At 42.0% G+C, this 72,089-nt stretch overlaps 2 protein-coding genes across 4 annotated transcripts; both read left to right on the top strand.

Moving 5' to 3' along the window:
* The first annotated feature begins 23,537 nt into the window (after positions 1-23,537).
* On the top strand, positions 23,538-38,210 carry LOC130488878 (hypoxanthine-guanine phosphoribosyltransferase-like). 3 transcript variants are annotated; one of them, XM_056862555.1, is made up of 9 exons: positions 23,538-23,555; positions 28,718-28,824; positions 30,010-30,193; positions 30,799-30,861; positions 31,390-31,407; positions 32,462-32,544; positions 34,055-34,101; positions 37,128-37,204; positions 38,163-38,210. In XM_056862555.1, the coding sequence occupies exons 1-9, from the start codon at positions 23,538-23,540 to the stop codon at positions 38,208-38,210; spliced, it is 645 nt and encodes a 214-aa protein (XP_056718533.1). The 3 variants fall into 3 exon arrangements, with proteins under 3 accessions (XP_056718533.1, XP_056718532.1, XP_056718531.1); XM_056862554.1 differs by lacking the exon at positions 23,538-23,555 and adding an exon at positions 24,091-24,111; XM_056862553.1 differs by lacking the exon at positions 23,538-23,555 and adding an exon at positions 24,091-24,114.
* An 11,954-nt stretch (positions 38,211-50,164) lies between these two features.
* NUDT7 (nudix hydrolase 7) lies at positions 50,165-54,494 on the top strand. The gene is made up of 3 exons (XM_056862809.1): positions 50,165-50,317; positions 52,254-52,412; positions 54,100-54,494. Exons 1-3 carry the CDS (start codon positions 50,165-50,167, stop codon positions 54,469-54,471), a joined length of 684 nt encoding a protein of 227 aa, XP_056718787.1. The 3' UTR covers positions 54,472-54,494.
* The last annotated feature ends 17,595 nt before the right edge of the window (positions 54,495-72,089 follow it).

The raw sequence follows: 72,089 nt of genomic DNA, 5'->3' as shown, positions 1-72,089 counted from the left end.
ATAGAGTCCAGGTGTTTCTCAACCCAGAGCTGGCAACCCCCCTCCCCGGCTGCTGTAAACGGTTTGAACTAAAATGTGAGGGTCCTAATTGGTATTCCCCCCCCCCGGGCCCTACAGTGGTCCCTATGCCTCAAAAATGAGCGCCATCTGTTTATTATTCCAATATGATAATTTTATTGGGGGGGGGGTTAAATTGTTTCATCTTTATATCGTGATTTCAGTGCATTTTAATGCATTTTATGGATTAAGTATTATGTTGCTAGCCGCCCTGAGCCCTGCCTTGGCTGGGGACTGAGAGCGGGATAAAAATCAAAATAAATAAATAGTAAAATAAATAAATTATGACAGTGTAGCACTTACAGCCTTACAACATTCCCAGGGCCATAGGAAAAAGGACTACGTCTGCCAGCGTTCCCACATGGTGCACACCTGTGCCATTCCGTCCTGGTTCACATTTTAAGATCTCTTATTATCCTCGTTTAACACTGCTTGAGCGAATCTGTGCCCAGTTCTTGCAGAAAGTTTTACCTTTTTTGCTTTGCAGAAAACTGCCCTACAGTGAAGACAAAAAAGGAGAGCGGGGGGGGGGGGATAACAGTACCTTCACGCTGCTTCCTTTGGAAACCCCCGTAAGAAAACAAGCTCCTCAAAAGGTTCACAATCCTTGCGGTATTTCTGCTGTTTGTTCTGAAAACAACCACAAGGTTTTCTCTTTCATAATGCTACATCTAGGAGCCAAACTTCAACGAGGAGACTGTCAGTCACTGAGTTTGCAATGTGGAAAGCGATTTCAAGTCCTTACGCTCATCCTCCCAGCAGCTGTCTGAGACATTGGGTGTTGTTTCCATTTGAAGGAACTGAGGCACAGATGATGTAATCTGCTTTGGGGGTGGGGAAAGCATGGTAGTATCTCAACCTTGAGCCATCTGAAGATGGAGTCCGGAGACAGGCAAACCTGCTAAATAAGAGGCAGCATGAGAACCCCCGACGGATCACATCATATTGCCTAAGGTTAGCAGGTAATCAAGGTTGCACTCATTCAATCTTTCACCTTTGACTTTCAGGACCGTGGCTTCCAAAATCAGGTTTGCTAGCTTGTGAATCAGCATTCATGATTATTAATGAAACCATCATTATTCACAACAACAAGCTAATTTATATGCTATGGTTATTGTGTTAATATTCCATATATTTAAATATCCCCTGTTGTCTAATGAAAGTATTTGGAAGAGGCTGCAGAAGGAAGACCCTAAGATTTTTTTGCCCTGCCCTCTGGGTGGTAGTTTCTCTTTCCAGTCCTGTCTGAAGAAATGGGGCATAAATGTTTCTCTCTGGTCTAAGTATCAAAAAGAAGGCCACCCAGAAGCCGGGTCGCTAGGGTTACCAGCCCCCAGATAGGGATGGGAGAAAATAAAACAAATAGCCATAAGCTGACAGTGTGACATCACTTCCTCGCTAAGTATTGGCCAAAACTCTATGGTAAAATAATAGAATTTTTGGTTATTCCTACAGAGGACTGTAGGCGATATGTCCGAGCCCCAAATAGGGATAGGCTTGAGCAACTGCCTCTGCTTAGCTAGCTGCCCCCTCTATCAGTAAGGTGAGGCCATGAGCGGTTTGCCCCTCCCAACGAAGAGTTGCCCTATTACCCATTGGTTAAAACAGCCCCGACATGCAAGGATTCCACCATTTAATTTAAAACAACGTTTGGTGTCTCATGTAACCAAAATATCAAGTGCCATTAAAGAGAAAAACAAAGTAAAGAATCCCTACAACGAAGCAAAAGATTTCCACCAGTCTTCTCCAAAGCTCATGAAAACAAGACTTTCTTAAATATTCAGCATGACCAAATATCAAGAGTATAACTCTTTGACCACTATGTGAAAAATGCTCCCGCTTCCCCATCCACTTGCCTCTTATCTGTACTCCGAGAAACTGATGTTTGTGTGTTTTATGTGACTCCGTTTAACTTGTGCCATCTTGTGGATTTTAGGCATAAGTGCAAGAAAAGCTTAACTCAACATACTTTGTTTAGGTAACACCAAATCTCAGGGACCCAGAAGACCTGTTAAGAATTCAGCACTTGAAGAAAGTGGGTTGGGGAACAGCAAAACCACTGGGTTGACGGTGAATACTTTTTCCTCTTGGGTTTGCAGGGATTCCCTGCTCATAGCAAACGTGATGTACACATCCAGGGCTTGGACCAAGAACCTGGAAGTAAAACCGGAAGTGACGTCATCACGTCCATGTGGCCGCCCCAGCCCCTAAAACCTTCCGCCAATCAAGAGGGGGGCCTGGCAACCCTAGATATGAAGCCTGTGGATTGGCCCTGCCTAGTATAAATATCGGTCTCTGACTATCTGGCTTTGCCTGATCAACAGTAACTTCAGCCAGCTGCACTTCAGCTTCTGGCCTATGTCTCGGCTCTCACCCAGTTTTCACAATTTGATTTCAGGAGACCAGAGAATGGAGAACACATCTTCCAAGTCTGGGTTTGGGTACAGATGCCCATGATTTCACTTAAGGAGTTGATCTTTTAACATTGTTTTTAGAGTGATTCTAGCTTGCGAAGTGTTTTGTGAGACCCGCATTCAGGCTCAGCAGCTCGATGTTTTATGCCATTTTTGCATTCTCTCTTAATTTTTAATTGTTAACAACTTTTATAGTGTTTTTTGTGGTTTTTAAAAATGTTTTGCTATGTAAACCTTAAACAGGTCCTGTAGAGAGGCAGCACAGAAACATTCTCAATAAATCATGTTGGGTACCTGGTTTGGGAAAGGATACTTTTATCTTCTCATTTTGACTTTTTGTTATATCATGGCTACTTTTCCATGGCCTTCAGTGGATACTTTGGTCTAGCGAAACACCAAGATAAGGGGGCAAAGTTTTTAAAAAAGTTTTACTAAATGTATATCCCACCTTTCTGCCCTCACAAGGACCATCCAGGTGGCTAACATGCATAAACAAACATAATAAGACCCGCCCTCACCCACAAAAACACAAATAATTAAAACAATTAAATACAGAGCTAAAATGTATACAAAGACATGCGTACAACAAATTTTTTAAATTACTTTTTATTTATTTTTTCCATAATAACACAATCCATCTTATTCGGTATTTCATAAAGCTTATCATTAGTAAGTAGCAATATATAGCTTAATGTATACCTTCAATGTTAAATACATCTAATAGTTTGGACTCCCCCCCCTCCAGCTTCCTCTAACCTATTCATAATCTAGTTCCTCCTTTATATGGAATATTATCTATTCTTACTAGACTAGTATATAATTATTTATAATTTTCTATTTATTCCTAATGTCCATTATATACCCATTGTCTTATATAACCTAATTACCAATATTATCAATTAAAATTAAAAAAAATGCTAATAGGTTACATAATAATTCCCAAGAAAAGGATAGATCTATAAATTCTTTAAATTAATAAGCAGATTAAAAACTCATTGTTATTTCCCCACACCTCCCCTCTCTCCCATCATTTCAATACCCTCCAACCCTTTAACCCTTCTTCTTGAACAACTTTTTCTGTCTAGGATTTCTGTTGGTTTTTTCTTGCTTTCTTGATATAGTTTCTTGGTGACCATGGTTTCCAGTTACTTATACGTACAACAATTAAAACACTGCTCAGAAAGGAGAGATCACTGAGGATGCCAAACCAAAAGTCTTCATCTGCTGGCAGAAGGTGGCAACAGAAGGGGACAGGCAAATCTCTGGGGTGGGTGGGAAGCGTTCTACAATTTTGGTGCCGTGATCGTTTAACTTAGGCCAGGCCAACTGTTAGGGGCTCGTGTTCTTGAGTGAGGGGAAGTAACCCAAGTCTCCGAGCACGGTAAGAGACGAGATGCTTCTTTTTGTCTGCCGGCATCCTGAAGTCCGGACGCTAACGAGAAAAATTAGATATGCGTTCCAGTTACAATTTCTAGTCAGCAATTTTTCCCCCTGGAGGGTCACTTCGAGGAAACAACGGAAGTCATTAAGCCAAGATATCCCATCCCTAAAGTGGACTGCCAGAAAATCCTATAACCACAAGGGCTACTCCCTCCAGACACAACTCTGGTGGAGCAGGGAGTACTCAGAGGGGGGAAAGATAGCACCCTCAAGGGCACATCCGGGCTTGCAGCTGCTATGGTCACTGTTCTCTGCATATGGTTCCTGTCACCAATAAGTCACCGTAAGACCAGAATCATGAATTTTCTCTGATGAAGTTGCTCTGTAAGTTGGGAACTTGGAGGAAGGAATTCTACATAGTGTAATTGTGGGATTTTAATCTTTTTTTTTTTCCTGGCAGATCATATGAAGCCTGTATTGCCTTAACATGTGTTGGGCTCCTCGCAGCAGAAAAGAGGTATAGATTGCCTACAGCTGCACTCACCACATGAAAAGATTCCACACTTACCAATAATTCCATTTCACAGGGCATTCGTTCTCCGATCGTGATGCTAGACAACAACAGCCATTATAATAAAAAAAATACTTTGTCTTTTCTCCCCTTCCCTGAAATGCCCTGAAGCCTTTCTTTTCTTTCTCATGAACAACATTATCCTTGATATACAACAGAAAACACACATACACTGCTTTTGATCCGCTGTAATTTTGGAGAATAAGAGAGTATTGAAGAAGTCTGGCTTCAGTTATCACTTCACAATTTTATTTTATTTTGGCATTTTCCTCCCCTTTGGAAACAGGTGCAGAGGCCAAGCTGAGATTTCTATTTGAAGCAAAGAATGTTTGTTCGGCACATGCACACTGGTTCTTGTTTTGAACTCCCTATTCACAACCGAAACATTATATTGTGCTGTGTTTTATATCTTTCTTGGGCCCCCTTTGAAAATTGGTGTAGGAATGAAGCTGGAGTCCATCCCTGAATCGTGGAAAGGGGTCCAGAACACACGTGCCCACCTGGACTATCTTTCCAACTCATGAAGGATGCGGTTGACCTGGAATCAGAAGCTGTGGGTGCTTAGAGAGGAGATAGGCGTTAAAAGATTTATAATTAAAACTGGTCAATCAGCTGTGTCACCCAGTGCACAGAAATGAATGGAAGACTTCCTTGACTTTGCTACAAAAATGACACATGCTCATAGAGAGATGGGAAATGATTTTCAGATTGGGGGGAGCACCATTTTCTGCAACTATATGAACACCAGAACGAATGAACAATTTGCTTTTTGTTCCCACTAGAGTTTACAGAAAACTACCGTGGTTGACATTCTCCTCCTCCCCCTTTTCTTTTGCTGTCCTTCGAGTTTCATGGATATGCTTTCTTGCCCTAAGGGGATTGTTGGGTTAGGGTGGGAAGGAGGGAGGACTTTTGCACAGGGTTATTCTTGTACTTTTCATTATTGGCCTGTTAAGGGGGAAAAGGAGAGGGGGAAACCCTACAATTTCAAAAAAAATGTACACCACCTTTCATCACTACATTTCAATTCTTGAGGAAGCTAAAATATTGTGCCATCTTCTCTTTTCTTAAGAAAACTTAACATAAGAAAGGCCATGCTAGATCAGACCAAGGTCCATCAAGTCCAGCAGTCCGTTCACACAGTGGCCAACCAGGTGCCTCTAGGAAGCCCACAAACAAGATGACTGCAGCAGCACCATCCTGCCTGTGTTCCAAAACACCTAATATAATAGGCATGCTCATCTGATCCTTCCAATTCTCTAGGAAGCTCCACACACAAATGGAGATTGGGCTTCAGCTTTAACAGATAATAAATTCCCACGTTTTCTCCCCCAGATGTTGATCTCCTTCACATTTTACACTCCTTCCCTCCCCCAGTGCTTCCAGAGAACAGTCTGAAGGCACAATATGAAGTTGTGTAGCTGGAGCTAAACAAGTATGGCCCCATAAAACCCCCCAAATAGGACACCATCTGGGAACCATATGCTAACCAGTGTGAACTCTTTAACTGGAAGAGAGCAGAGCAGTATAAATATAAGTTGGGGGGGGGGACAAGGATTTGCTGAAAGATTCTCAGTATGGCTTAGGCATGACAAAATTATGTACATTTATCACTTGGTGGCTCTAGTACCAAGTGATGATTTGCAAGTACAAATGAGCCAAACACGTTAAAAAAAATACATATGATTAAAAATAAAAGTGTGAATGCAGCATTCATTTAGACCATGAAGAAACCCTAATCAGTGAGTCAGGACTGGCTGTCACTCCTAAGCACATTTCAGAAATCTGGTGTATCCAATTTATGCACACACATGACCATAGGCTTTGGAGTTCTGTCTTCCTGACCTTGTAGCCGGCACGATCTTAAAAGAAGAATTCCCTCTTCTAGGATACCATGAGTGAAGAATGAATCTTCCAAGAAGGCATCTATCACTCATGGTTTGGGTAATAACTGTACCAAAAATATTTTGAGAAATGTTAAAGACCACTTCTCTGATTATACTGAGGGGGGGACAGTGCCAAGTCTCAAAACACAGCTCTGTATGTGTTGACTCAGATCTGAACCACTGCTGAGATTAATGGCATTCCCTCTCAAATATGGGTGCAGAAGGTTATAGCTGCACATGATAATCAATTATGCAAAATGTTTTTCTTTATCTTTTTCACACATCCTTGCAATAAAACTAATAGGGGGAAGGCACCATATAGAACAGAAGGTAACATACCTGGAAAGGTAGCATGTATTTTCTCTTGCAAACAGTAGATTAGGGGAGTCAATTTCTTGGGGGAAACAAAGAGAGATAAATGGTTAAGCACTCCCCCACATACATAACTCTACCTCTGTCGTCTCCTGCTCCAGTTTCTCCTTGTTGAAACAAATAAGTTTGAGAAAACATTCACACAACAATGTCAATTATCAAAATGATTTATTCCAAGTCAGGCTGTTGGTCAGTCTTCCTAAGTATTGTCTATGACTCTCCAGAGACTCAGGTAGAGATCCTTCACATCAACCTTTACCTAGAGATTCCAGGAATTGAGCTTGAGACCTTCTGCATACAAAGAAGATGCTCTGCCACTAAGCTATAGTCGCATTCCCTAAGCTCAGAATGCATGTTAGGCAGACAAACAGACCATTGGTCTTAAAAGTTGTCAACCTTCAGATGGGTCCTGCAGTTTTCTCATAATTACAACTGATCTCCAGATTACAGAGATCACTTTCCTTGGACAAAATGGCAGCTTTGGAGGGCACTCTACAACTTCACATCCCTGCTGAACTCCCTCACCAAACTCTGCCCTCCTCAGGCACCGCTCCCAAATCTCCAGGAATTTCCCAAGCCACAGCTGGCAATCCTTGGTCTTGCTGAATTAAAACTCAACGGGGTTGTCCTGAAGAGTTCAATTAAATGAATGAAATGGCCATGGGTCTGTTTGGTGGCTTGTGTTCTTCCAATGACCCACAACGCATCACTATAAGTTTTGAGGCAGGCTGCCTTTGAGAACCTGGCAACCACAGGGAGAAGCATGCTGTATTGATCAAGGGTGAAAAGAAGCCCACTCTTGGAGAACTGTCAAAACCCTCACTAATGGAAGACATCAATGTGCCATTTTAAAATGTTTATTTCTTTTTCATCCTAAGTGTGACATGAGGCCAAAATAAATGAAGAAGAAGAGTTGGTTTTTATATGCTGATTTTCTCTACTTTTTAAGGAGAATCAAACCGGCTTACAATCTCCTTTCCTTTTTCTCCCCACAACAGACACCTTGTGAGGTAGGTGGGGCTGAGAGAATTCAGAGAGAACTGTGACTAGCCCAAGGTCACCCAGAAGGTTTCATGTGGAGGAATGGGGAAACCAACCCAGTTCACCAGATTAGAGTCCACCACTCTTAACCATTATACCACACTGGCTCTTGTATCCTGGAAAGCTTATATCCTGAAAAAATGTGTTGGTCCTTAAGGTGCTACTGGACTAGAATTTTATTCAAATAAGAAAATCTAGGTCTACAACCAAGCTGAAGGTGCATGTCTGAAATACCTCTGCTTAGGATAACCTCAATGTTTTGCTAGTCGATCAAATGCAAGGAAACCACTTGAATGTTCCCATTTTTTGTTTCTGTTCCATTCAAAATCTCAGTATTCAAGGGTCAAGGGGCACCATGGAACCCACTGGTGGGCATCATGACGCACACACCCCAGAGGCACTTTGCAGGTCTCTGCCCTAATATGTTGTTTCTACTTGGGAATGAACAAGGCAATTCAGAACTCCAGAGTCTGTGGATAAATTCAGGAGAGGAGAATTTTGGAAGCAACCTGAGTGTTGGGACAGGGATGACAGAACAAGGTGCACTTCTACTTCTTTTTGGCAACAGGACACTCAAGAACTACCAGTGCCTTGATCCTTACTCCATACTCCTAACCTGTACATTACACTTATAATAGTGGCTAAATAACACAATCAGATTTTAGAACTTGTTTGTAGCTCTTAGGCAATTCGGTTCGAGTGAGAACATGACTGGGTTCTCCTGAGGCTCTCTCTGATTTTCATTGCTGAGTACCATATTGCTCTTTAGTTATCTATAGTCAGAACAGGGATGAAGAAAATCAGCTTTAGGCGAGGTGTGATTCAAAGCGAGCACAAGGAGGTCATTCCTTTGTTAACATTCCCCTCATGGCTCGGTATGAAGGGCCGAATATGTAATTGCCTCTTTTATCTGCCTGAGTTGTCAGAAAGGCAGGTGGTAAAATAAGAACCACCCTGAGAAGAACAGACAACCCCAATGAAAATGATATTTACAATCATTGAAATAACAACGTTTTGAAGGATGGGGCACTATAAACATCTGAGTTACTGCCAAACGATATAAATATCAGAATGCCAAACGATATAAATATCAGAATATCTGAGTTACTGCCAAACGATATAAATATCAGAATTTTTGAAGTAGAATTTCTCAAGAGGAGACACAACCTCGAGTTTCCAACAGGATGATTTGGTTGAATAAAAATAAGCACGTCTCGTGTATTAGAAGAGGATTTTGGTTTTTAAGCTCCTGGGAGAAGGAACAGTCATCTGTTCTAATAAAACAAAATTGAGAAGACAGTCGCTTACTGAGATATATAATGTTGAAAACAAACGTGGAAAATGATGAAAAAGAGCGAATTATTGTAAAATTGAGAACTCATGGCAGAACTGTATAACAGCCTCTCCTTGCTAAAAAATATTCACATTGTCCCTTATTCCCCCCTAAAAAAATTAATAGAAAATATATTTCATAATAAGTAATATCTTTCCCTCCATTTAGGTGATGATCTGGGGGTGTAAGGGGCTGCAAAGCTGAACCAAAAGTCCTCCCATTCAGCATGAAGAGAAGCATTGTCCAGACTTTGGATTTGAATTTGTTACCAATAACCAAGTCCAAATGGCTGTGTGGTATGCCACTGTGCCCGCCGAATGGCTGTGTGACCCCTGACTGGCTGGATCATATAGCCAGCATGCCTTCTTTAAAAAAAAAAAAAGGCAGCAAAGCAGCTGCAAAATGGTGAATAAGTCTGTAATTTGAAGAATGCTATTAACCTAGGGTTGCCAACCTCCAAGTACTAGCTGGAGATCTCCTGTTATTTCAAGATCTCCAGCTGATAGAGATCAGTTCACCTGGAGAAAATGGCCGCTTTGGCAATTGGACTCTATGGCGTTGAAGTCCCTCCCCTCCCCAAACCCTGCCCCAAAAACCTTCAGGTATCTCCCAACCCGGAGCTGGCAACCCTTTGTTGACCTGATCTCTGCCTGTTCTCCTCTCACCACAAGGGCCCCTGGCCTTGGGCTACCTGGAGGAACTTAGGGGGTAGGGTGGCCAGATTCAGGTTGGGAAACTCGTGGAGATTTGAGGATGGAGCCTTGGGAGGGCAGGGACATCAGTGGGGTATGATGCCATCGAATCCATCCTCCAAAGCATCCATTTTCTCCAGGGGAACTGATCGCTGTAGTCTGGAGGTAAACAGTAATTCTGGGGGATGCCCAGGTCCCACCTGGAGGCTGACATCCCTACCGCAGTCATGAGAAGGACTTCTCTCTGAAGTCTGAGGAGGAACCATAATTGGCTCTTTGATGCAGTTTTTACAGGGCGATTGTGCTAACAAAAGGAGAAGATTCATTTCCAGTCTCTTCTTTGTGGTTTTGTGACTAATACAGTTGCGATGTAGCATATAAAGCAGAACTGACACCTGTCAAAAACAGTAACAACAGTATCAGCAGCAGCTCGGGGCTTAACTAGAAGAGCTTGTTTCTCTTCACCTTGTTGCAAAACCTGAACCGGTGTCACTAATAATCCTTAAAGGACTACCCCAGCCCAGGTGTTGCTGCCACAGAGAAAAGGAAACAAGAGAGGCAGCTTCAACTCATGGATTCCTGCCAACGCCAGAACGATTCCGCTTTGTGGCCTTTTGTAGAGAAAAGAGGCATGTTCCGCTTAAATTTAATCAAATTTAAAAGGCCGCATGGAATCCAGGATGCAAAGGAAGCTTAAGGCCTTGTGTGCCACGTAAGCCTTTCTAGAAGGGTGTAAACTGTGTGGGCTCTGGAGATCTGAAAGGCTAACTGATCCTATACAAATAGGGTTGCCAACCTCCAGGTACTAAAATCAAACAAAGTCCCTCCCCTCTCCAAACCCCACCCTCCTCAGGCTCCATCCACCAAATCTCCAGGTAGTTCCCATCTCAGAGCTGGCAACCCTACTGATAGAACAGCATCTTCCTGTAGTGAAAGAGCCTCTTCCAATGGAAAAAGGCTCCTTAAACCAGAGGAAGATTCCACATTTAGTTGCACAGAGTGGTAGGATAGGACCTAGAATAGGGGCGTCAAATTCAATTGTTTTGAAGACTGAGTATGACATAAATGTCACTTGGTCAGGCCAGGTCATGCATCTGGCTGCCTTGGCTGGCCAGATAAGAGCTCTCAAAAGGTCAGATCAGACCCTTGGGCCTTATGTTTGACACCCCTGACCTAGAATGTCTCTGGCTTATGTGTATTCAAGAAATTCAACTGTTCCATAATTTTGAAAAACTCCGTAGGAACTGCCCTAAAGTCGTGGATAGTTTGTCAGAAATGAAAGCCAGTCCTTCATTTTTCTGAGCCTTTTCCTGTATTTTCTAGACCTTTTCCTATGTCCTAAGGATTTTAGATCCTTTTGGCCTTTGCTGTCTTTCTAAGAAGCAAATGCCTGCCTCCTTCTCTCAGAAACAAGTGTATCTGTTAAAATATATAAAACTGGTAGTTCATTCTTGCTGCTCTTTATCTTGCTCTTTACCTTAATGAAGGCTATTCACAAATTGTGATTACAAGTTTCTTATACATATGAATATCTTTTTGGGCCGTCAACCAACACACCCATCTTTGAACAATTCTTCTTCTTCTGTGAAGTTGGACATTCCTGCCATACTCAGATGTTCTCTTTAAGAAGAGGAAGGTGGGGCCGAGAGAGCTGTAATAGAGCTGTGACTAGCCCAAGGACACCCAGCAGGCTTCATGTGTAGGAGTGGGGAAACCAGCCTGGTTCACCAGATTAGCGTCCGCTGCTCATGTAGAGAAGTAAGGAATCCAACCCGGTCCTCCAGATCAGAGTCCAATGTTGCAAACCACTGCTCTTAACCACTACACCACGCTGTCTCCCCTGGGACCCAACAAATCTATATAATCTCTACACGCCCATATCATTATGTTACTACTTTGTCTTCTTGTCCATTTTCAATGCTATTCTGGGTCTCTGAATTTCCTTCTTGGCATGCTTCACTGAGAGGCTAGGCTAACTCTGTCTCTGTGCACAGAGACATTTTCTGTGATTTTTTGGGTCAAATCCAGCAACTGTTCCCCCATAATTCTGGCCATATCTGTGACAAGTGAACCAGCCTAATTGATTATTAAAGAAAGACAGGGTTAGAAGAAATCTTGAAAAACCCCAAGAAAGGCCCGAAGGCAATGCTCCTCCCATATTGTTTGCCCCCAGCCTTTGTTAACTCAGGTATTCTGCTTTTGAACGTGAAGGTTTAACGTAGCTGTCATGGCTACTAACCATTCCTTCCTGTTGCCAAAATCTCCATGTGAACAGTTTTAGGAACATTTCCTCTATGAGCTTCTGTGCAATCTTATAAATATTTCACTAGATTAAATAACACTTCTTTTTGCCCCTTTGGCTATGATCTTCCAAATATCAATTTACAACATACACAAATATTATTGCATAGAGGTACCACAGGTGGGTTGCATTTATGGTTTGTTCTTTGGGTTTATTTAAAGCATGGCTTTGCTAGATTTATATGCGTGTGTGTGTGTGTGTGTGTGTGTATGAAAGACAAAGTATAAATTTCCTGAAGCTCAGATCCCCCATCGACACACTCAGCTAAAAAGCACAGCTTGAAATCCTGAATTTTTTAATGTGTTTAAGCATAACAACATGTGAACCCAAGGCAGAATTACCGTATTATAGATCCATTGACACAGCTGTGAGAGTGTAGTTATATATTCTTACTTGCCAAAATTATATGCATTTTTTTGTAGTTAAGAGCTGTGACACGCATATTCATTGGCTCCCTCATATTGGCTACAGCTGACATTTTTATTTAGTTACAGGTTTCTTCTTATTTGGGATATTTACTTTTTCCAACATAATATACTCTCATAAATGAGGTACAAAGCTTATCGAAAGCCATTAAAAAGTTCAAAATATTAAAAACAATCCCCTGCTACAGAAAGCATATCAAGCAGATTCTGTATCACCTCCACTGGTTACCAGAGTAAATTCAGAGTAGTTTTGTATTTTGAAAACTGTTTCTGAAGAAGAAGAAAAGACGAGTTGGTGTTTATATGCCGATTTTGTCTACCTTTTAAGGAGAATCAAACCAGTTTACAATCTCCTTCCCTTCCTCTCCCCACAACAGACATTTTGTGAAGTCGGTGAGGCTGAGAGAGCTCGAAGAGAACTGTGACTGGCCCAAGTTCACGCAGCTGGCTTCATGTGTAGGAGTGGGGAAACCAACCTTGTTCACCAGATTAGAGTCTGCCGCTCATGTGGAGGAGTGGGGAATCAAACCTGGTTCTCCAGATTAGAGTCCACCACTCTTAACCACTAAACCACACTGGCTCTCTGGCTGCATTCTAGGGTACTTGAGGATTACTTTCTCTCATACGTTCATCTCTTCTCACTTAGATCAGCTTCTGCTTCCTCATTGCTTCCTTGCCTTAGAATGGAGTCCATGCTTCAGTGGGGCATTTCTATAGTGGCTTCTAGATTATGGAACCATTTCTCAATCGTAGTCCAGGCCATGTTTCATTAGACATGAGATTACAAATAGAACAAACTACTGGTATCTCCTTAATTTCAATTTGTTTCCCTTTGGCTGAATGCTTCCAGAACGAACACTTTGGCTTGTGGCATAGAGGAAAACAAACTGAAATCAGGGTCAGAAGGCTATTCAATATATTTGTGATTTCCAGATCTGTGTAAGCTAATGAAACATGGTCAGAATTCCCCTAAATGATCCCAAACAGCCTGTCATTCCAATATCTCCCCATCAACACAGCGTTCTTAATTTCCTTCAACAATAATATCCAAATCGCAAGGTCATAGTTCCGCTGTATGCTGCATTGATCAGGCCGCACCTGGAGTATTGTGTGCAGTTCTGGAGGCCTCACTTCAAAAAAGGATGTAGACAGAATTGAGCGGGTGCAGAAAAGAGCGACGAGGATGATTGGGGGCTTAGACACCAAGCCCTAGGAGGAAAGGTTGAGGGAGTTGGGAATGTTTAGTCTGGGGAAGAGGAGGTTGAGGGGGGACATGATTGCTCTCTTTAAGTATTTGAAGGGCTGTCAGAGGAGGACAGAGAACTGTTCCTGTTGGCAGCAGAGGGTAGGACTCACAATAATGGGTTTAAATAGTGAGCGGAAAGGTACTGGCTGGATATTAGGGATTTTTTTTTTTTTACAGTAAGAGTTGTTTGACAGTGGAACCAGCTACCTAGAGAGGTGGTGAGTTCCCCCTCACTGGCGGTCTTTAAGTAGAGGCTAGACAAGCACTTGTCAGGGATGCTCTAGGCTGATCCTGCATTGGGCAGGGGGTTGGATTGGATGGCCTCTATGGCCCCTTCCAACTCTATGATTCTATAACTACCTTTTCTTATTAAGTTATGTCAAGAATCTGTTGAATCATAGGTTGGATCCAGCCCAGTTTTGTTCAGACACTCTAACTGAATTCTTTTCCTTATTCCAGCTCCCATCCCACATGGCTTTTGTCCATGTAGGCGCCATCATCCACAGCATAGGATTTGGGGTTGTCAAAGGGGACCCCTTGTTCCTTATTCACCAGCAGAAAAACCAATTGGATTCCACCTTATAAATTTAAGACAACAAATGGGAGGATCAAAGCAAATTCCCACTAATATACATAAGAATGCCCTAGACTCAGCCGAGACACAAGGGCGATACAATAAAATTACTGCAGAAGAACAAAAATGCCCATTTTGTCCAGATCAAATAGACTCTCTAGCCCACATTGTTTTAGAATTGTCCACAAAATAATATTGCACGGAATAAATATATCACTCTCTGGATAAAACAGCTAAAGACACTTCCTGAGAAGCGGATACTGCGTTACCTGCTGTCAAACAGATCAGTCAGTTGCATGGAGATCTGGCAACTTTTCTGTTTATGGTGTCAAGGAAAAATTAAATGTCATTTCCTCTTTTTAAAGTGTGGTTGATGGATAGCCAGTGGCTGTTAAATCTAGGAAAGGAGTATATACATAAGATCATCGCAAGCAAGCTCCCAGCCATACACCCCATTCCATGTGACTGTAGAAATTAAGGACCACTTGAAGAGCAATTATTACCCATGAGCCAATACTGTTAGGTGGACTGGTTATAATTTATACACGGCAGTCCTTTATTAAAAACACTGCCTTAGGACCACTCAGACCATTTGTCCATCTAGTATTGACTCCTCTGGTTAGTGCCAGGTCTCTGTCCTGCTACCTGGGGTCTGGAGCTTATAGATGTACAGCCAAATGTGGCTCATACCAGGACCAAATTACGACTGTCCAAAAAAATAAAAGCAAATCTGTTAAGGTATATTGGAGGGGTAAGTGGAATGCTAGAATAACTGGTATGTGACGGGCATTAGAACTGTACTGATATGGCACAGCGGGATTTCAGTCGGATGCAGCTGAGGAAATAAAGCTCACACAGAGCCTTTTTAGCTTAATAAAGTCATATGAGTCATTTATTATAAGGAACTCTATTCTAGACAGGAAAGAGTAGAGATAGCGTTCTAAACCAGCAAGCTAAACTAGGATGTATGAAAATGCAGGGAAGCATGTCTTGCTCTCGTGGTTGCAAGATCGAGAGGGGGGAAAAGAGAACGTGTCAGCCAGAAGGAAGAAAGATTCCCTGAGAAAATAGCAACCTACTCATCAAAGGGACAGCATCAGAGCAATAGACAGGAGGAAAGATACACAGGTCCCGACCTATCTATCTCTCTAGCTCTATAGTCCCCTTCTGAAGTCTGAGACCAAAAGACAGCGCCAAGACCTTCACTTCCAACAAAGGGAATAGCAAGCAAAGATTTTTATGGGACTAAAGAGCTTCTTAGCGACGCTTTACAGAAAAGGGAAATGACAGAGGGAAGCAGCTGCCAATAAGGCAAGCGAAAACCAAGCACAGATTTGTGCCAGTGCACTAAAACAATTGTGCAGGGTGCTCATGTATACATTTGTTGTGAGACCTCACAGTGTGCCGTTTCCTAACAAACTGCTCGCAACAAACAGTGTTTGGGCTGCAGAAACTTTGTCAATTGTCAGCAATTTTATTGCTCAGTTATGCAAATGGGCTTGCTTATATTGGCTTTTTGTTGATTCTTGCTCAGTGTAGTTTGAATCTTTAATTTTTTTAAAAAGGTAGTTGGAATCTTTAATTTTCTTTTTTTTAAAAAAAGGTTGCTAAGACCTGAACTACAATAGATGCCAAGGGACCAATTTGTTCCTACCAAGAATTATGGCCAAAGATGATGACTGTACAGCTAACTCGTGAAAAATGAGTTGCAAGGAAATTATTTTTGTTTCTCTTTCACGAATTGATTAATTGGCCCCTTTGGTACACCCTTTAAAACAAGGGAAAGAAACACTTCCATGAGAAATGGCAACTTATCCACTTTTCCAGGGCTATGTCGCTGTCTGAAAAACTGTCTAAGAAAACCTCATGAAAAACCGAAATTATTTTATTAATACTGAAGTGCTTACTTGAAAGTAATCCAAGATTAAATGCAATCACCCCCTGGCACAATATGCTTCCAACTTTCTGTCTTGATTCAATAGTAGCTGTCAAGAATAATGAATAATCTGTGTTGAGTTTTGTTTTTTAAGATGGCCTGGGGGGGAAAAAAACCCTGAAATAATGTTTGTTTAGAGGCACAGGTCAGAAGGGACAAAAGAAGAATACAATTATTCCGGATTAAAACAGATGTACAAAACGGTGAGATACTGATTCTTTTCTCATGTGTTCAAAAAGGATTAGCTTCTTTCAAGAAGATTCACATTTTCAAAAGTTAACATGCTGGGATGCTTACTCTATCAAATATTGTGTTAGTGATTACAGATATTTTCCAGGATAATGAAGCGATATTTATTTTAAGATATTGCATAAGTTTAAACAGATTGCCCTTGAAGACTATTGTAGCCTTTCTATTAACCACATATTAGAAGGGGCAAAATAACAGCTTTGAAATGAGAACGATATCACATCAGTGCTGTTTCAAACCTCCCCCCCACACACACACACACACAATCTGTTCTGCTTTCACTTGGACAAAATGAATAGTTAATTTCGTATTTTCAAGCATCAACCCACAGTTTGAGAAACAGCGTAGTAAGCGACACATTCCCAGTTAGGGTGGCCAGGTCCCCTCCCCTGGCCGCCGTCAGGGTGGATGACCTTGGGCCAGTCACAGTTCTCTCCGAACTCTCTCAGCCCCACCTACCTCACAAGGTGCCTGTTCTAGGAGGGGAAGGGAAGGAGATTGTAAGCCACTTTGAAACTCCTTAAAGGCAGAGAAAAGTGGGGTATAAAAACCACCTCTCAGTGGTAGAGCATCTGTTTGGCATGCAGAAAATCCCAGTTTCAATCCCCGGCATCTCCAGTTAAAGGGACTAGGCAAGTAGGTGATGTGAAAGACCTCCGCCTGAGAAAGCTGCTGCTGGTCTGAGTAGACAATACTGACTTTGATGAACCAAGGGTTTAATTCAGTATAAGAGAGCTTCATGTATGTTCATGTGTGTTCTTTTTTATCTTTTTTGTTGTATTCCTTTTACCATGTAAGCCACTTCCAGCTGGAGATGCAGTGTAGAACATTTTTCTAAATAAATCCATAAATTTCGAAACAATATAAGGGAACAAGGGGAATTTCCTCATCCCAACACAGCAACTCTTATCAATCCAAACTGGTCCCCACTGGTTAATCAACTAGCGTTTTAGTTGACTAATCCACCAGTTCAATGTAGCTTCAATATGTGGTATTGCCTGGTTTTTCGTGGACTGGACTCTGATGGCAAAAAAAAAAAAAAAATCTGTCTGAAACTTAATCATGTTAATAGATGTTTTCCCTCCGCATGCTTATTTATACGTCTCCCAGTTGAATATTAGCCCTCGGCAGGCAATTTGAAAGAGAAATAGACATCTATATTATAAGCAACCTTCCCTCCCACTCATCTTCCAACCCCCTCCTCCTTTGCAATTCACAAAGAATTCTTTCATGACAATGGACTGGGGACCGACTCCATGAAAATAAATAGCCTAGGAGCAATATGGATTTAATTGCCAACGCCATTGCATCGCTAAAATAAAACAGATGTGATCACACGCCGAGATAAAACCATTGTTCAACAAATATGGCTTATTAAACATCGCGGTGGCGATGACGAGTCCAGCTGTCCAATGGCAAAATTGAGCCCATTTCCAGGACCACCCATTGCTTCAAGGGTGGAACGATGTGACTGGCCCATTGCTTGGATGGAGGGTTCAATGTTGTGCTTGTGGACATGTTTGAGCTCGTAGTTCACCAATGGGTTACACCCAGGAAGGGACGTATGAATACCTATTTGTTGGTTCCATGTTTCGCCATCACGCACATTTGGAAGACTGCTGTCATCTGGCCATGTTTCTTTGGCAAAATTTCCAGCAACCGATGCAGAAGCAGATCTCAATTTTAATGGCAAGAATTCTATCAAATGTCAATAGAGTGAGGAAGAATGGCTTTTTTAAAGTCCTGAGTTCAGAGAAACATGAAAGGAACTAGCGAATCAAAACAGAATTGTCACAAAATCCCATAACATTCCTATGCTCTGATAACTTTGTCAAATTTCTTGCTCACCAAATTCAGTCAGATCAAGAAATGGTGTTCCTTTCCCAAGGCTATCTAAAAAGTCTTCGGTCCCATCCAATACCTTATCAGAAATCCATCCACAACTAGAGTGTTTTATATGTCCTTCTGAATGCTAGTTTAAAAGGGGGAAAAGGGTGACTGACATTAGGTTTTAACCTTTAGGGGGGGAGGGGTGAAGATCTCCCAGAATTACAACATATCTCCAGAGACTACAGAGATCAGTTCCCCTACAGGAAATGGCAGCTTCGGCGGGTGGACTCTATGGCATCACACCCTTGCTCAGTTTCCTGCCCTCCCCAAACACCACCCTCCCCAGGCTCCATCCCCAAATCTCCAGGAAATTCCCAACCCATAGTTGGAAACCCTAACTTAAGGGTCCCCCACCTTTTTTCGCCTGTGGACTAAGGTTGCCAACCTCCAGGTACTAGCTGGAGATCTCCTGCTATTACAACTGATCTCCAGCCGATAGAGTACGGTTCACCTGGAGAAAATGGCTGCTTTGAAAATCGGACTCAATGGCATTGAAGTCCCTCCCCTCCCCAAACCCTGCCCTCCTCAGGCTCTGTCCCCAAAACCTCCCGCTGGTTGCAAAGAGGGACCTGGCAACCCTACTGTGGGCACATTTGGAGTGCTGACATGGCATGGTAGGTGTTAAGTCCACATGGGGAGGACACATGAGGTAGGAGATGGAGTTCATTTTAAAAAATAAATAAATAATTTTTAAATTATTTTTCCAAAATTATTAATCACATAGTTTAACAATAACATATACAATAAAAATAAAAATAATAGGTAACATTGTTTAAAGGTTTATATATAATAAAGAATTGTTGACTTCCCCTACACCTCCCTTCATCTTGTGATGAATTAGTAATCTCTTTTGCACAAAATTCTAATCCTAATACTATTGTTAATATTTATTGGTCTCTTTGACATTTATATTTTTCAAGGAAAAGAAAGATTAATAGTTAATAATATCATAATAATATCATATATCAAGGTATACGATATACCCCCCCCCCCCACCTCTGCAGGAGTATATCGTATACCTTGCAGCTGTGGAGAAGTTTACATCGGGACCACAAAACGCAGCATACAAACAAGGATAAAAGAACATGAAAGATACTGCAGACTTGGCCAACCTGAGAAATCAGCAGTGGCTGAACATGGACTGACCCAAACAGGACACAGGGTCTTATTCCAAGACACTGAAAGACTGGACAATTCTACCAACTATTTTGTCAGATTGCACAGAGAAGCCATTGAAATTCATAAACATCAGCACAACTTTAACAGAAAAGAAGAGAGTTTAAGAATGAATAAGGCTTGGCTTCCTGCCCTGAAAAACCTCCAGACTAACAAAGGCTACAGTCAACAATAGCCATGCAGATTAGCTTTGGATTTCACACATTAACAGATCACTTCAGGATACAATGGTTCCACATTAACATACCACACCCTCATTAGCACATTATCTTGATACTTACAGGACAATGACTAGCACATTACTTCTGCAAGGCAGTACTCAGCTCAAACCCAACCCCTCTCTGACTCTTCCTACACACTTGACACTGAGAGACACTGTCCTTCAGTGTCACTCCTCTGAAGATGCCTGCCACAGCTGCTGGCGAAACGTCAGGAAAGAAAATTCCAAGACCACGGTTACACAGCCCGGATAACCTACAAGAACCAAGGAAGTCTATACTTTTCTTGGCATTAAATTTGGGTATGTTTAGACCCTGCTACACATGACGCAGGCATTAGGATATTACTACACTTATTAGGATATTATTACACTTAGAGTTAAACAGACCTTATGTACTTAACATGTTTAAGGAAGCAGTAAAGAAGCTTTCCCACTGAAGTTATTTTTTGTAGGATTATGAGTTTGTCCTCAACCAAGCCCAATTGTCACCTTAAAAATGTACAAAACACACACTTAAAACACACTTAAAACACACACGCAAAACACACTATACACTTAAGCAATGTTATGTTCAGCTAGGATGAAGGGTACCCTCTAGTGGATATCTGAGATATTAACATGATTTTGAAACTTTAAATAACATTTAACACTCTGCCAAAAAGTCATAATTACTGCATGTGAAAGCAAACTATTTTTATCCATCTAGCACTCGCCTCGTAACCGTTCCTTAAACATGCCTCCATTTATAACAGGTTTGAGAATTTAGCACAAGAACTCTTTAAAAATAAATTGGAGGGGACTGGGAAAATATTATGTGTTCAACCACTCTGGTTTCAAATTTTTGCGGGGGCGGGGAGGCACAAAGAGATCTACAGCTCAAGTGTCTGTATGTCCTTTTCTGAATCCAGCCTGGACTTAATGTGCTAGATACTAGTCTAGGGTTGCCAGCTCCAGCTTGAGAAATTCATGGAGGTTTGGGGTGGAACCCGGGAAGTTCAGGGTTTGGGGAGGCGCAGGACTTCAGATGACTACCATAGAAATCACCTTCCAAAGCAGACATTTGCTCCAGAAGAACTGATCCATATCATCTCGAGATCAGTGGAAATTTTGGGAGCTCTCCAGGCCCCACCTTAGCGCTGCCAGGTCCCTCTTCTCAACCGGCGGGAGGTTTTTTGGGTGGAACTGAGGAGGATGGGGCTTGGGGAGGGGAGGGACTTCAATGCAATAGAGTCCAATTGCCAAAGTGGCCATTTTCTCCAGGTGATCTGATCTCTATCGGCTGGAGATCAGTTGTATTAGCAGGAGATCTCCTGCTACTACCTGGCTACTACCTACTAATGGCTTGTGTTCTCTATTTATCTAGCTAGCTAGCAAGTTGTTGGCCCAGTCTTGTGAACACTGAAGAAAATTAGATTCCTTTATGATATACTAAGAAAGTGCTTTGTTATGAATGAAAAGCAGGAAGACTGTAGGCACTGTTATGAGGAAGCATAATTATTGTATCAGTGCCGTTTGTTGATAAAAACATTATTACATAAAATATATACCATAATAAAAACTATATATTTGGTAGCCATGGGTGGGAGTTTCGCTGTCAAAATAGACTGAACCTGCCCACTCTTCCTGCAGTCACTGGAACCAGTGGGATACATTTATACATTTTTTTCCTACTTTGATTTCCCACACCTCTATGTGGGAAATTGTACTTTGTGTGGGGGGTGAAGAGGTTAGAAAAGGGTCTGTGGGCTTGTTGTAAAACTGCACTGTATGTTTTGGTTTCCTCCAGTAACTCCCCTACCCCACTTAAGCATGGAAATTGCTCCTTTTGCATGTGTAACAAGAACATGGGCCCTTATCAGGTCCTCAGTTAGGGTTGCTACCCTCCAGGTACTAGCTGGAGATCTCCTGCTATTACAACTGATCTCCAGCCGGTAGAGATCAGCTCACCTGGAGAAAATGGCAGCTTTGGCCATTGGACTCTATGGCATTGAAGTCCCTCCCTTCCCCAAACCCAGCCCACCTCATGCACAGCCCCAAAAACCTCCCACCAGTGGTGGAGAGCGACTTGGCAACCCTAAGAGTATATGGTCTAAGAGTATATGGTCAGTATTTCCTATCACATTCTCTGGCTTTGCTTTGGTAAGAGGCAGGCAGAGAGATCCAAACATAAAAGGACCGGGGAGATGGGAAAGCAAATTTCCCACCACAACAACCCTATCCTCAGTGTGTAGTATACAGTTGCCATTCCCCTAGGGAATATAGGGTATCCTTAATCCCCAGCCCCTGAGAAAAAAATAATAATAATGGCCATCGAGTCACATCAGTGCTCTCTAGGAATCAGTGGAAATGCTGTGGTTTTACCATAGAGTTTCCAGTGATTCCTAGAGAGGTATGATGTCACTTCTGGAGTTTCTAAAGAAGTGATATCACACCCATCACCAATGGCACCCCCTACCCCAGTCTCCACCTGGTTGCCAGGCTGGGCCTGCTAACCCTAGTGTTGCATGGAAACATCAATGCTTCTGAGAATTAATCACATGTGGTCTGAAATGGGAGTGTGCTTGTCAATGGCTCGCACACCAAATATCCAATATCAAGTTGCCCACAACTGGAATTCAAGATCAGCCTTGTTCCATGTCTTGTGACAATGACACAAACCGCAGTGTTCTTTTACACCATGGAAAATGTTAAAAGAACTCATTGCAAAGAGAAGGATAGACTCCACTCCACATAGATCCCCAAATTGGCTGGATTCCTACTCTATAACTTGCTTAGCATATCAGTCAATCAGAGTTGCCAGGTACCCCTTGGCAACCAGCAGAACATACTTACTGGCAGCAGGGGAGGCAGCGCGGGGACCTACCAGTAGCATTTCAGCCATGTTACCGGCAACACGCCAGCATCACTTCCAATATGTATCGGACATGATGTCATTGCATCGCCAGCCATTTTTATCATAGAATTTTTGCCCAAATATCAGAGCATAGCCTTCCCCGCTGTCGGTAAACCCCCCCCCCACTGGTCAACTGATCAGTGGTACGAACGTTGCACAGAGGTAGAAGATCCCTCACCCCTGGAAGGGGCCTAGCAACCCTACAGTTAATTGATGATGAAAAAGAAGAGTTGGTTTTTATATGCCGACTTTCTCTACCTTTATTTAAGGAGAATCAAACCGGCTTACAATCTCCTTCCTTCCTCTCCCCACTACAGACACCTTGTGAGATAGGTGAGGCTGAGAGAGCTCTAAGAGAACTGTGACAGTTCCCCAGATTAGAGTCCACCGATCTTAACCACTACAGCACGTTGGTGGTGTAATTGAGTTTAAACTGGCTTCTAATCAAAAGATGTACAATGGAATGCACACAAGTGTACGTATAGGCAGTGTCCTAAATTGGCATTTGCACATGCATAGGCACCACAATTAGATTCGCCTGTGCATAAATGGGAGATTGTTTTTGCAAAAGTAAATGCTCCCTCCATGCTCACAGCGATGGAACGGTGCCAGCGCTATTCCCTCCCGTTGGTCCTTTATCCATTGATCTGTTTACTTCCTATTTGCGCTCCCTCTCCCCCATTTTCATCGTGCCGATTGGCTGCAGCTGAGCCGATGCCAATTTTCTATACGGTTAATCCGATTACGTATCGGTCTGGGAAGCAGGGCCTGTTGCAAAGAGTGACCTGAAAGAGGCAGGTTACAAGCTGAAAATAGAACGGGGCAAAAGAGGCCACGGACAAACAAGACCTCCTCAGTCCCCAGAGCTTGGAGCAAGAGCATGGCTTCCGGACTGCAGGTAAGGGGGTGTTTAATTGCTTGAAACTACTAGAATGTTGGGAGGGGGGGGATTCCAGGAGCTTTTCAAAAAAAACATTAATTGGTAATCTGAATCATAAATATGATTGACGGGGGGGGGGAAGTCTAGCAAAATAATAATAATAAATGGATCAGGCTATTTCTAAAAAAAATGCCTAGTGAAGAATACGTTTGCATCATTTGCGAGCAACGGCACTAGAGATTTTAAAAACCCATTAACACAAGGCATCCCATAGATTTCAGCGTAAACTGATCTCTGTATGCAAGCGTGACGTTTCTCTCTTTGGCCCAGAAAGCATCAAAACCTTTCGCAGGTGTCGAAGGTGATTATTCTAGGCCACCGAAGGAACTTGTTCTTTTATGATTCTGCCTTTAATGGTTCTGTGAACCGGGAATTTGGCAGGTTGTTTCGTTGTAATAGAAGGCTATAATACTTATTGTTTGTCTATTCAGCCAGTACGTTTTAGGAGACAAGGCAGTATGCAGCACAGTGCAATGTAAACATGATTCTGAAAATGGCAAGCCAGTGTGGTGTAGTGGTAAGGTGTTGGCCTGAGATCTGGAAGACTTGGGTTTGAATCCTCCCTCTCCCAACCCTGCTTAGCTTCCAAGATATGATCAGGCTTGTCTGAGTCATCCAAGTCAGAGTATCACCATGGACATAGCTTTAAGCAACCAGGACAGGGGGGAGAGACAAAGACCACCACTGGACTCCTTGTTGTTTAGAAGACTGGTAATGTGACATCCATCCCAGTCTGAAGTGAGCTTGAGGGCTATTATTGGAGGGAAAAGTGATGTGTTTAGCCAAGAACCAACCAGCCCCATAAGTAGCATTTCTCACTAGTAGAAAGCACATTTGTTTACAAAGCATTCCGTCTGATTTATTTCTGGCTGCCGTACCCCAGCACCATTTCTCTGTTGGCAGAGTCATTCTCCATGAACAGAGAGATTAACAACTTAAGCTGCCTTGGAATTTCTTTATGATAAATGATCATAGGTTGCCAAGCATTTATTTTAATGGTTCCCATTGCTAAGCCAGTGACGCTACAGTGTAAGCAGAAAGGCCATTATAAAAGAAAAATAATTTTTGGTTCAACAGATTGAATTTAACATCCAAAAGATGAAAGGTTCATTTATCAGCAGTGGTTCATGCCATCTTGATTATCGGGTAGGGTATAAAATATAGAACAATGACTGCTCGGCAACCAAGACGTTTTTCTTGAGTCACAAAGATGCAGCACTGGAAGCCAGAGTAGTGTAGTGGTTAAGAGCAGTGGATGCTAATCTGGAAAACCAGGTTTGTTTCCCCACTCCTCCACAGGAAGCCTGCTGGGTGACCTTGGGCCAGTCACACTTCTCTCCAAACTCTCTCAGCCCTACCTACCTCACAAGGTGTCTGTTGTTGGGAGAGGAAGGGAAGGTGATCGTAAGCCGGTTTGATTCTTCCTGAACTGGTAGAGAAAGTGAGCATATAAAAACCAACTCTTCTTCTTCTTACCATCTGCCTGTATGATCCTTGCCCTTCCTGGCTACTTGAATCTGCAGGGGGGCGGGGCTGGTTGACTGGGTCCAAGAAGTACTTAATGCCTCCTTAAAGGAGAGGGTGGTCGCTTCAGCCTTGAAAAAAGCTGTGGTGCGTCCACTCCTAAAGAAGCCTACCCTGGATCCATAGGGTTGCCAGATTAAAAAGAAATACTAGACACACTGAGGCTCGGCGTCATCTCCTCTCAGAGGAGCACCCAGCCCAAGTATGAAGCAGCAGCAGCTGAGGCTGCGCACTTGGCCTTGGCGCCACCTCCCCCATGCCCCAATAGTGCAAAGCTCCTTGGCTCCGTCTCCTCCAAGCACAAACAGCGTCCTTTATGCTGTTTTGGCTCAGTAAAGGTGGGTTCCCAAAGGTTGGGTAGAAAAAGACTCAATTATGTATAAAGGTAAAGGTGTGCAAGCAAGACTCAATTATGTATAAAGGTAAAGGTGAGCAAGCACCAGGTCATTATTGACCCATGGGGTGACATCACATCCTGACTTTTCACACAACGCTGACATTTTTTCCCCACTCAACTTGTTTCAATAACAAGTGTTTTTTCACACAACACATAGTTAAATTGTGGAACTCCCTGCCCCAGGATGTGGTGATGGCTGCCAACTTGGAAGGCTTTAAGAGGGGAGTGGACATATTCATGGAGGAAAGGGGTATTCATGGCTTTTACATAGAATGGATACTAGTCATGCTGCATACCTATTCTCTCTAGTATCAGAGGAGCATGCCTATTACATTGGGTGCGGTGGAACACAGGCAGGATGGTGCTGCTGCAGTCGTCTTGTTTGTGGCTTCCTAGAGGCACCTGGTTGGCCACTGTGTGAACAGACTGCTGGACTTGATGGGCTTTGGTCTGATCCAGCAGGGCCTTTCTTATGTTCTTATGTTTACTAGGCAGACTATATTTACGGGGTGGTTTGCCATTGCCTTCCCCAGTCATCTACACTTTACCGCAAGCTGGGTACTCATTTTACCGACCTTGGAAGGATGGAAGGCTGAGTCAACCTTGAGCCGGCTACCTGAAACCGACTTCTGCCGGGATCGAACTCAGGTGTTGAGCAGATCTTTTGACTGCAGTACTGCAGCTTACAACTCTGCGCCAGTAGAAATATATTAATTTTAAGGTGCTGAAATCTATATTAAAAACATTTTAAACATTATATTAAAAGAAAGCACAAATGTTTTGGCCCCTTGGCCTTCATCAGTGGTCTAATAACATCACTTATAATGCATACCGATACATAATACAACATTTATACCAGTATTATAGCAGAATTATAACAACCCAGGTATGTATGTAGGGAAGTATTCCAATTTGACCCTGTGCCCGATATAATCTATAAAATTCATAAAATTAAAGAGCCCACTGCCTTTTTAATGTTTTTAATATAGATATCAGTGCTGCAAAATAAATATATTTCTATGCATAATTGAGTCTTTTTCCACCCAATCTTTGGGAACCCAGCTTTGGTTTTAAATTTGGCCATTCCTTCCCCCTTTCGTTTTTTGTTGGTAAAGGTGCCAGTTGACCCGGATGCTCCAATATTTCACTGACTGGTTCTTGTAGGTTATCCGGGCTGTGTAACCGTGGTCTTGGAATTTTCTTTCCTGACGTTTCGCCAGCAACTGTGGCAGGCATCTTCAGAGTAGTAACACTGAAGGACAGTGTCTCTCAGTGTCAAGGGTGTAGGAAGAGTAATATATAGTCAGAAAGGGGTTGGGTTTGAGCTGAGTATTGTCCTGCAAAAGTATTGTCCTGTAAGTATCAAGATAATGTGCTAATGAGGGTATGGTATGTTAATATGGAACCATTGTATCCTGAAGTGATCTGTTAATGTGTGTAATCCAAAGCTAATCTGTATGGCTATTGTTGAATGTTGTCTTTGTCTGGAGGTTTTTCAGGGCAGGAAGCCAAGCCTTATTCATTCTTAAACTCTCCTCTTTTCTGTTAAAGTTGTGCTGATGTTTATGAATTTCAATGGCTTCTCTGTGCAATCTGACAAAATAGTTGGTAGAATTGTCCAGTCTTTCAGTGTCTTGGAATAAGACCCTGTGTCCTGTTTGTGTCAGTCCATGTTCAGCCACTGCTGATTTCTCAGGTTGGCCAAGTCTGCAGTATCTTTCATGTTCTTTTATCCTTGTTTGTATGCTGCGTTTTGTGGTCCCGATGTAAACTCCACAGCTGCAAGGTATACGATATACTCCTGCAGAGGTGAGGGGGTCTCTTTTGTCTTTTGCTGATCGTAGCATTTGTTGTATTTTCTTGGTGGGTTTAAACATCGGGACCACAAAACGCAGCATACAAACAAGGATAAAAGAACATGAAAGATACTGCAGACTTGGCCAACCTGAGAAATCAGCAGTGGCTGAACATGGACTGACACAAACAGGACACAGGATCTTATTCCAAGACACTGAAAGACTGGACAATTCTACCAACTATTTTGTCAGATTGCACAGAGAAGCCATTGAAATTCATAAACATCAGCACAACTTTAACAGAAAAGAGGAGAGTTTAAGAATGAATAAGGCTTGGCTTCCTGCCCTGAAAAACCTCCAGACAAAGACAACATTCAACAATAGCCATACAGATTAGCTTTGGATTACACACATTAACAGATCACTTCAGGATACAATGGTTCCATATTAACATACCATACCCTCATTAGCACATTATCTTGATACTTACAGGACAATACTTTTGCAGGACAATACTCAGCTCAAACCCAACCCCTTTCTGACTATATATTACTCTTCCTACACCCTTGACACTGAGAGACACTGTCCTTCAGTGTTACTACTCTGAAGATGCCTGCCACAGTTGCTGGCGAAACGTCAGGAAAGAAAATTCCAAGACCACGGTTACACAGCCCGGATAACCTACAAGAACCAATGAACTCTGACCGTGAAAGCCTTCGACAATATTTCACTGACTGTTTTGGAAAAACTGGGGGGGGGGATTCATCCCCCCCAATGGTCAGTGAAAATACTGGACTCTCTGGGTCAATACCGAACACCTGGCAACCCCACCCAGGAGATCTCAGTAACTATTGACCAGTCCCAAACATTCCATTCTTGAGCGAGGTGATTGAACAGGTGGTAGCTGGCAATTTCAAGCTTTGCTGGAGGAGGCAAATTGTTTAGACCCTTTCGTATGTGGTTTTAGGCCTGGTTACTGAAATGATAGCCTGAATAGCCCAGACTAGCTTGAGCTCATCAAAGTTTGGAAGCTAAGCGGGATCAGCCATGGTTAGTACTTGGGTGGGAGGAAGGCCTGGGTGGCTATACAGAGGAAGGCAATGGCAAACCACTTCTGTTTGCCTCTGCAAAACTGTTCATGCACTTCTACTGTGATATAACTTTATCCATAAAAACAATATCCCAAATTCCATTATACAAACTTGAGACAATAGGCGGTCTCCCTCCCCTTCCCAGAAAAAAAAATCCAGCCAACTAAAATTTAGAGCTATGAACAATTAAGACAATCACAGTCCTTAAAACATGCACAAAGCAAATATGAATTGACTTTATGTGGCCTTTAGGCAAAATCTGTGCAGTATGTTACCATTTTTAACCCTATTATATTCCTTCTCCCCTTGCAGTTAAAAGACGGGGACCATGGATTCAATAAGAATTTATTCTGTGTCCCTAAACACTATGAGGATGATCTAGAAAGGATCGTCATTCCTCATGGGCTCATTCTTGACAGGTAAGGAAGATCAACAAGAACCAAGAGTTAATTTGCACACTGATATCAGGTGTACCCCTAAGATTTTTTTTGAGTTTGTACTTATACATGTAAATTTATAAATACAAAAAGTCTATTTAGAAATCCTCATCAGAGAACCAGGATTGGAGGAGCTCCCTGGTAATTGCCCATATAATGGAAAATCCAGGTTTGCTGACACATAATGAGTGGGAAAGCCTTCGCTGAACTAGTCCCCTGACGGGTGGTTCCTTTTTAGGCACATGCAGCTTCAACTGCAGCTACAGGTTAGGTAATGCAGCCACACGCTGTACAGATATTCTACTTTTCATAACACCACTGCAATTCCCCATTTTGTACATCTAATTCAAATAAATAAATAATAATTCTGAAGCCACAGTGCATGCAAACTGCTTGCCATAGGAAACAACCATGGGCTGTCTGTAGTTAGAAATGACTGAAATTTATTTTTTGCCAATAAGAACGTAGGCTTAGTGGTGGGGCAGGTTGTAGTAGGGGTGATGCGAAATGGGGACTGGGGTATCTAAAAGACCATCACATCCCTTATGAACCTGTTTGCCTCTTGGAACCATCAACGGCGATCCTCCATCAAGCACTGTTCTATAGAAAATTGGTGGTGGTTGAAAGTGCCAAGTCGCAGCTGACTTATGGAGCCCTGTAGGGTTTTTAAGGCAAGAAACAAAAAGAGGTGGTTTGCCATTGCCTGCCTCTGCGTAGAAACCCTGGACTTCCTGGGTAGTCTCCCACCCAGTGGGGTAGACCCTGCTTAGCTTCCAAGATCTGGTGAGGTTGGGCTAGTCTGGACCATCCAGTCAGGGCTCCATAGGAAATTAGGTGGGTGTTTCCTTAAAACAAGATATTCTCTGTGGTTGCACCCTAACTGTGGCATTTCCTTCCTCCAGGCATTGTTGGCTTTTAGGCAGTAGCTTTAACACGGTTCTATTCTAAGTAGTTTGTGGGAGAAAAAAAACCCTGCAGTCTCCTTTCTGTGAGGGAAGAGAAACATGTCAGTTTAGCTGGGATTAAAACTTCATACACAGCAGTGTTAGAGGACTAGGTAGAGGTCCAAGTGGTAGCGATTGTAAGGGACATAAAATACACAGGCAAGGAGGCTAAAGGATGAACACAAAGTAGGCATTCATACTTATTTCCCTAACTTGCTTTCAGGACAGAACGATTGGCTAGAGACATCATGCAAGACATGGGGGACCATCATATTTTTGCCCTCTGTGTCCTCAAAGGAGGGTATAAATTCTTTGCCGACTTGATGGATCACATAAAAGCACTAAACCGGAATACCGATCAATCTGTCCCTATCAGTGTGGATTTTGTAAAAACAAAAGGCTACTGTGTAAGTATAGATTTTCATGCGAATTGACGTACCTTGTGAGTTAGATTTCCCCCCCTAGATCCCAGGGTATGCTGTCATGGCACACTAAGAGCAATTTTGCAGAAACGACACGAGCTGCTTCTGGAAACAGGGATACATATACAGCCATAACAACAATATAGAAGAAGAAGAGTTGGTTTTTATATGCTGACTTTCTCTACCACTTAAGGAATAATCAAACCGACTAATAATCACCTTCCCTTCCCCTCCCCACAACAGACACCTTGTGAGGTAGGTGGGGCTGAGAAAGTGTGACAAGCCCAAGGTCACCCAGCTGGCTTCATGTGTAGGAGTGGGGAAACCAACCCGGTTCACCGGATTAGCGTCCGCCCCTCATTTGTAGGAGTGGGGACTTGAACCCGGTTCTCCAGATTAGTCCACCCCTCCAAACCACAGCTCTTAATCACTACACCATGCTGGCTCTTATACTGGCCTTTCATCCCCTCCCCCATATACTTATAGGCATTCCATTATTTATTTTGGCATGGTAGCATCTCACAGCTCATGGTCAATTCATTGGAATGTATTTAAGCATGTTATGAAAGATGTCCTTCATCTCTTCCCAGAATGAGACATCAACTGGAACGGTCAGGATTATTGGAGAAGAGCTCTCTGCCTTTAAAGGAAAGGTATGGATCAACAGCTGTAGTTTTAAGTTCTGACCGAAGTTCAAGATGTTTAGGGCCCAGTGTTAAGGTCTGGCAGGCCAACACTTAAAAGCATTGATTGTTGATGGACTGAGGGCTGAGCCAACAGAGTAGCATGATTCAGAGAGAATGAAAAACTAGGGTTTGTCACCATGCCTAAACTATGGTAGTCGCACGGACACCAGCATCGTGAAAATGCTGCTGATTCAGGAGGAGTTTGCAGCCAGACAGCACAAGACTGAAGTTTTCATCTGAAGTTGTTGAACAGTGAAAATGAAAAATATATAACTAGACTACACTTTGATATTTCTAATTAATTTGCAAATACTAGTAAAGCATCCTTGCTGCTCTTTCTATTAAGCTTTACACAAAAAGGGGAAATTCTGAAACTCAGTGGGTTTTTCCCTTTCTATTCCTTTATGCCTGAACTGGAACTAAATATGCTACAATTGAAATGATTGCGAAATCGATATTTTGGCGTTCCTTTCTTACATGAATTCTGGAAAGCAGAATGTCTTAGTGGTAGAGGTGAGTGTTTCATTATCGATATGCAGCTGCCAATCTTTGTGTCTCCGTAGTGATTATACTAATACTGGGCTAGAACAGTGACATGAAAGAATTCCTGAAAAGCAAGGGTATGCTACTTATGGCTCTAGATTTATTTATGTACTTTACTATGTCCAAATGTGGCTTAGTGCAGAACCAAATATGGCTCTTGAAAATCAAATCTTTAAGGTATATAGGAGAGGAAGGTGAGATGCTAGTATAATCAGCATGTGAATGGAATGGCAAGCAAATATTGTTATGGGACTGACGGGTTTCCTAGATACATGTCACATAAAGGGAAATCGTAGACTTGAAGTGCTAACAGTAATCCAAGTGTGAACTATGCACCTATTTTTGCCAATGTGCTAAAAACAATTTTGCAGGGTGCAATTTATTACTTTTGGCTGAACTACACAATGCCCCAGGCTAGCCTGATCTTGTCAGGTCTCAGAAGCTAAGCAGGCTTGGCCCTGGTTAGTATTTGGATGAGAGACCTCCAATACCAGGGTTGTGATGCGGAGGCAGGCAATGACAAAACATCTCTGAATGTCTCTATCCTTGAAAACCCTATGGGGTTGCCATAAGTCAGCTATGATTTGATGGCCAAAAAAAAACCCCTCCCACACAACACACCTGGCACCTGTCTAGTCACAGGTGCATGACCAGACTCAGTCAGATGTACATTGGGGGAACTCACCTTACAAAGGTGCTCATTTGCTGGGTGCTCTGAATGGAGAGAAGGAGCTTCCAGTTTCCCTCCTTTCCCACTTTTGCTAGCGGAAAGGGAAGTGGGGGGACTTCCCTTTCCCCCCTGGTTTTACTCCATTTTTCACCCTGAAAGGATCCAAAGTGGCTTGTATACTAAAAGTGGCAAAATACTATATAAATATACCAGTAAATGACAAACAAAACAAAAGCAAAGTTCTAGCAGCTCACTAACCATAGATTCCCAGCCCATGCCATGCATTTACCTTCTTACCAGCACAGACTATTGTTTTCTAACCCATACAGTAATTTTCTCTCTCTTTTTTTTAAGGATATTATTGATACTGGCAAAACAATACAAACACTGCTTTCCAAAATAAAGGAGTATGAGCCACAGATGGTCAAAGTAGTAAGGTAAACATCATACCCTTCGAGAGCTCAAGCGTTACCAGGACCAAGGTCAAGGGAGAACCTCTGTCCAGAATTTAATCAGAACCTCAGTCTGAAGCTGATTCATCCAAGGAGACTATTGGTCTTTCTCTACAGCCCATTCCTGAGGTTGGGGGCCGAATGAGCTACTTGCGCCGTACAAACTGGCACGGATGGCGACATAATGCCACTTGCGCCAGCCCCCTGGATGGCCACAGCAGTGCAGCCCATAGATGCCGGCGCAGCCTCCCGCTGGCGCCTCCCAGTGCAAGACCCCACGCCGGCATCCCGGGGGACCGAGCTGCCTTTAGGCAGCTTCCCAACCCCTTTCGACCCAGGAATGCCCCCTACAGCAACAGTGTTGCTGCACCACCATAGCTGTTTGCTATGGGGCTTCCCCCCGTTTTTCTAAATTTTATTTTTAAAAGCCCCCCTCCCCCCCCCCGCAGCAGCCGCAAAACCTCTTTGGAGGCACCACGGCCACGCCGTTTCCAGCCGCTGTGGCTTTGAGGAACGGGCTGCTAGGCACACAACGGGTGTTCAACATCAGCACCCACTGCTGGCAAGGAGAGTGAGGGTGGGTCAGGTTGGCCTGGCCTGGGGTAAATACTTGGGGTTTGGACATCTTGCCCTTCCTTGTCAACAGACCAGTATCTTTTGTCGGCTGTACTTCTCCAGCTTCGCCAACTCCAGATCTGGCTCTCAGTTCCAGTTCCAAAGGCTGACCTCATGTACCATGAGATGACAAATCCTTCTTCTGTAAAGCCTGTGTTATAGTATTAATTTCGAATTAATATAACACAGTGGGAGGTTGATAGTTCAAAGCAGCAGTTTATTGAGCTCAATATACATACCGGATGAAAGTGCCCTAATGCGCAGGACAGTCTTCATACAGAACAAAGGATTGCTACCCCAGTTATAACTTCTGGTTAGGGATGTTCCAATTACGTCGACTTACTAAACATTGGTTGTCTGCCTTTCTTTAATTAACATAGTATATAGAGATTGGTAGAAGCTGTCTCTAAGCAAGCACTTGGTCTTGTGATTCATATTCCTAACAGTGAAGGTAAGACACTGTTTTTCTCTACAGGGGAAAGCCTGTACCAGGCAATGTGTTCTGCTGGCCTCTTATAGTTATGGATGCCAACGTTCCCAAAGTTTCCATGTGTGGGTAGAATATATCTGCCTGATGCTATGCTCTATTCTTGAGCATAGCACCTCATGAACCTATGAATGTTTATACATATGAAAGAATATATGTTTTCCTATAAATGAAGTTTATAGGCACTTCACTTCCCGGTCTAGATCTGAGTACAGTCAGCCCCATCTGGACGAAACAACCTTCAGGATTCGACTGATCAGATTAGGGTCCATGAGCATCTCTGCTGATTCTAACGTGTAACATTCTAGCACTCTCGCCGTTTTAAATGAAGAAAATTCTTTTGCAGGTTTGCATATTAACTTCACTTTTCTCCCTCTCTCTTTTAATGAACAGCCTGCTTGTAAAACGAACAATCAGAAGTTCAGGATATAAACCTGACTGTAAGTTGGGCCTTTTCTAGGATTTTCATTGGGGGGGGGGGGGGAAATAAACATATCCCAATATGTAACCTTGATCAAACAAAATTTCTACAGGAAATCCTGGTATTTCAAAGTGGCAGGAAATGCTGGAGAAGGAAGATCAGATTTACACATACACAAGCGCACACAAATACACATCAGAAGGGCGGCATGGATGGTCATGCACCTTGCAGAATTCTGTGGGTAATGAGGTGCAGAAATAAACCTAGGCCTCATGCCCACGGTCCAGCACTGATAAAGCTTAACAGGTTTATTATCTATCCCGAGGGAAAAAAGGAGACCAACAAATTACATGTACGGGTGTGTATGTAGGTGGGCTTCTCATCATGTTAAGGCTGTGATGAATGGTATACACAACCTCAAACACTTGATTCCATGTTGGATTGTGAGGGCTTTGTTATGCCCAAATCCCTGTTAAATTAGCAGAGTGCACAAAGGCTGTTGTCCGCAGAGAAGCCCATCCAAACCTCTGCGTGTGTCAGGAACAAAATTGCTAGAAGCCTTTTTGTCTATTTAACTAATATACTTCATTTGTTGTAGGAAATCCATTTCTGGATAGGACAGAGTAAAGTATAGTTGCCTATCTATTCTAACTAACTAGGATGGAGGGAGATCCAGGACATGTGTCCTTTCCTCATGGTGGCAAGATGGAGAAGAGTGCCAGTGTGTGTGAGGAGGTGGGGAAGAAACAGGAAGGAAGGAAGTTTCCCTAAGAGTAACAATCTCCATATCAAAGGGATAGGTCAGAACAGTAGAGAAAGGATGCCCCAGTGTCTTGTCCTCTCTATCTCTCTGACTCACTAGTCTTGTCCCCCTCTGGAGTCTGAGGTTAAGAGACAGCGCAAAGTCCTTCACTTCCAACAGTCCATGCCTTGCCCCACATAAAGCCCAGCCCTGGGATGCTGATTTAATTCCAAATTTAGAATTAGATGCAGACCGGCGTCCTCTGCTGCCCCTCTGCCTTTTGTTTTGTGATGGCCAGATACTTGTTTGCTTGCTTAAAAGGGAAAAGAGAGAGGGAGAAAAGCTGGTGTCAACATCAAGATGAACAAATGGAGGCAGCACGAGAATAACATATTCCCAGATCCCTACCTCAGATTCGTAGCCCACAGTATTTCCATTCTTTCTTAACGAAGTTTTAGTTTGTTCACCTTAAAGCTGGTGCCATCAGCTTATACCTGATACCAGATCCCCCGATAACTTCCTCCAGCAGTTCCATGTAGATGTTTTTTATTGTTGTTTTTTAATTAATCAGAAAATAAAAATAATACAAAAAACAAACAAAACAAAAAATAATAATGTCATAATACAAAAAAATAAAACATAAAAATACAAAATCACAAAAAAGCACTTTTACAACCATTAAATTTACATTGAATAATATAATTTGTAAAATATATAGTGCCCTAATATCCACCACGCACCTTGCCTGTGTACCCACCACTTTTGGACTTCCAGAGAAGTGTTTTGACAGTGTTTAAAGATATTATTATTTCTAATTTATTAAAAACATTGATCTATAATTCATTAACTATATTTGTAATATTCATTTTTGCCGATTTATCCATGTAGATGTTAATTAGCATGAGATAAATCAAGATGAGACCTTGTAGCAGCCCGCAAATCAAAGTGGATCTCCCAACATCACTTGGGATATTCCTGTCAAGGACAACCAGAATCAGTACTTTCCAGTCCCACCTAGCAAGGTGACCTTAAGGTTGTTGGTATCAAAAGCTCCTGAAAATTCCACAAAACTCCCTCATTATCTATTCCTCAGCACAGGTCACCAAGTAGTGGCACCAAAACAGTCTCCATTCCAGATCTGGGTGACAAATTAGGCTGAAGTGGATCTAGAGAATCATTCTAACATGAGAAAACCAAGGAAGCTGTAAACAAGTCACTACCACCTCTTTCAATATGGGTTTTGATCCTAGAAACACAGGAAAAGGATGCACAAATACATACATGTGGACACCTGCAGATTCCCACATCTCATGCTGACAGTAAATAAGCAATAAAGAAAACACAGGAGCAAGTGAAGAAGGTGCCAGATCTATCTTGGCCTGTGTTGGAGTCGATTCCTGAACTAGAGTCATGTCAAAGAAAGTAGTTTGAATAAAGGATACTAGTACAGGCAGATGCTGCTGAAATCCAGCAACTGGAGGATTCTTTTCTGTACCCCTGCAGACTTGAAGATGGAGTCATGGTGGGGGTCTAGACTCTAGAAAGAATCAGGAAAACACGTATTTGCCATGCTAACTCTTACTAGGTGCTAGTTGAATCCTAGAGCAGTCACATGGTTAATCAAGTTATTAAATAATGGTGGCATGACCAGCGTTGGACCATGTCTTGGAAGCAGCTCTTGGTCTGGAAATAATTGGGATCTAGTATGAGATTATTACTTTATTGGAAATAATGGAGTTTGAGTATCCTATTAAAACGCTTGTGGCATAACTGTATCACGTAATATGGGCAAGGTCTTGAACAGAAAGTAAATAGAACATGCTTTGTTAAATAACTCCATATATATTTGGCACTACACCACCCCTTATATAATCATCTTGCGTTGGAGTGTGGGTTGGCTTTCAACCAATATCATTGTACTGTGCCTTCAATTGCAGCCTTTGCAATCAGAAAAAATGTGCAGTGTATAACTCTTAAGTAAGGGTTGCTTTTTCTTAAACTGTTCTTCAAAGAGCCATGCGCTACGTCAAACAGGTAGCTCTTAGCTAAGTAAGGTCCAAGCTTCATGCAAAACACAAGGGCCATTATTTCCAGGTGAAAAGCAGTTTTTAAAGTTAGACATCTCAAATGAAACAGTACTTAAACATGATTACAGTAACAGAAGTAAGAGCTTGTTTTCTGGAACAACCTCTCGTTTTTTGCAAATGATGCTTTTCATCAGGCAGACACTTCTTGCCACATAGCTATACATACATACTTTTTTATGTCGGGATGAAAATTTTTCCTCTGAACTTTTGTTACAGATACAGGGTTTGAAATTCCAGACAAATTTGTGGTTGGATATGCTCTCGACTATAACGAGTACTTCAGGGACCTAAATGTAAGTGCATTCTTTTTTATGTTTAACATAGTCCCATCTATTGGGCTGGATCCAGACTAAATTTTCCCTTGATGGAGGACACTTCCACTTGCGGAACAGAAATTTCTTGCCTCCCGCCTCCCTTTGTAGCCCACTGAGCCCACCTCTGCTTCATCACTTGCTTTGAAAGCCCCTTACTGGGGTCACCATCAATCGGCTACGACTTGATGGCACTTTACACATACACATAGAATTAAACAGAGGTCGTTTATGCATGGAAGTTTTACCTGAGGTTCGTTGCTCGCTGGACCCACACTTTCCTGTTGGCAATCTATGCACCAGCAGTGTCCAAGCTCAAATCAGGAAGTATTTGAACTCCCCCCTTGAAATACTGCTTTGTGACTTGATGGCACTTTACACACACCCACACAATTGGCTGTAGTGAGAGAAAAGTTCCCTCCCAAACCCAACTGCTGCATAAAAAAGCATTTTAAGAACTAAAAAACAGAGCAATCTGAAAAGAAGGGTGGGGGATAAATCCAAGCCTCGGTTTTAAAAAGCCTTTCTCCTGCTCAGAAAGAGCTCAGAGGAAGCAGGAGGTATTTGAATCCCCACCTCTGGACATGCTGCTTTGTAATTGGCTGTGAGTGAAACTAAGCTTGTGTGTCCCGCAGTTTGCCTTGTGCACGGAGATTTCACCCGGGCTGAGCTCAAGGGAGAGGGAAGAATCGGGTTAACAGCAAGCTCATCTTTAATGGAGGGAAAAATCATGCATAACTCCAAGGAATAACTGAGACCGGGGCGGGGGGGTGAACATGAGTGAACATACCCATGCATAAATAACCAGAGAGAAGACCCTTGGGACTGCAGTTAGAAAGATGACTTTTCTTAAGGGTACTGATACAAAACACCCAAATAATATGGACACATTTATGTCTGCTCATATGCACATTAAGATTTGTATTTTTTTCCCTTTAAGCATATCTGCATTTTGAACGAGAAAGCCAAGGAAAAATATAAACTCTGACAGTGTGGTTAACTGGAATCATGGAACCACAATCACGTACTGCCTTTGAATGAACAGAAGCAGAACAGGGAATTTTTTTGACACTACAGAAGACTTGCAAGGTCGCCAATAAAGATGCATTTTGAAGTATATTTTCCTTAAAATAAAGAGTGAAAAAATAGATATTTTGTATAACATACCAAGCATACCTTTCATATAACAAAAAAAGAAGAATCAGTTCTCTTTGAGGCTCTGTTGAACGCAAATGTACACTTCATAGACAGTATTCTTCCGTTATTTGTGATGAGTAAAAATAAGCTAAGCAAGAATGGCATTTTGCCTAGTGGACCTATTGAAATTTCACAGAAGTGTTCAAACGTTGTTAAATGTGAGTGGCAACACTGTAAAACAAGCTGCTTATGTAATGATTTCAGGTAGTATAGGTTAATTGCATCCACTTTGCAAACAGTGTATGTTACACAGAAGCCAGCTTGTGTGTGCGTGTGCGTATAATCAACAGGGTTGAAACAGAAATTTGAAACTAATTGGGGAGCCACCTCAACACACAAATTGCCGCAGCAGGTTTCCAATACTATTTGTGCATGTTGTAATGTGCATTGAAAATATCACCATCTTAATTGTTACTGGCGATGATACCTGTCTGATGAGCCGTTGTAGCAAGATTACAGTCCAATGAACTTTATTGTTATTATAATTAATCTAGTGCTATCAGTGCGCATAATAGCGTTGCATCAGAGTACTGTAAGCCAAAGAGTAAAATCTAAATGTTGACCATGGGGAAAGAAACAGAAGCAGCAAAAGAATGTGTGGAGGAAAGATAGTAAAAGATGGGGTGGATTCTACCCTTACCCTACTACTCCACTGAGTAAAATTTGGAGCCTTCCTCCATCATAAGTGGCTGGCAACCCTACTTGGGACCCAGTATATTGTATGCGGCAAAAGAACAATATCTTAATAACTGGAGTCAGAGAAAAGGAGCAGATAGCTACTTCTGGGGGTTAGCTGAAGCATCAAGCAGGATCTGATACTGGGTAACCATACCTGTAAGAGTGCCTCTTTGCTACCACCTGTGCCCCTATGCGTATCTTTGTAAATAAAAGAAATCTTAAGAAACCTTAAGTATCCAGTGCTCTCTGCTCCAAATGGAACCAACCTAGGTAAACACTAGACCCTAGGCCAGGTGTCCCTAATGTGGGGCCTGTGGGTGACATGGCACCCATTGACACCTAAGCTGGCTTCCGCCAAGTGTTTTCAGAAAGTGGGTAAGACCAGGTGGGGGTCCTGACCAGTAGGGCTTCTGATTAGCCATTGGAGATCTGTTGGAGTGTGCAGATTATGGTTGTGCCCATCACCTTGTCAAGAATACCAAGTGTCCACAGGGTGAAAAAACATTGGGGAGCCCTGCCCTAGGCAGTTTCGGAGCAGAAGGTAATAAATTGGACCTTCCTCTCGACAAGACAGAAGTGCTACTGGTGATGATTTCAAACTGCAAAGGGTTTGTATTTATGAGGAACTCGTTAATAATAAAATGGTGCGGTGGAATATATTACTGATAAAAACGGTACTGCTGAGACAGTCTCGTGATTCGTAGAAACAAGAAATGAGAAAGGTGATTTCTAAACACTATCACCTCAGATTGCAGATTTCATAGTTAAATGTAACTTCAAGAAAATCCTTGCACTATAAAACTAGCTCATCATGAAAGCTAGACTAGAATTGTTGGGGTGGGGGGTGAGATTGAATCCTATAGCCATGGGATCTTGACATACAGGACACAATCCAGGCAAAATTAAACCCAATTGATCTTAATCTCTGCTCTACCTCATTGGGATTTTTTTTAATGGAAAGATGTATTTAAAATGTTCTACTTCCTAAAATACATAGGAGAGATTTAGGCATGTCTTTAACTGCACTCTGAAAGTCAACTAAGCAAGAAGCGAATAAGCAAAGTACATTTGATCATGTTCACCATGCCATCCCTCTATTGGCGAGGAAAATACATGTGTGGTCACCATGCCGAATGAAACATATTCCTATGGGTAGAGCTTGGTATGGGTGGGGTATGAAGAGCCAAAGGGAGATAAGTGACAGGAATCATGTTTAAAATCGGAGAATCTGGTATTTGGTTATCGCTGTAGTTAATGGGGTAGGTGGGAGTGGAGCCTATAGCCTGCTCTACTATGTAGTTCTGGGGCGCTACTGAATTAAGGGGGGGGGGATCTAATGGAGAAACAGTCACAAAGGAAGACAAATAGCTATCCTTTTCCCTTTTATTCCCTTAGAAGGTAATTGATTTACAAATCTTGAGCAGCAGGGGAAAAATCATATTTCTCATTTTTTGGATGCAAGCGATAAAACTAAAACAAATTTTGGCACTGCCAAAATAATCTTCAGATCTTTATATCTAAGCAAACAAAGCAGATATTCCAAAGTATAGGGTAGTGCCTGATCCATAATAAGCAGCTTAATATAGCAATCCCTAATATTCTCCCCAAAAAAGGGATTCAAGCAAAACTTGAAATGATGTGTCAATCTTATTAAGGCCACAAGGACAGAATATCAGAATAAGGTCTAATATTCTCCCAAAAAAGGGATTCAAGCAAAAGCAATCTTATTAAGAATCTTCCTAGTAGAACCATGGAGGGTAAAATATTTAATCTTACAAATTCTACAGTAGCTCTGAATAGTTAAATATATTTAAACAGAGAAATCGTAAAGGATAAGGATGAGCAAAACTTTGAGTTCAACAAACTTCCATAATCAATTACTAAAGCTCGCCCTTAAATCAGAGAAAGAGCTTTTGTTTTACCCTTGTCAGCACTAAAAAAAGAAATAGCTGCAAATGCACAGATGTTTGTTTTTACTCCCCATCCTGCTTACAAACATAGTAACCTCCCAGGATACTCAGAGGCATTACCAGGAAATTGCATTGTTTTAACAGATGAATGGTTGTAGCCAACAATGTTGGCTTTTACATCTCTGGATGGCCTAAAACATTCATATATACAAAATATATAACTGAATAGGCCATATTTAAATGTGCACAACAAGGCTTCTAGCCCTCATTGATGCAAGAAACAATGGGAAATAAGATTTGAGCTACGTTCTTTACAGCGTGTCACATATTTTTTATTTTCCAAAACAAAACAAAAAATAAAAATACATACACTTACATTCACACAGGTTTTACGCGTTCGGGGAGTTAATTTAACTTTACATCTCACACATCTTATAGGTTGCTTAACTTGTTCATATACTATAACAGTTTTTAACACTTCACTATATATGTTATCTATATGCATTGTCTATATATGTTAAATATGCTTATAAAATATTGTGATCTAGCCTTTCCATTTAACATAATCAAAGTACCATTCCCATTTCTTCCATGATTCTTCAATCATCTTTTCTTTCACGCGTGCCACACATTTTGAAGCTCCTCACAGTATTGCAAGTACCGCATCCTGATAGCCCCCCGAGACCAGAAAGCCTTGCTTTCTGCAGCATCTTGCCACACACCATTTTAGTCAGTAAATACTGCATGTTAATTATGAACCCTATGCATAGTTTCAGGGGGCAGCCATGCTAGTCTGCATTAGAACAATTGGATTCCAGTCCAGCTGCACCTTAGGAGCCAACAAGGTTTTCAGCCTATAAGCTTTCCAGAGTGAATATGATTCTTTGGTCTGACCAGAGCCTACCTCTCATGAACAACCCTAGCAGCTGGTAGTGAAAATAAAGCATCCATTACTACCACACACCATCCCTAACTGCATAAACACTTCTGAAATAGTAGAAAAAGAGCAAGAGTCCAGTAGCACCTTAAAGACTAACAAAAATATTTTCTGGCAGGGTATGAGCTTTCAGGGTATCTGAAGAAGTGAGCTGTGGCTCACGAAAGCTCATACCCTGCCAGAAAATATTTTTGTTAGTCTTTAAGGTGCTACTGGACTCTTGCTCTTTTCTACTACTGCAGACAAGACTAACCCGGCTACCCACTGTGAATTAACCTCTGAAATAGTTCTCTTGACAGTTAATCTGATGTTTTACTTCTTAGTATCACTGAGATCGATATAGCATACTCCCAAGTAAAGTTGCAGCAAAAAGCTGCAGCTTTAATTCTGCTTTGTAAATGACATGCACAAAAAAAGCTTTGTTCTCACGTTTTTTTAATCATGCAGCCTCCAAAAAAAAAAAAAGTTTGCATCTGTGCAAGAAAGCAATTACTTGCTAATGCTAACATTTTTCGTTACTCTGAATGAACAACGCCATGGCCATTTATGCACGGGAGGTTTTGCCTTGGATTTGCTGCACTGTCGACGCACATTTTCCCCATCCAAATTCTCCAAACTCTGCATGGGGGCTTATTGTTGAGTTTGGAGAATTTGGATGGGGAAAATGTGCAGCAAATCCAAGGCAAAACCTTCCATGCATAAATGGCCTACTCCTTCTAGAATAAAATCTCTCATATATAAATGCACAATAGTGCAGTTAACTGCGCTCTTAACACCACCGCCCACGATTACACTTCCACGCAATTCACTGCACTTTATAGGAGAGGAGGCGGTTCAAAACCCGCAGCAGAGCATTGGCTCAAAAAGAGACTCCCCGATCAGCTTTCAGCCAATGAAAAACACTCTCAGATATCACCCCCCCTCGCTTTTTCCTCCTCCTTTTCGTCCCGCCCTTCTCTCCGCGCCTGCCTTTCAACACCGTCAGCCAATGAGAACACAAACGTCGACTCCGACTCCACCCCACTCCTGGAAGCGAGCGCGTAGGGTGGGGACAGGGAGCTGCCAATCACTGACAAGATGACCAATGGTGTCGGCGGAAAGGGAAGGCGGGCGAGAAAGTGGGGCGCTTGCTACATAGGCTGGTTGGGGAATCTTTTTTTTTTCCCTTCCAAAATGGCGGCCGTGCTGGACCCTCCGGGCGGGCGAAACGGGTAACGTACATTGAATGTCCCGCCCCCTTCAGAGCGGTGATTGACGTGTCCCCCTACCCGTCCTCTCGGAGGAAGAAAAAGGCGGGAAAATGCAGGCGGAGGGAGTCTCTCGCCTTTAAAAAGAGCGCGCGTGAGGGGAAATTGTATCCTTTTATTTTTGTTGTTGTTCGTTTTATACGGAGAGTTTTTTTTTATGTTTTCGGGCCTCCTTAGGAAATAGAGACCGTCTGAATGTGGCTTGCTAGAAATGCCGCCCTTCAGTTTTCAACTCTTTCCAAAAACAATTATTTCTTTGAAGTTGCAGCTCAAAGCACACTTATTGGGAAGTCAGTAACCATGACATTTAGGGTTTTTTGTTTTTGTTTTAAAGAACGTTTCAGGCTGCAATCCTAAGGGGGTTAACCGCACTTTGCATTCCCACCGATGTATTAAGAGTTTGAAAACGTTATAAAAAATACTGTCCGCACTTCGTTTGGCCCCTTTAGCTGTGAAGACGCCTTCCAGCCATTTTTTAGCCGTGGCATCCAAAAACCCTTTTAAAGCGGTGTTTTTTATAACATTTCCAAACTCTTGGGGATATTTTTTTTTATTTTCTTATTTAATATATAATGTAACAATATCCGATACTAAATAGTAATAATAATAATAAAAATAGTATCACTAATTTAAGAATAAAATGACTTCCCCCTCTCCCTTTTCCATCTAGACATATATTGTGTAAACCTTTGCTAACGGAGCTAATCCCAATATTATTTTTAACCTGTACTTATCCTATCCAGCATTTTTGAGTCAATATCTAATATAAAAGTAATACAAAATGTAAATAAGGGATTAGATCAAAGAATATCCTACATTTCCAAACTCTTGATACATTGCTGGGAATACCTAGGTTACCGCACTTGTATTCCCACCGATGTATTAAGAGTTTGAAAACGTTATAAAAAATACTGTCCGCACTTCGTTTGGCCCCTTTAGCTGTGAAAACGCCTTCCAGCCATTTTTTAGCCGTGGCATCCAAAAACCCTTTTAAAGCGGTGTTTTTTATAACATTTCCAAACTCTTGGGGATATTTTTTTTTTATTTTCTTCATTTAATATATAATGTAACAATATCCGATACTAAATAGTAATAATAATAATAAAAATAGTATCACTAATTTAAGAATAAAATGACTTCCCCCTCTCCCTTTTCCATCTAGACATATATTGTGTAAACCTTTGCTAACGGAGCTAATCCCAATATTATTTTTAACCTGTACTTATCCTATCCAGCATTTTTGAGTCAATATCTAATATAAAAGTAATACAAAATGTAAATAAGGGATTAGATCAAAGAATATCCTACATTTCCAAACTCTTGATACATTGCTGGGAATACCTAGGTTACCGCACTTGTATTCCCACCGATGTATTAAGAGTTTGAAAACGTTATAAAAAAATACCGTTCGCACTTCGTTTGGCCCCTTTAGCTGTGAAGACGTCTTTCAGCCATTTTTTAGCCGTGGCATCCAAAAACCCTTTTAAAGCGATGTTTTTTTATAACATTTTCAAACTCTTGATACATCACTGGGAATACAAAGTGCGGTAACCCCCTAAAAATACTTTCCAGGGAGAGTAAACCCACCGAACACAATTAGACTTGCTTCTGAGTAGACTTTAGACTTTACTCCCTTAGTTTCATAACTCCAGAAGGGTAGGGGCCGCATGAGGATTTTTGTGGCGCCTTAACAAAGATGCATTTAAAGAAGGGGCATCTAATCTATGCAATCTACCAAGACTTGTGCTGCAATGCAATTTTTTTTTCTCAGTGTGTGTGTGTGTGTTTTTTTTAAATATCCCTACATAAAATCTGCCATGTCACTTATGGTGTCCCCATAGGGTTTTCAAGGCAAATGACTTGGCAGAGGTGGTTTTGCCATTGCCTTCCTCTGTAAAGAGACCCTGGTACTCCTTGGTGGTCTCCCATCCAATTACTAACCAGAGCCAACCTTGCTCGGCTTCTGAGATGTGATGAGATCGGGCTAGTCTGGACCATCCCGATCAGGGCTTATGGCACAATAGTTTCAACTAAAATGAAGCAGCGAGAAAATATTTTTAAGTGTAAGGATGTGTCACTGGCAGCCAAGATCAAATTAATTCATGCCATAGTATTCCCGATTACCTTGTATAGGTGTGAAAGTAGGACAATGAAGACATCTGACATGAAGAAAGTAGATTCCTGTGAATGTGGTGTCGGAAGAGAGTGTTACAGATACCGTGGACTGCCAAAAAACAAAGTGGATTCTAGTTCAAATCAAGCCGGAACTGTCCCTAGAAGCTAAAATGACTAAACTGGGGCTATTGTACTTTGGTCACATTGTGAGAAGACGAGTCACCAGAAAAGACAATAATGCTAGGAAAAGTTGAAGGCAGCAGGAAAAGAAGAAGACCCAATGTGAGATGGGTTGATTCTATAAAGGAAGCCACAGCCCTCAGTTTGCAAGACCTGAGCAAGGCTGTTAATGATAGGACGATTTGAAGGACATTGATTCATAGGGTCGCCATGAGTCGGAAGTGACCTGACAGCACTTAACACACAATCAGCAACATCTAAGTGAATATGCTTTAGAATTATGTTAATTAGCAAATAAACCTCATTAAACTCAATGTGACTTCAGTGTCTACATTTTACTAATCAACCTCCCATCAAATTCTATAGGGTTTACCTTTGAGTGAGCATGTTTGATCTGACCTGGATAGTTCATACTTAACTGATCTCATCAGATCTCAGAAGCTAAGCAGGGTCAGCCCTGGCTAATATTTGGGTAGGAGACCTCCAAAAATACTAGTGGTGTGATGTGGAGGTGGACAATGGCAAACCACTTCTGAACATCTCTTGCCTTGAAAACCCCACCAGGGTCGCCATACGTCAGATGTGACTTGACGGCAAACAAACAAACAAACATGTTTAGGGTTGCTCTGTTATGCCGTGTTTTTTAAGAAGCCAGGGCCATGAAAATCAGTAAGGTTTAAAAAAAATCTAATGAACGCCTGGAAAAGCCACAGTTTGAATAAGCATTTTTACCTATGCAGCTGTGATCATCTCCACACTTATTGAGGAGTATGCCCTAATGAGCTCAGTGGGACTTAAGAGTACGTTTTTAGAACTGCACTGTAAACTATGCTTGTTAGAAAGCCAGTTCTGTGGAAATCAGTTGAGTGTACCTTTGAGTAAGTTAATTGAGGATTGAGTTGCATGGCTATGGTCTTGTGCTCACTTCATAGGCAATAGTACAATAGGTTACTCCTGTTTGTGAACATGTTTTGGATTGGGCTATTCATCTGAAAAATGTAAAGATTTTTTTTTATGGTTCATGGAAATTTTCTTGCAGGCAGGGCTCCTGTTCCTGTAACACTGATTGCATGGCAGAAATTTAGAACAAAACATACAACAAGTAGGCTTGCTAACCTCCAGGTACTAGCTGGAGATCTCATGCTTTATCTCCAGCCGATAGAGATCAGTTCACCTGGAGAAAATGGCTGCTTTGGCAATTGGACTCTATGGCATTGAAGTCCCTCCCCAAACCCCGCCCTCCTCAAGCTCCACCTCAAAAACCTCCCACCAGTGGCAAAGACCTGGCAACCCTAACAACAAGGCACTATTCAATTACTTATTTATAATATTTATAGGCCACCTTTCTCAACTCACTCAATAGAAGATGGAAGTCCCACAGGAGAAAGACCAATTAATGAATATGGATTAGATTATCTCAAGGGAATTCATCAACCCTCCCATAGGGTTGCTGACCTCCAAGCAAGGCCTGGAGATCTCCTGGAGTTACAAGTGATCTCCAGACATTAAACATCAGTTCCCTGGGAGAAAATGGCTGCTTTAGAGGGTGGAATCTATGACATTATATCCTGGTGAGATTACTTTCTTCCTCAAACCACACCCTCCCTAGGCTGCACCCTGAAATCTCCAGGAATTTCTCAAGCCAGAGTTGGCAACCCTAACCACCCGCAGGAATACTATAGCTATCATGCATAGCAACTGTTCCAAAAAGACCCAACTAACATTCTAATTGCTGTTATTATTGCCAATTCAGCAACTTAAAATAAATCAATAAATTTAATCCATATGCTATTTATTTATTTATTTTTTCTTCTGACTGATGAAGAACTGGTTGACAGATGCTGGATTTCTAACATCAGAATAAATTAATTTGCCTCCTCCATTTAGCAAGGGAAACAGTCCCTGTGGTTTCACCTATTCATTTTCTGCTTGCCATGCACTTGTAAAAGTTGGAAATAAAATAGGCAACCCACCCACCATACTCCAATATATGATAAGCAATATCTGCAAAAGTATTTCCACAAGTGTTCTGAGTAAAGAGTGTGCTTTTTAATCATTTAACTTGCACTGCACTTTTAAGGCCAGAATTCTAAATGTTATCTCTTAAGAAGTAAATCCCATTGAGTTTGGTACCATTTCCTAGTAACCATACTTAAAACAGGAAAGTAAACAGTACAAATCTGTTGAAAAATCTTTCCTTTGTCTTCATCTCAAACACCTGTAAATTTACCTGCTTTTATTTCCTTGGCTGCAGATGGGCAGCTGATAAGGGTGGCTAACTTGTTTTATCTTTTAGTCCTGTGTCTTTCACAGCAATTTAACGTGCAGAGATTAGCAGGTGTTGATGCTCATCTTGGGAATCAGTTATTGATTTTCACCCATTACCAGCTTAGAGTAACTGGAGAGATTTGCTTACCTTCAACTCCAGCTAATGAAAATGGTCTCTGTGCTTATCTTGTATACTTTTGAACTTTGCATAGGAATGTCAGCAGCCTGAATAGCCCTTAGTTTGTCAGAGCTTAGAAGCTGAGGACGGTCAGCCATAGTTAGTACTTGAATGGAAGACCACCAAGGAAGACCAGAGTTGCTGTGCAGAGGAAAGCAATGGCAAACCACTTCTGCTCATCTCTTGCCTTAAACACCTAATGAGGGGTCTCCATAAGTCAGTTGTGATTTGATGGCACTTTATTATTATTAAAAGGATTGTGATAAACTGTACCTACAGTGGAGTTCAAAGACCACACAATGCATTTGCCCTTCAGTATCTATGTATATGTGTGTATACTTATGTCTAAGTTACCTGAGGTGTGATTTCATGTGTTTGATGTAGGCTCTAACAAAAACTGTCCGACCTGGATGGCTCAGGCTAGTCTGATAACATAAGATGTCAGAAGCTAAGCAGGATCAACCCTGGTTAGTATTTGGATGGGAAGACCACCAAGGAAGTCCAGGGGCATGACACAGAGGCAGGCAACGGCAAACCACCTCTGAACGTCTCTTGCTTTGAAAATCCTACAGGGTCGCCAAAAGTTGGCTGCAACTTGATTGCACTTTCAACAACTGCCTAACAAAAACATATGCTACACTCAATCTGTTTAAAATGCTGAAAGACTCCCTTTTGTGTTAGCTGCAGTAAGCTGACACTGCTGTCTCCGTCCCCTGTAGTTATTTATTTATTTATTTATACTTACTTAACTGCTATTACAATTACAGTTTAGGCTTCTGTCAGAAACGGATTGGCCCAGGATTCCCTAATAAACCCCAGAAAAAGGTGTTTAGGTTGAGGAGTGTGTTTGTTAAGTTTTGATTAAGAAAATTATTCCCTTGTATTGCCAGTGTTCATTTCATTAAACTCTCCTGGCTGATTATTTATGTATTTATATTTTTTGCTTAGGGTAAATTTGTATGTGTGCTTATGGTGACCCCTGCTGGGGTTTTCAAAGCAAGGGACGTTCAGAGGTGGTTTGCCATTGCCCTCCTCTGTGTCATGACCCTGGTATTCCTTGGAGGGTGTCCATCTATACTAAACAGGGCCAACCCTGTTTAGCATCTGAGATCTGATGAGATTAGGCTAGTCTGGGGCTATGCATGTCAGGGCATATTTGTATACACTGTGATTATTCAAGCAAATGTTACATTGACACTGTAAGGAATTATTACACATAAGTAGCTAGTTTGTCCATAAACAAATCCTATAGAATTGACATTCCAGCTGTTGATATTAGAATCTTTCATTGGCATTCCTTTCAGCACTGGATTGAATTTAGTTATTCTCATATCCTCTGACTATGCCTGTTTATGAGTGACCATCCTGATTTTTCTGACACTTATTCCTGGTAAATTTCTGTATCTAATTTCCCCCCTTTATGGATACCTTGTTCCAATGTTGCTAGTGGTTTTGGCCCCTTTTCTCAAGTCTGATGAAGTTAAATTTGTAAATGTAAGTGCATGCATATGGATACTAAGATGCCGTGTACATAGGAGAGTCTGTCATAGAACCCACTGGTAACACATTGTAACATAATTTTGAAAAGATATTATTGCCTCTTTGTTTTTAAAGTAGTGAAGATCAGGCTCCAACGGTAAGTGATTTCAAGAAGGTAGAGCAAACCTTTCATCAGTGAGTAATGGAGGCTTTAATAGTGATGCGAGGGATGCAAGTAGAAGTGTTACAGAATTGTCACTTCTTTCCTTTGTGAAATGTTATGTCTGAAGTGAATCAGAGCAAAATTATGAATTCTTATCTATATGTCCTTTAGTGAGGATACAGAAAATGCTTTGTTATTAAACTGTGCTATTATGTGTAATTTAGGAATTGCTATAAGGTATAAGAAACAAATACACCATACTGCTTACAGCCATCCTGTTTTGACTTTTGTTCGTAAGTGCTTTTTGTACAAGATCAGTTACTACGTGCATATAGGCCTAACAAATCTTGTTATTACATTACCGTCAAGGCTTGTGATGAAGTTCAAGTATTATATTTTTACTTGCCTTCAGGAGAAGGTTGTAGGCCTGTGCAGACATATGTGTATACAATATTTATCTCTCTTTATCTGTGAGAAAATGAACAGATTTGTTTGTAAGCATAAAATTTCATGTTAGTTTCATGCAAATTGACCATAAGCCTTGAGTGAAAATTCTGTGTTTTATGAAATGTTCTCTTTTTTGTTCTAGAATGAGTGTGAAAGATAAGGCTATGCTACAGTTAAGGAAATTTGATGTTGGAGACAAATTTTCCCACTTACCATTAGCAAAAGCTTCTGTTCTTGTGCCGCTGATGGTTAGAGGTGGGAAGCTGTGTGTGCTTTTCACTGTCAGATCAATGAAGGTATGTAAATTCAAAGGCCAAAATTAGCTTAATGGCTTCTAAGGTTTTTCATCAAAAAATGTAGCTGGTAGAAATGTGTAAGAGATGAAAACAAGATGAAGGAAAGCCTAGGTAATTTGTAGTGTTGTACAAGAAAATATTCATTATGTGAAACTGTATTCCATATTGGTATACCCCTGGATAATTAAAGCTAATTCATCTATCATTCTCCTAATAAGGAAAAATTGGGTAGGTTTCAGACTACGAGGCTGGATCCAAAGGTGCTCTTCAACTAAGGTTGTCAACCTCCAGGTACTAGCTGGAGATCTCCTGCTATTACAACTGATCTCCAGCAGATAGAGATTAGTTCACCTGGAGAAGATGGCTGCTTTGGCAATTGGACTCTATGGCATTGAAGTCCCTCCCCTCCCCAAACCCCGCCCTCCTTAGGCAACTGTGTGGTTATTTTGAAACAACAATATCTAGCTGACCTTGGCTGCAGTTATTAACCTTGGTTAATTACGGTAAATTTGTCCAAAATGATACTTAGTTATACCTTTCTGCATTTCAGCTTCAATAGTATTTCTAATGAATTATCTGAAAACAAATTAATAGTATTTGCTCTTTATTTGTATCCAAGCAGTTATTCAAAGTGACGTGACTGTCACAATCACTCATCTAAGAGGTAAATGCTTTTCATTAGGGGAATTATATGAACCTGATGGTAAAAGCAATGTTTACCACAAAATGTTTTTCTTCTCATTTTTCCTGGAAACATGAGCTTGTGTGCACATATTTGCACTCCTGTCTAAAACCTGAAATTGCTGTGCCCAGGGGCTTCTCAATAGCTAGACTGGAGCAAGAAACCTGGCTCATTTATTTGCTTGTGACACTTCCATTCATTCCATTCCACACAAGGGTGTTGGCAGAGAGGGCATTAAAGACAGGAGGAGAAAGAATTTGTTTCCTACATGCATAATTCCTTGTTCATTAGTGTTGCCAACCTCCAGGTTTCTGAATAGATTGGCAAAGATGTTTTGATGTATGAATAAGTATGTAAACACAATGATGTAATTTTGGTGTCTATTTCTATTCTTTTTACTAAATTTATTTATTTTAATTTATTTTAAAAAATTTATCCCGCTCTCTATCCCAGCCAAGGCCGGGGTCAATTAAAACATTGTATTCAATAAGCTGTTACTACATATCATACAAAAATAATTTACAATTAAAACCATTATTCTCTAGCTCTAAAAGACAATTGGCACCCATTCATCAGCACATAGGTCCACGGGGGGAATAGTCAGGGTCCCCAATTAAATCAACCCAGATGAAGTAAGGGAAAGTGGAAGGGAGGCCAGCTACGATGGAAACTGCTGCTGCCCTCAACATTGATTCCTGTATATTAAAAATGTATTATGTTTAACTCTGTATATTTAAAAAAAAATTAAGAGAATGAAGTGTGGCATAAGTATCTTTGTTTTTCTAACATGCCAATACCAGCTGTCCAACCAGTATAATTCTAGTTTTTTTAAAAAAAAACTCTATGGTGAGCATAATTTTGGGGGGGACGGGACAGTGAAGTTAATATCCATGTGGGAAATCAAGATTTATTAAACAGGCTTCAACTTGTTTAGTTGGAAAAGGGTTAAGGGGAAAAAAAACAGGCACCGATGGTAAGTGACCTGTTCACAATGATCTAAGTAAGGCTTATTTTAGTGAAAAACAATGGGTGGAATTCAGAGAAAATTGCCATTTTCCACCAATTCTCACTTCCTGCTACCATCCCCCTCTCATGTCATTTCTCCAGGTCCCCTATCTCCCAGAAGTAGCATTTTGTGCAGATCGTGTGCTCCAGTGGGAGGAGAGAGACAGAAAAGTTCAGATAGGCCACTGGGAAACTTACTGCGATTCCAACCCAGTGTTAGTTAACAGTAACTGTTCTTTTCATTCCCAGTTGACAAGATCGCCAGGAGAAGTGTGTTTTCCAGGAGGCAGGAGAGAACCAGCAGATATAGATGAAATAGCCACAGCTCTCCGGGAAGCTGAAGAAGAAGTGGGGCTTTGCCCAGAACAGGCTCAAGTCATCTGTAAGCTCATGCCTGCAATAGACAGAGTAAGGATCATGGACAGAGTAAGGATCATTTGTCCAAATCATTCTTGTAAACAAACAGTAAATTGTAAAAACATAAGGCTCAGTACCTCATTGTGAAGACATTCAGCTCTCAGAGGACGGGGTTATGTTCGTTGAACTCTGCCAGATTAACTGAATACCAAAGTGTTATTTTTTAATGTTTAATGAACTGTTAGCATCTAAGCTGTAGCCTTTCAGTGTCAAAGGATTCCATTAACTGTAGCACTCGTGATAAAATTATAATAGTGTAAATTCCAAATAGAATTCAAATCTGAAGCCGAGTAGTTCTTCTTAATCTTCAGTAACAGCCTTAAGTTTTACATTAAACATAAAGATAATTTTTAATGTGAGAGAAGGGAGGGAAGGTGGCACGGTATAGCCTGATCTTGTCAGATCTCGGAAGCTAAGCAGGGTCAGTACTTGGAAGGGAGACCTCCAAGGAACCCTCTGCAGAGGAATGCAAGGACAAACCACTTCTGCTTCTCACTTGCCTTGAAAGCTCCTTGCTGGGACTTGACAGCACTTTCCACACACACACACCCACACACACACACACACACACACAATGTGAAAGAATGAAACAAACAGGTTTCAAAGCCCTTTGTTAGCTAGGTACCACTTCTAAGTTAACACAATCATGAACATGGACAACTACAGAGTTTAGGAACATTCATTCTTGACTGTCTTGTTAAAAAATTCCTGGTTGGAACTTCAGTTGCTGCTTGCAAGGTAGTTTGTTGTCCTGAACTTGAACAGCAGCTTTCATTCCATTCTCTTCCAAGAAATACTGAACATGGGGTTGGATGTTGCCATCTTTGCCACTTATGCAAGATGAAGGAAAGAAACGGTTCCTTTTTATCCCCCTCCCCCCAATAAAAGCTATGCTGAGGATCATACCCCACATTACCCAGGCTTCACCCCAAAATCTGCAGCAATTTCCCAATCTAGAGCTGGCAACCCTAGTGCACAGTGTCACTGTATGATCATAAACTTCAGTTAACATCTGAGCTGAAGTCCTGAAATAATTGCATTGAATTGAAATCTCCCAAAGTCAGCAATTTGAATAGGGTATAAGGAGCGATGTGTGGAAATGAAGAGCCTTAGAAATCTTATTCATTTACATGGGAAATTTTTATGCTGCCGTTCAGAGACCTACTCAATTCTGGAGAGGAGGCATAAATCTTGGTTGATGTACAAACCACTCTCTAGCACACATCTGTTTTTGCTAAGATTCCAGCCAACACATATCTAGGTTGACACAATCATAAACACAACAATAGCTTCAGTATCAGTGAATCACCTCCGGCCCATCCTCTGAATATAGTCAAGCTGGCCAGAGCTCTCATGTTCGGCTCCATTATTCTCACTGATACAATTTGTAAAATGTAAAACACAGCCTACCCACTATCACCTCTTCTTCTCTAGCAGTGCACAATCATGTGCACACATGCACACCCATACACAGATTTCACTAGAACAACAGGGATGATATATCATAGTTTCTTACAAGAGGACATCTTTATTTATCCACAGTGTTGTTGTTTTTAAATTAGTAAAATGAACTGTTTGCTTGTGCGATGGCTTAATAAGACCATAATCCTCAAAGTGAGAAGTTTGTTTCGCTGTTTGTTTCAAATAGTGAGGAGTCTAATGCCTTTCTGTTTTTCAGACTCACTGTATAGTAACTCCAGTCGTAGCGTTCATCGAAGACTCATTCCAAGCACACCCTAATCCAGAAGAAGTCAGTGATGTGTTTTATGTGCCACTGGACTATTTTATTCGTCCTTCAAAGTATAAGGTCCAACGTGTTCAAATGTTGGAAAAGGGTTTTGTTCCAGTACACTACTTTGAATATGATGACTTAGAGCGTAATGCCTCATATATAATATGGGGACTCACAGCTCACTTTACTGTCTTTCTTGCTCTTGCGATTTTTGGAGAAAAACCAACATTTGAAGTTGAGTACGATCTTGATAATTTGATTTCCTCAGCTGAGAACAATTTCATGAAGTTATATAGCATAATGAAGAACAAGCTTTAAGTTTTGAAATTGTTGTCTTTCAAAGGAAATATAGTGTATAAATCAGGGACATGGTGCTATATATATTTCTTTAAATTAGAAATGTAAACTGAAATGAAATTTATAAATTTATGGATCCAGTTTTGCATGATTAATCTCATAGTAGGATTACAGAAAATAAGACACTGGTCATTGCTCCACAGACTCTATTAATGTATTCTATAAAATATTCTTCTCAAAAGGGCCAAAAGTTGAATTCCTATTAGTTTCTTCTCGTGGTACGTTTTTAAAAAGCATTCCAGTATTAAATGCACATAAATTTTATTTATATTTGTCTTCTATCCGTTAGACATTTAACACACAGTAACTATAAATGGTGCTTTTAAATCGCTTGAGTAAGATTTTTACTTTAAAAAAAGAAAATACATTGTTGATTACTGTTAATATTCAAATCTTTGTTGCTTCATATTAACAATGAAGCAAAAGGGTGTATTTAGTGATTTCCAAGTACTGTGTGTGTGGAGTGGAGGAGGCAATGAATTTTGAATTTCTCCAGTGACCTGTCTCACTCATTCATACAGCAAAATTAGATATGTGTTCACCCACTCATGTCACACATTCATATGTATAAATGAGTTGCAACCATCGTTACGGCCCTTTTAATGTTTAATGTAGGTAATATTACAATTTGCAAGCCAGCAGTGAAGTCCTTAGTCTACTCACTATTGGTCTTTCTCTAGGTTCAATGTACTTCTTCTGATTTTTCCCCCCAGTAAGCAGCTACACAAAAGGATTCTGTTTGTATAATAAAAGAACAAGATTTTGCACTTTGCTTTTGCTGGTAACACCTATTGAGAAGTAAATATGAGTGGGAAATCTACAGTGCCCAAAGGATACTAAATGGCAACTTTACAGAAAATTAACAGTATCTACAAATTAGATTATAGTTCTCTAACATATAATCATTTACAAACTCACAGGAGGGGGTCAGGGAAAACCTTAATTAATATAAGAACATGTACTTAAAGTAGGACAGCTAATCAGATGTAAGTAATCAGAATGCTGCATATCTTAAACATGCAATGTACATAGATGTTTTGCCCCAAAGCCCTTTCTTCTCAGTTGAGATTAGGTTTGGATGGAGAAAGGAAAATTGACTCTTTGTACAGAGAATTGTGCCAGTGGCTTCTGACATGAGAGTTACAGTGTCTAAACTCCCTTAAATGAGATGCAACAAATGGACCATTTTATCAATATGTCTATTTCCAAACCACCTCACATAAGATCGATCAACAGAGATGCAAAATGGTGCTAGGGACAGGCTGGGGACATTTCTCAATGGAAATAATGTCTGTAGCTTTAAGCAAAGAATTCCCATTGACTTCTCAGTGGCAGTTGTGTGTTGCTCAGAAACCACAGCAATATTGCCAAGCTTTGGTTTCTGTAAAGCAAAGCCATGGCTTGGGGAGTGGACTGGGAGGCCAAAGCAACTCTGGAAAGGTCCCACCCCACAATGTCTGCTGCCATGCCCCCTAATGAAGGAGTAGGGTTGCCAACTTCCTGGAGGTGGCTAGAGATCTCCCACTATTTCAACTGATCTCTCAGACAACAGAGATCAGTTCACCTGGGGAAAATGGCATCTTTGGAAGGTGGACTGTATGGTATTGAAGTCCCTCCATTCCCCAAACCCCATCCTTCTCAGTCTCAACCCCCAAAATCTCCAGGTATTTCCCAACCTGGAGCTGGTAACCCTATGGAGAAGAAGGAGGACAACAGGGCCATGCTGGCAACTGCTGGAACCTCACTACGCATACAACTTGGCCCAGTGGCAGCAGTCACTACTCAGCTTGGCTCAGGCTGGTGGCAATGGCCACCATGAAACTCTGCCTAGCCGGCCAACAGCCACTGAGCAAACGATCATTTGCAAGTGGATTTTGCCAGATCACACAGTAAAATCTACCTTCAAAGTGGATTGAAAGTGCATTATTTGGGCTGTGTGAAAGTGCTCTCTCTCCTGGCAGGGTGGTGCAGTGGTTCGAGTGTTTATCTGGTTATCTGGGAGACCCAGGTTAGCATTCCCACTCTGCCATGCAAGCTTGCTGGGTGACCTTGGGTCAATTACACATTTTCAGCCTAACCCACCTTGCAGGCTTATTGCAAGGACAAAATGGAGAAGGTGATGTAAGCTGCTTTGGGACCCCCTGAGTCATGAAGTGAAGTAAATAAATCTCATTCCTTCTGACCACCTCTGCATTCAAAAGCAGAAGGATGGTAAGGCTAAGATCCAGTGTGGCACAGGTAGAAGTATTGTGAAACCTGGGCTTGAATCTCCATCCTGCCATGAAATTCACTAGGTGATGCCAGACCAATCCCTATATCATAGCATGGTATAGCTTGCAGGGTTGCCACTGTGAGCTTGTTAGATAGTTGGGATAGGTGGTGTTCTGTTCACTTTTTGGGCAATGTTCAGTTAGATAAATGCATATTGCCCAAGTCACACAAGTGTAGATGACTGGGGAAGGCAATGGCAAACCACCCCGTAAACATAGTCTGCCTACTAAACGTCAGGATGTGACCTCACCCCATGAGTCAGGAATGACCCGGTGCTTGCACAAGGGACTACCTTTACCTTTTACCAAGTCACACAGCAGGGGCTGACCGGGTTATTGTGTGCCTTGATTCTTCTAAACCTACTTTCATCTGAAAACCTTGCAGCTACTGAATCTACCTGGAATAGCTTTCTCATTTAGATTTGGCTGAACCAATATTCGAACAAAAGTGCATACTATATAACACCAGTTTCTTATAATTATTAAGTGCCATCAAGTCACAACTAATTTATGGTATCCCTTCATGGGCTTTTCAAGGCAAGAAATGAGCAGAGGTAATTTGCCATTACCTTTTTCTGCATAGCAACCCTGTTCTTCCTTGGTAGTCTTCCATCCAAGTACTGCTTAGCTTCTGAGCACTGACAAGCTTGGGCTGTTGGGGCTATATTACTGACCGTAGTCTTATAGACTGAATGAGTGTGTGATTTTTTTTTTTACTTTTGGGATACTCATATATCTTCCTATACATCTGTTTTGTTTCTATGGGGACAAGTGACAATAAATTTGCAGTTTCCCCCTAGGTATTCCATATCCTATAAATTCAGCTGTTACAAACAGATTTACTTCAGGATGCAACATCCAGCTTTGGTCAGGTTGATTTAAAGTTTTTCAACAGAAGGGGGAAATTATTTTTAAAGCATATTACCTGTTTATTTAACTTGTTGGTTTTGTGTTTCCTAAGGCCGATCCAGCATACAACTCCATAAAATACAATAATACATTCCAATTTATAAGACAATGGCAATTCATCACACTATAAACATTATAAAAATGAATCCTGTTACAATAGAAACATGAATCTTTTACAAGGAAACCAACAGCCTGCCGACATAATTGGTTTCCAAGTGCCTTCCTTAAAAGGATAGAGCTTTGGAAGGTATGTTGCGGGACCTACTCCAGGGATTTATTCCTTAGCTTTAAAATAGACCACTGAAAAGGCTGTGATTCTGTCCAGCAGTGATAGGATTGCCAACCCAATGAGAAATTCCTGGAGATTTGGGAAATTCCAGGGAAATTCATGGAGTGTCTGGGGAAGGTGGAGAATAGAGAGGGGAGAGACCTCAGCAGGATATAATGCCATAGAGTCCATCTTCAAAAGCAGCCAATTTTCTCCAGGGGATCCGTTTTCTGTCATCTGGACATGTTATAATGGTGGAAGTTCTACAGGCCCCATCTGGATGTTTGTGGTAACCCTAAGAAGTGAATACTCCAAGCAACCCTTTCCCCAGAAATTAAGGGAAGAAAGAGCGATTTCTTTTGACCTAGTGTAAATGAAGGATGGTCTCTATTCCCAAACATTTTCAAAAGGTTGCTCAATCTCTACAAACCTTATAAACTTTATTCCCAAAGTGAAGTTGAAAATAAATTACTGCAGTTGGAGAAGATACTGATAATTGGACAGAGCAATGGAAGAGGAAATGATCTCATTCCAAAAAGGAGAATAATAAAGAGAAACAAAAATGTCCAAGCTAATTCATTGAAGGGGGGGGGAGAGAGAGATTCTCGCAAGAGCTTACAACCTAAATAGGATTTAGCTGTTGTAATTACTTTTCAGACTACCACGGGGTTACCATAGCAATTTAGCCTGTTCAAAAATATACTCAAAAAGTCTCTTCTATAAAACAATCATATTATTTAGAAAGAAGTGTAAGGTTAAAATGTTTTCAAAGACTACAGGGGCATGCTGTTTCTATAGACCACAGGAGAGCTCTCACTCCAGAGGTTTAAAACCTACAGTAAAAACAAATAAGGAGTATAGTAGTCCCTTAAAGATGAACAGATTTACTTTGGCAAGAGCTTTCCTGGATTAGGGTGCAATTTATCACATGCATGATGTTTTCACCTGGCAGAAAAAACAGTATCAAACAGTGGGTTCAAAGAGCAATAAAACGCAAGCGTCAATAGCCTGAGACATTCTATGCAAAGCCCAATTGTATACAAGATAAGCCACTGTATACAATCACCAACCTTATTTAACACTTAGATGATAAAACCTTCTGCTCCATTCAGACCTGGACATATGCATTCAACTCCCTGGTAAATTATAATTTAGCAGTTCCTCGTTTCTAAATCATTATGTACAGACAATCTATGCTGGACTAGGCCAAAGTTGCTGATCTCCTTGACTGGTACATTTGAGTAAGGGTAATAGTGGATCCAGCAAATGAATTCCCTGCAAATGGTGGTTACTGTTTGCTCAGATTCCCTCAGTCAAAGCATTACTGGATAAATGGGATGGAGAGGAGACAGCCCTGCTGCTGAAGAGAAAGACAGTCACTCAGCTGAGCTTGTGAGAATGCTGCTCCAGCATCCAGTCCAAACTCCAAAGCAGCCTTTTTCTCCAGGGGAGCAAATCTCTGTCATCGGGAGATTCGTTTTCCTTCCCCTGGATAACATTAGCTATTCATCTGCCATTTCACACTTAAAAAAAGGGGGGGGATGAAGATTAATTTCTTCTTAACACTATAAAGAGAAAAGTTGCCACATCTCTCACTAGGGTTGCCAACCTCTAGGTACTAGCTGGAGATCTCCTGATATTACAACTGATCTCCAGCAGATAGAGATCAGTTCACCTGGAGAAAATGGCCACTTTGGCAATTGGACTCTATGGCATTGAAGTCCCTCCCCTCCCCAAACTCTGCCCTCAGGCTCCACCCCAAAAATCTCCAGAGTGTTGCGAAGGGGGACCTGGCAACCCTGTCTCTCATGCAATTCACCAATCTCCTTGATGGCAGATAACCCAGACAGCAGATAATTCCAGGAAAACTCCAGGCCTCACCTGGAGATTGGTAACGCTAATTGTATACCTTAGCGTAATGTGGTTTACGAGAGGACATTTTCACCAGAGAGTCCAAACCTCAATGGGAAAATCATCCATTTTGTCCTGGCCTCCACGGAAGCATTACCTTATACCAAATCTGCATAAATAAAGGGGGGAAATAGCAATTTTATTTTTTCAGATCCCCTCTGCTTAAACCAAAGTGACAATTTAGGAAGTTGTCGTATCTTTTGAGTTCTGGGATGACATCCTTCCCTCTCCCCTGCCCTAATCGAGTGTCTGCATGGTTTATACATTTGTAGAGGTCAAACATCCATTTTTGGCATTCATTTCAAAGTGTTCTTAGCATTCTTGGAATATTTATCCTGCCCCACGTGGTTCCATTGTTTGGTTCTAAGCTTTTTATGTCTGAGGGAAATGCTTTGTTATGGTGATTATATTGCTTTGATATCAGTATCTATCAGTGAAGGCAAAACACTGGGAGTTGCAAATATCAATTAAATTCGGAAATAATAACAACTGCAAAACTTTTATAACAAATACAGTTGATCTGATCTATTAGCGTGATAGTAGGGAGAGCCCATGACATTGCATGCAAAAACGTTTGTGTGGGAGAATGAATGTGTAATGTATTTCAGAGACAAGTTTCGTTTGTCTACAAAAGCAGACAGATCCTACAGCTTCGACTATTAAAGAATCCGGGTGAATTTCCCTCTGTATTGAAAACTCCCTGATCTGAGAAAACTGGTGCATTCAGGAGAAGTTTAAGCAAAAACCATTTTAGGACCAAAGTAGACATGAAGGCATCCACGGGATCGGACTAGGGTTGCCAACGCTGGGTTGGGCAATTCCTGGAGACATGGCGGGGGGCGGGGGAGCAGTAGAGCCTGGAGTGGAACCTCAGAAGATATAATGCCATAGAGTGCACTTTCCAAAGCAGCCGTTTTCTCCAAGGGAACTGATCTCTGTTGCTTAGAGATCAGTTTTAATGCTGGGAAATCTCCAGGCCACACCTGAAGACTGGCAACCCCAGGTTGGACCAATGGGGGGTGCCATTTTGGCACTTGAAAAGGCAGGGAGGGGGGATAGGAGCACCTCAGTCCTACATACTGCAGGCCCCATCAGAATCAAGAAAAGAAGAATTGAAGAAGAAGAGTTGGTTTTTATATGCCGACTTTATCTACCACTTAAGGGAGAATCAAACCGGCTTACAATCACTTTACCTTCCCCTCCACACAACAGACATCCTGTGAGGTAGGTGGGGCTGAGAGAGTGTGACTAGGCCAAGGTCACCCAAGCTGGCTTCATGTGTAGGAGTGGAGAAACAAATCCAGTTCACCAGATTAGCCTCCGCCGGTCATGTGGAGGAGTGGGGAATCAAACCCGGTTCTCCAGATTAGAGTCCGCTGCTCTTAACCACTACACCGGGCTGGCTCTCGCACACCTCAGGCCCTTGCAGCATGCTTAAATCCCTTTAAAATAGCAGCAGCATCCACAGGTCGGACCCATGGATGCTGTCGCTTAGGTTTTTCGCTTTATTGTCAGCGAGAGACTTGAGATGCAGCAACATCAAGCAGAGGCCCAGTTCTTTCTGAAGAAATTATATCTTTTCTGCTTACAGCATACAGCACAGCCCCATAAATATCATTGCTGCCCAGAGGCAAGCTGTACAATTTCACGTGCACATCGACTCAGAATTTCTGGGGCTCAGGTGGAGAGATGATGTGCAGGACTGCGGTCTGGAGTGCTGTGCGCAGTCGTGTTTCTTGCATCAATGGCGTTGCTGTGACAACCACTCCACCTAGCCACCACTCTGGAGAGGTTCCCCATCAACACCTGAAAAATACACCAGCATCGCCACCAGCATCAGCACATTTGGAAAGGTGGGTATCCAATGGGCTTGCCGCTGTGTTTTTTAACATGTTTTCCATATCCAACCTATGAACTTGGTGAACCCTTCCCAAGAAGAGTTGATTTTTATATGCCGACTCTCTCTACCTTTTAAGGAGAATCAAACCGGCTTACAACTTCCTTCCCTTCCTCTCTCTACAACAGACACCTTGTGAGAGTTCAGACAGCGCTGTGACTAGCCCAAGGTCGCCCAGCTGGCTTCATGTGTAGAAGTGGGGAAACCAGCCTGGTTCACCAGATTGGAGTCCGCTGCTCAAGTGGAGGAGAGGGGAATCAAACCCGGTTCTCCAGATTAGAGTCCACCACTCTTCACCATGACACCATGCTGGCTCCCCAAGCCCCTCCCTCCTCATGCTCCACTCCCACATCTCCAAGGAATTTCCCAACCTGGAGCTGGCACCCCTATTAGGAAAAATCTCATTCTCCCCTTCTTGCTCCCTGCTGGGTTCAGCTTTCTGCCGCCACCCCTGACTGCTGTTTTCTGCTCTTTCTCTTTCTGGCTACATCTCCTCTCCTCATATCCTTTTTGCCACTGCTTGGCTACCAACAGTGTTTTGCCTGCCCTTTCTGGTTCCTGCGGTATCATTTGTTCACCATTTGATCTCTGCAGTGTGTGAATGGGCTACCATAGCTAAGAACTTCATCATGCCTTCTACCACAGCCAGTGGTTTTCATTGGAGCCGGTTTGCATATTTACCTGATGTATTTATGGAGTGCAGACAGCAAGCGTGGTGTAGTGGTTAAGAGCAGTGGACTCTAATCTGGAGAACAGGGTTTGATTCCCCACTCCTCCATATGAGCGGTGGAGGCTAATCTGGTGAACCGGGTTGGTTTCTCCACTCTTGCACATGAAGCCTGCTGGGTGACCTCTCAGCCCCACCTACCTCACAGGATGTCTGTTGGGAGGGGAAGGGAAGGTGATTGTAAACCGGGTTGATTCTTCTTTAAGCGGTAGAAAAAGTCGGCATATAAAAACCAACTCTTCTTATTCTTCTTTCAAATAACATGCACAAAGCAGGTTTATGATCTTTCATGCTGTAATGACGAAGTGAAAGATCAGAGGCCTGTTTCCTCCATTCATGTACGCTATTTGATTTCTCGGCACTGTTAATGACACTGTTTTCCTCTCTGCCTGTGTGCACACAGGCTGTCAGGATTGCAAGCCCAGAGTGACATGCTATGCTGGTTTTCCAGGAAGGTCATTTCCCCCTCTGTAGGTCTGATGGCATGCTTCAGGCTGCCTGTGATATCCCATTTCATCTTGATAACTCGGCACTTCATCTTAGTCTTCCAAATAACAAGTAGACTATGGACAGTTCGGTAATCTGTTTCAGTTGAAGGGTGTATTCGTGCAGAAATACGGTTCCTTGGCTCGTTTTTTAGGTACTGTACTTAGAGATAAAAGAAGGTGTTGTCAAATGTTATAATTCAACTGTCATGTCATTTTCTGGTGTTGGGAAGAAGGGGGGAAATTACGTTGGATCTTTCTGCTTAAAGGAACTCTTTCACGTTTTACCTGGTAGACGTGTGCCCAGCATATTTCCCAAGGGAGACCTACATCCGTAGCACATAGCGACGTGTATTGGGGGGTTACTGGAAATCCTAGTTGGCTGAACTTGAAGTCCTGATGTTGGTTTATCGAAGATGCGTGATTCTATGCCTACTTTAAAGAAAGTAGCCTGTTCAGATTCCACATGAAAGAGGAAGGGCTATTTCAGAGGTCCTCGACCTTTAGGGTTGACAGGTCCCTCTTCGCCACTGGCAGGAGGTTTTTGGGGTAAAGCCTGAGAAGGGCGGGGTTTGGGGAGGGACTTCAATTCCATAGAGTCCAATTGCCAAATTGGCCGTTTTCTCCAGAGGAACTGATCTCTATCAGCGGGAGATCAGTTGTAATAGCTAGTACCTGGCGGTTGGCAACCCTACCAACCTTTCTGAGGCCCTTGGAATTCTGGGATGGTGAGCACCACCACAAACTGGCTTCTACAGAAGGGAGAAGCAGACCCCAAATGGCTGCTTCAGAAGGAAGAGCCAAAAGGAACACCTCTTTCTTCTCACCTCTTGGAAAGAAGGAAATCCACAAGGGGAACGGAACCACAGACCGACTAAGGAAAGTCACAGGAACACATGAAGCTGCCTTCTACTGAATCAGACCCTGGGTCCATCAAAGTCAGTATTGTCTACTCAGACTGGCAGTGGCTCTCCAGGGTCTCAGGCTGAGGTTTTTCATGTCATGTCATGTCAAATCTTTTAAACGAGATGCCGGGGATTGAACCTGGGACCTTCTGCATACCAAACAGATGCTCTACCACTGAGCCACGGCCCTTCCCCATTGCTTACCAGTCCTCCTCATCTACCAATGGAAAACTCTCATTGGAATGAAGGAAACCAATAACAAGACTTGCCTTTCTGAAAAGCATGGCAGGCCCAAGGCGCCCTCAGGCACTACGTTGGGGAGCACTGGCCTATTTCATCAGCCATTGGGTAGCCCTGGTACCAGTCAGTCTGTTTAAATGTTAATGTATAGCTTTAGAAGTCTCCTGCAGAGGTCAGCTGGGGGAGCTGAATTTTCTGTGATGCGGTTTTGTTTTTAACCTGCGGCAACTCCCCCACCCCAAAAATGTCCTGTTTGTTTTATTTTATTGCTTTGTTTTCTGCTTGCTGTCGCCTCCAGTTGCTCAGTTGTTTGCTGCTGCTGTGAAACATACTTCTCTGTAAACTACAGTGCAGTTGTGAGCAGCGTTACATTCCTGAGAACTGCTATCTTGAGAAATTAAGGAGACGATCTGGGGGAACGTGACAGAGGTTCATTAAATTACAAATTTACATTTCTACATTTTTTGGGGGGGTTAGTTCATTTATATTGAATTTTTTTACTGTTGTAAACTGCTAAGAACCCCGTGGCGCAGAGTGGTAAGCTGCAGTACTGCAGTCCAAGCTCTGCTCACAACCTGAGTTCGATCCCAACGGAGGTTGGTTTCAGGTAGCCGGCTCAAGGTCGACTCAGCCTTCCATCCTTCCAAGGTCGGTAAAATGAATCCCTAGGGGGTAAAGGGAAGATGACTGGGGAAGGCACTGGCAAACCACCCCATAAAAAACAAAGTCTGCCTAGTAAACGTCGGGAATGTGGTGTCAACCCATGGGTCAGGAATGACCCGGTGCTTGCACAGGGTACCTTTACCTTTAAACCGCTTTTGGTCCTGACCCAGATACGCCAGGCTAGCTGATAGCCCAAATATTTTGAGGACACTTTTTGGAGGCTATTTTGTTTTGGGGTCTTTTACCATACTTTGGGATGAAAAGGAAAAGGTGAAATTTCGTCTTCCTTCAGTACTCAGAGGAGATACCTATCTTGACATTTTAGCAATGTGCAAAGAGTGACTAATGAAAACATGTGGCCAAATTGATCTATGCTAGAGATAAGAGTTACACTCATTTTGATGCTCAGAGGACATGTTCTTCACTTGCCCTGGGACTGTTATCTTTAGGGCCACTGGCGGGAGGTTTTTGGGATGGAGCCTGAAGAGGGCGGGGTTTGGGTAGGGGAGGGACTTCAATGCCATAGAATCCAATTGCCAAAGTGGCCGTTTTCTCCAGGGGAACTTATCTCTATCGGCTGGAGATCAGTTGTAATAGCAGGAGATCTCCAGCTACTACCTGGAGGCTGGCAACCCTAGTTATCTAAGGGTAATCTTCCTTCCTACATGGATTCTCTGGTTAGTCCACAGTTATGTAGAATCTTTATGCATTCTAGATTGAATTGCACTTTTTCAATGGTTTTGCTGGGCCGTATGCTAAAGATCCCTTTTTCAGACTGGCAGTGTCCCTGCCCTCTTCAGTCAGTGGACTCCTTGGTATATATCCTTTTGCACTGTCCTTATGTGTACCAACTTAGGCTAAAATGGATTATGCCATGTTTTAACAAATGGTCCCCATCTTCTTGAGCAACTTTGGAGCAAAAGGTTCAGTTCCTCTTAGAGGACTCTGACCCTCAGCATACTTATTTTGTTGCTCATTTTCTGGAGGTTGCAGAGAAGAGACGAAGGGAGGTATTTTTAGAGATGGGTCTTATTTAAGTTTTATGGTTTTATTGTTCAAGATCTTGGTCTAAGAATAGGGGGGAAGAAAGAAAGAAAGAAAGAAAGAAAGAAAGAAAGAAAGAAAGAAAGAAAGAAAGAAAGAAAGAAAGAAAGAAAGAAAGAAAGAAAGAAAGAAAGAAAGAAAGACTAATGAATCAGTTTTTAAAAGCACATTATGAATCAACTAAGCGTACTCTGATTTGCATATCTATTTCTCTGCACTGGGGAGAATGGTGAGCACCATGGGAACTGCCCCCCCATCCTCCTCATTGGATCGTCAGCTAGCTATCTTTTCCTAGCCCAATACATGGCACCATATCTGTACACATATAAATAATAGATAAATACCTTTTGCAGAACCTGCAGAAACATCTGAGGCCAGCTCTGCATCAACACCGGCGCGTTCAAGCCTTGGGCAATGGCAAAAGAACAAACATGTCTTGCTAAGATGAAGATATCTTTGTGTTTGGAAATGTGTCACAGTGACATACTGCCAAACCAAATATTGTGGAGAGAGTGGGATTCATCTCTTCGCTACCTCCCTCCCCCCCTACTCACACCAAGCTTTTGTTCTAAGGGGAATATTTTGATGCAAGTCATACGAGGGATGCAGTTGAAACTCTCATCATTTCTACCTGGAACTTGGAGTTCCTCATTACCTGCTCTTGCTTCCGAAGTTGAACCGATGCACTGAGAATCCTCCACTGATCCAGTATTTGAAATCTGTAGAGAGCACTTGAATGGGTATTCTGCCACATCTCCCAATTACTTTTGCTCCTTTGTGTCATTCCCGCTCTGCGTTCCTGATGTGCTTGTACACATTGACAAATCACTGTATATACGGTAGCGAGTAAAAATATAAATATTTGAGATATAACCTTACAAAATGGTTAAAAGACCCTTGCATAAGATAGTGTTATGAGCTAACTCATCCATTTATTTAAATAATTTGCAGTGTTCTATAGCAATCTTTAAAAATTGTGCTACCTTCCCCAGAACATAGGGTGAACAATTATTCAATAGAAAGGAAGCATTACTGGAATTGGAGGCATTCAGTCTACATGTATGCAAAGGGCTTAGTAGTTCATTACGAATTTCTGAATAGAAACTACAATAAAATAAAACATGGACAACTGTTTCAACACACTTACTGCCACAGGGACAAAGTCTGTCTGACTGAGGGATTTTGCTAAATCTTCCATCGAGTAACGCAGATGGCAAATCACTGCAAGTGTGGCACTCTTGTATGTCCAGGTTGGATCATGGGTGTGTGTTTGGAGTGTTTTACCAGTGCACGTCAATGAAACACCACACAAAAAGACATGCAGTGGTTAGTGTGTTGGGCTCAGACTGGGAGACCTCGATTCAAAGTTCCTGCCATAACATTCATTGTGTGACCTTTGGCCAACCACCCATAGTGCTGTCGTGAGCATAGAGTGGGCCACCTGAGTTCCTCGCAAGGAAGGGTGGAATTAAAGCAAATCTAACATTATTCTTTGCTAGGGTTGCCAACCTCCAGGTACTAGCTGCAGATCTCCTGCTATTTCAACTGATCTCCAGACAATAGAGGTCAGTTCACCTGGAGAAAATGGCCACTTTGCCAATTGGACTCTACGGCATTGAAATCCCTTCCCTCCCCAAACCCCGCCCTCCTCAGGCCCAGCCCCAAAAACCTCCCACCAGTGGCAAAGAGGGACCTGGCAACCCTATTCTTTGCCTATGATCTGCCTGCTCCCGAGCCTAGCCTGCTACTTTTCAGTAGCTCCCCAAGTTCTAGTCTCAACAAGTTCCTTCCTACACCATGTCAGCCAACTCTAAATGTTGTGTGAAGGAAACACCAGATTGTGTTCCAGAGAAACGGAATTTCTAAGCTCACGATCCATGGTTTCCAAAATATCTACGAAGGTGGTAAAGTGACTAATCAAACAATATTTTACATGTTAAAATGGGAAATTCCAGAGGGGTAGCCATGTGAGCCTGCTGCTGCCAAAATAATGAAGAACTTTGTAACACCTTAAAGTATAACACACTGATTGTAGAATACACTTTATGAGTCAGTTATCAATTCATCAGATGCTCAAAGAAGGGAGACAGAACTGCCTCTCTCCAGTTCAACACTACCATTCCTTCCTCTTCTTCCTTGCTCCTGGTTTGGCTGATCCACCCTAGGTCTTCACAAAACTCCAAGGCAGGTTAGATAGGGTTGCCAGGTCCCTCTTCACCAACGGCAGGAGGTTTTTGGGGTGGAGCCTGAGGAGGGCGGGGCTTGGGGAGGGGAGGGACTTCAATGCCATAGAGTCCAACTGCCAAAGCAGCCATTTTCTCCAGGTGAACTGATCTCTGTCACCTGGAGATCAGTTGTAATAGCGGGAGATCTCCAGCCAAAACCTGGAGGTTGGCAACCCTAAGGTGAGAGCAACTGAAATTTGCTCGCAAACTCCAGTGACATTGGGTTTCTTTCAAACATATTAAAGTGTGTGTTTTTCCTAAAATCCAACGTGTACCAATTTACTGAGAAAACAATTTTAAAGATTGAACAATATCATCTAGGTTCTGCACAATGAACGGCTGAAAACTGTTAGCTTTTTGAACTTTTCCATTTTTGTGGTCATGGGATCCCAGCTGAGAGTATCAGCAGAACAAAATCAGCTCTGATTAAAGATTAAACAGGATTTTAAAAGCCTAATACAGTCACATACCGGAAATGTCAACAAAACCGTGCAGAATATATTCGTGTTTGGCGGAGTTGTGCCTACCCTAATAGATACGGGACAAAATTGTCAAGATTATACAACAAATAATTTCTGGTTAAAAGATGAGCTTATTGTTTATTATTAAATCTTTTTAACTGGACATTTTTAGATCTGGAACAGGATATTTAGTAGGTGAATTTTTTCATTGCAGTAATGGAAACTATTCCAGTATGGAGTAGCTTTTTGAAGTGTGAGAAATTTCTAATTCCTGGGTGTATTAAGTGATAAAAGTATGAAGAAGAGCTGGTTTTTATATGTCGCTTTTCTCTACCTTTTAAGGAGAACCAAACCAGCTTACGATCTCCTTCCCTTCCTCACTCCACGCTGGAAAAATCTATGGTAAAACCATAAAGCTTCCAGTGATTCCTAGAGCTACCCATCATCCCTTCCAGGTTTCCCCCAGAAATGGTATCATGGTGCACATGTTGCCCACTTAAGAAAAAGAAAGTAAACTTCTTCCTCCATCTCTCAGAGTAGTGGTAACTGACAAGGGCTGCCAGCAGGAGAAATGGAGGAGAACTCACAGATCTTATGTGAATGCATTATGTCTAAAGTGGGTAGGGAACCCAGACCTGAGCTCAGACTGTCAGTCAAGGGACTGGATCACCAGACATTTCATAAGTCTGTTCCAGTCAAGCTCCATTTCCCCCAGTTGGCATGTTTGAGCCTGAGCATCATCTTCTCTTTCGATTGAACTGAGCATCACTGCTCCTCTCCTGGGAATAACATAATAGGGAAATGACAAGATACTTCTCATTAGTCTGAGTGAATATTCCTCCAGATGAACATTTAAACAAATTATACTCAAATGACTTCCTCTGTTTGTTCCACAATGGGTTTTTTCTTTCTGTTGAATTTTTTAAATTTAAAACATGTAATGTTCTTTATTATTTATAAAATGGTCTCCCCCCGCAAAAAAAAAAAGTTGCAGAATTTAACTGATGCAGACATGCACTTTATAAAATGCCACACAAAAGAATCCGGATTCAACTATACATACAATCACATCAGTATTGGAGTTTTGCAGTGTTTGCACACACACACACATATATATATATACAAGCACATCAGTATAACACCACACAAAAAGGATCTTGATGAACACATATGTCTAATCACATCATTACTGGGGGGGGGGGTTATAATTTTCATTCAATGGACCATCAGTAGTCAGCATCGAGAGAGAACCCAGTGAATTGAAAGGTGCCACAAACTCTACAAAATTTGGAAATAGAAAATGGAACAATGGATCTTTGTAAATTTGGTTCCACTTCAGAAAGGGGGGCAGGTAATTCGTGTTGAGCAGAGTACATACGGCACCACAGAATTTGCATTAGGTTGCTGCTGGGGAAATAAAAGTCCACAAAGAGCCTGCTTTTATATTTAGTTAAAAAAAATGAGTCCTTTATTTAAAGGAACTCCATTCAGATTAGGAGAGCGGAGAGATAGCATTCTGATCTAACTTGCCCTACTAGGATGGACAGAGATGCACAAAGCATATCCTGCCTTCATGGTTGCAAGATGGAGAGAGAAATAAAGAAGGTTTTAGCTGGCAAATTCCAGGAGAGCAGCAATCTACGCACTGAAGAGACACTATCAGAGCAGTAGAAAGGCAAAAGAATTGACAGGCCCTAACCTATGAGAACATAGGAAAACCCCTGCTGGATCAGACCAGTGGTCCATCTAGTCCAGCATCTCGTTTCAGAAGAAGATTTGGTTTTTATATGCCGACTTTCTCTACCACTTAAAGAAGAATCAAACTGTCTTACAATCACCTTCCCCCTCCCCACAACACACACCTTGTGAGGTAGGTGGAGCTGAGAGAGCTCTAAGAGGGCTGTGACTAGCCCAAGGTCACCCAGCAGGCTTCATGGGTAGGAGTGGGGAAACCAGCCCAGTTCACCAGATTAGCGACCGCCACTCATGTGGAGGAGTGGGGAATCAAACCTGGTTCTCCAGATCAGGGTCCACCACTCCAAACCATCACTCTTAACCACTGCACTATGCTGGTTCTGACACAATAGCCAGCCAGTTTCTCTGGTGGTCCAACAAACAGGGCGTAGAGGCCAAGGCCATCCCAGATGTTGCCTACTGGCACTGGGATGCATATGTTGTCTGCCTCTGAATGTGGCTCTCTCTGGCTCTCTACAGTCCCTCTCTGAAGTCAAAGAGGCAGCACAATCATAGAATCATAGAGTTGGAAGGGACCACCAGGGTCATCTAGTCCAACCCCCCGCACAATACAGGGAATTCACAACTACCTCCCCCCCACACCCCCAGTGACCCCTACTCCGTGCCCAGAAGATGGCCAAGATGCCCTCCCTCTCATGAACTGCCTAAGGTCATAGAATCAGCATTGCTGACAGATGGCCATCTAGCCTCTGCTTAAAAACCTCCAGGGAAGGAGCACTTATTACCTCCCGAGGAAGCCTGTTCTACTGAGGAACTGCTCTAACTGTTAGAAAATTCTTCTTAATATCTAGACGGAAACTCTTTTAATTTAATTTCAACCCGTTGGTTCTGGTCCGACTCCTTCCCTTCCAACAATGTGGGATTCCAAAATCCAGAGATAAGTTTGGATAATTTCAGAAACATCCTTCTCCTCCGACCTCCGTTTGCCAAAGCTTCTTAGCCTCTCGTTTTATTATTAACCTGTGACAGTAGCCGGCTCAGAGGACTGAATACATTTTCAAATGTACCATTCTCCATCCTTGATGTCTAGTAATTCGCCTTTTTAAATCAAATTTAAAAAGGGTGTCATAAGGTCCAGATGCTGTGTGCCGTTGTGCAAAATGATCGACTTTACTTGTCCACAAGCAAACAGCTCTCAGACTGATGGGACCACTTTAGTCATTTTGGAATCCCTGCCCGGAGGACATAAGCGTTGGGTTTCTCTTCCTCCATTAAAAAATGGAGCCCATTTGCATTTTTGCCCATTAATATACTTTTTCTCTGCTAAGGGGGAAAATACAGCTCTCAACAGCCGCTGTAAATGGCGAAAATTGCTTCATCGCATCGATGATTCATATAGTTCTGCAAATAATGAGAGAAAAAACCTCCACAAAGAGCTGGGTGAAAAAAGGAATAAAACAATTATCTCAGATTGCGAGTGATTTCCTTTTTTGGAGCGACAAGATTGCTTGCCGAAGAGACCTGATGGGGAGAGATTTCTTCCTCTCTCTTTAGCAGACCCCCTTTCCATAGTGAAGACAAACAATCGCCAGAAGCAAATCTCTCTCCCAGTAATGGCGCTGCACAATGGATTATAATAACAGTCTAAAATAGCTGCCTGGAATGGAAACTCGGGTACACGTTGCCCCATACATTAAAGACATTTTTCATCTGCTCCCAAGAATTGATGAAGGACCGCAAAGAAGAAAACCCTGGGCTGTGTTTACCAAGGAGGAAGAGATGGGAGGGTGGAAGGAGATGGGGAGGGATTGGTTGTTATTACACTTACTTATTTCTTAGCCATAGATTAGTGTTATTTTGCAGACTCCAAAAATTATTC

The sequence above is a fragment of the Euleptes europaea genome, chromosome 17 (genome assembly GCF_029931775.1).
Source record: "Euleptes europaea isolate rEulEur1 chromosome 17, rEulEur1.hap1, whole genome shotgun sequence".
NCBI classification, from domain to species: domain Eukaryota; kingdom Metazoa; phylum Chordata; class Lepidosauria; order Squamata; family Sphaerodactylidae; genus Euleptes; species Euleptes europaea.
This window is presented reverse-complemented; position numbering and strand designations above follow the sequence as displayed.

Excerpts from the sequence above, each read along its gene's own strand:
- LOC130488878 (XM_056862553.1), top strand. The coding sequence starts at position 24,091 with ATGGCAAGCCAGTGTGGTGTAGTG. Across the intron at positions 34,102-37,127 it reads TTCAGGATATAAACCTGACT|ATACAGGGTTTGAAATTCCA; the intron begins GTAAGTTGGGCC and ends CTTTTGTTACAG. Across the intron at positions 37,205-38,162 it reads AGTACTTCAGGGACCTAAAT|CATATCTGCATTTTGAACGA; the intron begins GTAAGTGCATTC and ends TTTCCCTTTAAG.
- NUDT7 (XM_056862809.1), top strand. The coding sequence starts at position 50,165 with ATGAGTGTGAAAGATAAGGCTATGCTACAGTTAAGGAAATTTGATGTT. Across the intron at positions 50,318-52,253 it reads TCACTGTCAGATCAATGAAG|TTGACAAGATCGCCAGGAGA; the intron begins GTATGTAAATTC and ends TTTCATTCCCAG. Across the intron at positions 52,413-54,099 it reads TCATGCCTGCAATAGACAGA|ACTCACTGTATAGTAACTCC; the intron begins GTAAGGATCATG and ends TCTGTTTTTCAG.